Source organism: Astatotilapia calliptera, chromosome 8, assembly GCF_900246225.1.
Source record: "Astatotilapia calliptera chromosome 8, fAstCal1.2, whole genome shotgun sequence".
Taxonomy (NCBI): domain Eukaryota; kingdom Metazoa; phylum Chordata; class Actinopteri; order Cichliformes; family Cichlidae; genus Astatotilapia; species Astatotilapia calliptera.
Window position 1 is genome coordinate 2,614,723 of NC_039309.1, and position 60,948 is coordinate 2,675,670.

The 60,948-nt window shown below is 44.2% G+C and overlaps 2 protein-coding genes across 7 annotated transcripts in view; both read left to right on the forward strand.

Annotated features, from left to right (window-relative positions):
* The window catches only part of plekha1b (pleckstrin homology domain containing, family A (phosphoinositide binding specific) member 1b), a 24,518-nt gene extending 5,945 nt beyond the window's left edge, over window positions 1-18,573 (forward strand). The window contains exons 2-13 of one of the 6 annotated variants that reach the window (XR_003273174.1): window positions 1,015-1,200; window positions 2,602-2,658; window positions 4,092-4,137; window positions 4,840-4,937; window positions 6,508-6,633; window positions 7,602-7,739; window positions 8,187-8,255; window positions 9,720-9,784; window positions 9,865-9,928; window positions 10,297-10,386; window positions 14,304-14,487; window positions 15,511-15,574. Coding sequence is in view for 5 of the 6 variants with exons in the window: in XM_026177832.1 (XP_026033617.1) it covers window positions 1,060-1,200; window positions 2,602-2,658; window positions 4,092-4,137; window positions 4,840-4,937; window positions 6,508-6,633; window positions 7,602-7,739; window positions 8,187-8,255; window positions 9,720-9,784; window positions 9,865-9,928; window positions 10,297-10,386; window positions 15,511-15,840 (1,224 nt within the window). In the remaining variant the exon portion in view is untranslated. Of the gene's footprint in view, window positions 1-1,014; window positions 1,201-2,601; window positions 2,659-4,091; window positions 4,138-4,839; window positions 4,938-6,507; window positions 6,634-7,601; window positions 7,740-8,186; window positions 8,256-9,719; window positions 9,785-9,864; window positions 9,929-10,296; window positions 10,387-12,730; window positions 12,805-14,303; window positions 14,488-15,510 lie in introns of all 6 variants that reach the window. The other 5 variants (XM_026177835.1, XM_026177836.1, XM_026177832.1 and 2 more) reach the window with 5 other exon arrangements.
* A 10,573-nt stretch (window positions 18,574-29,146) lies between these two features.
* On the forward strand, window positions 29,147-59,112 carry htra1b (HtrA serine peptidase 1b). Its single transcript, XM_026177837.1, has 10 exons — window positions 29,147-29,754; window positions 38,597-38,696; window positions 39,823-39,937; window positions 40,767-40,856; window positions 51,704-51,898; window positions 52,776-52,808; window positions 53,185-53,299; window positions 55,015-55,072; window positions 57,380-57,475; window positions 58,480-59,112. Exons 1-10 carry the CDS (start codon window positions 29,295-29,297, stop codon window positions 58,646-58,648), a joined length of 1,431 nt encoding a protein of 476 aa, XP_026033622.1. The 5' UTR covers window positions 29,147-29,294; the 3' UTR covers window positions 58,649-59,112.
* The last annotated feature ends 1,836 nt before the right edge of the window (window positions 59,113-60,948 follow it).

The following is a 60,948-nucleotide window of genomic DNA, read 5'->3' on the forward strand; positions in this document are numbered from 1 at the left end:
TCTGAAAGTGAAGGTTGGATTAGTATTATCTTCCTTATCTGGAAAACTTCATGCTGGGCTTCATTAGCTATGAAAAGGCTGCAGGCGTTTCAGCGACTTACCTGCCAGTAGAAACTCGGAGGGGACTGAGGCTTTTGAAAGACATGAATCTTAGCAGCCGGCAGTAAATTGCTGTAATTGTTTTTTATTTAAAATTAAACTTTGAGGTTACAGTTAAAAGCAGGTGAAACATGCAGTCCAGTAAAGTCCACTCCCACTGGAAGAGTGACCCTTCAGAAACATTAAAAAAACTTTGGGGACAGAGAGTGCACAGAGAGAGCAGTTTATGTGGAAAGGTAAAGACGATGCAGTAATACAAAGAAGAAGAAAAAATGAGAACGCCCCAAATGTGCAAGCACTTGGCAAAAGTAGAAAGAAAAAACTCCCCTTTAGAAGGAAGAGACCTCCTCCAGAACCAGGCCAAACCAACTTAATTGGCTCCTTTTATTGTGGAGGAGTTGCAGCTCTCCATGAGTTCCTGCTGAAGGACTGAGCTCTGCAGCACCCACTCACAAACAGGAACCCAAGATACTTGAACTCCTCCACCTAAAGCAGCAACTCCTTCCCACTACAGAGTGACGTCAGACTTGCTAATTCTCATTCCTGTCAGTTTTTACCTACTCAGCTGCAAACTGGAAGCTGGACGTCACGAAAAACCAGATCTGGCAGGCAAACCAGTCTTCCCATCCTTACTGGAAAAATGGAACACAAACTTTCACTTGTTTCACTTTCTCTACATGTTTTTGGGATACAAGTTTAGCAATAAGATAAAACAGAAAAGCAACAGACTTTGTAAAAACAGAAAAACACCCAAGCTGCCAACCACTGTTAATTAGACCCGTATGTCTGTACTGAGTCAGCAGTGTAAAGAAATGTGCATTGTTCACTAGTCATAGATCAGCCATAGATCAGTCATAAATTCCAAACCTAGCACCTTTAACCTGCCTTGACACTTGTGTCTAAATGTGTGTGCAGAGTTCCTGTGATGCCCCAGAGCGGGCTGAGCTGGTCGGGGTTGCGATGCCTTACGTGGACCGACAGAATCGCTTCTGCGGCTTCCTGGACATCGAGGAGAATGAGAACAGCGGCAGGTTCTTGCGCCGTTACTTCATCCTGGACACTGAGCAGGGCAGCCTGCTGTGGTACATGGATAACCCCCAGGTAAGGCTGTTTATGAGCTGAAAACATCTTTATCATCTGAAAAGAAACTGTTTTTATAGGTGTTTTCATCTGAGGTCTGGGTCATGATGTCTTGGGGTGTGTAGTAAGAACATAAATGTAGGCCTTTTATTTTGAAGTTCAGAAGCCATTACAGGTATTGACTTTGGTTTTCTTACCTCCAAGTGGCAATAAACAGCTCGTGAAAATCATCATGCAGGGACTTGAATCGCTTCAGGGATGTAATCCATCACATTGTTGCACAGCTCATATTTTAGATGCACCTTAAGAATCAGCTGCATGAAGCATCAAAGTCTTTATGCTACAGCAGCATTTTTCTGTTGTCGTGCGCTGACACCGTGAAGCTCGGCTCTCGTATTGTTCTGCATTTTTCTACTACCTGAAAAGGTGCTGCAGACGTCTCTGCCCGTGACTCTGAAGCCCACTGCTTTTTTGCAACAGGAGGAAGTAGACTCTGTTGCACCGGGGAATACATTTTAATTCACTTTCACACTCTGCTGTGCAGCAGGATGGTGTGTGTGGGAGTGAGTCAAAATGAACTCCTCTGTGTGCGAGCTCATTGTGATGAAGGGACATGTCAGACACGTGAATCACACCACTGATGTGTTTTTCAGAGGCGCTGGAGCCGTACAGCCCCCTGAGACCCTCCCCCCTCATATGAGGACGTTACACTTTGGCTTTTCTGCACCTTATACTTCATTAAAGGGTTTTGTTAAGCAACGGTTACTTTAGAAAGAATGCAGGATTAGGGCACTTCCTCCTTGGCTTCACTGTTCAAATCTGAAATCTGATTGAGTAGTCTCACCTCTGCATGAAACCAAGCAGACAAACGGGAACCAGAACAGAAACAGGTTAGCGATAGCACTGAGATTTCCTACTGTTGGGGAATTTCTAAAACTCGTCGCATCCTCATGCAGAAAGCTGGTCGGACTGCCAGCGCACAGAGCTTTGGTATTTTCCAGATGATCTTCCCACATAGATGTTTATAACAAGTATTGTGAGATCAGAGAAGACTGAAACCAGTTCTGACCATTTTTTTTATTCATATCTGACTCTTTGGATGAAGTTAAGCTCTCTTATGACTCCACATCATCGTCTTTTACATTATTTTGTCATTTTTACTGAACATTACTGAAAGGGGAAAAAAGCAAACTCTTCTTAAGATCATAAATTTAAGAAAAAGAATAATTAATGTTTTTAAATATCATGTTGTGAAATCTGTAAATAAACGCAGGAAATACTGTTGTTGATTTCCATCATAGCAGGCAGCAGTGATGCTAGCGCTACGACCTTGTTCACTTCTGTTAGTTCTACGTCTTCTCGATGCAATCACGAATGGCTGATGCTTATACATTTGTGTACATTTGTGCTTTTTCTCTTCAGAATCTGCCCAAAGGTGCAGGAAATGTGGGCTCTCTCAATCTTTCCTACATCTCCAAGGTTAGTCCTCACTCTTCCACACACACCGTTTCACCTGCACTCTCTGTGCGTACAAACGTGCTTAAATCTGTAAAATCCGTTGTTATTTTGCCGTGTGATTTCTCTTGGTACCAGCTGTAGACTGAACAGAACATCTGCTGGATTATCGCCTCTTCCTTTTCATGACTCTATCCTAAAGCCTGTCGAATTCCTGTGGCGTCAGCCGGATTTTAAACTCAAAAAAATGAAATGTTATATCATAACAACCGAATAAATTCAGAAATTCATTTGAAAGTCACACAGTAAATAGATGCTTCAGAACAGGAAGAAACCTCCAGAGGAACAGGGCTCAGGGAGAGGCGGCCATCTGCCACGACCAGTTGGGGGTGAGGTGAGGGAGACAGGACAGACGATACACTGTGGAAGAGAGCCAGCGATTAATAATAAATTGGACTTTTCTAATTTTAGAGATGTTGCACAAATACAAGAAAGCAAGCCTACAGTTTTTTCAATATGTGCATTGAAGGACAACGCCGAGATTCCTCAAAGTGTTACTGGAGGCCGAGGTAATGCCATCCAGAGTTAGCATCTGTTTAGATACCACATTTTTATATGAATTTTGAAGCAGGAAGTTAAACCTTATTCTAAGATGGGCATAGAAGTGAAAATGTTTTCTGTGCTTTGTAATAATACTGCTGAAGGGAAGCATGTATAATGTAAACAGAACTGGTCCCAGCACTGAACCCTGTGGAACTCCATAATTAACCTCAGCGTGTGAACTCTCCATTTACATGAACAAACTGGAGTCTGACAGCTAAGATTCAGACCACTGCTGTGAGTGTAGCATCTTTATAGTATGATATGTCGTTTGCAGCACGGTGGCACGGTGGTTAGCACTGTTGCCTCACAGCAAGAAGGTCCTGAGTTCAATTCCACCATCAGGCCGGGGTCTTTCTGTGTGGAGTTTGCATGTTCTCCCCGTGTTTGCGTGGGTTCTCTCTGGCTTCCTCCCACCGTCCAAAGACATGCAGTTTGTGGGGATAGGTTAATTGGATAATCCAAATTGCCACTAGCTGTGAATGTGAGTGTGAATGGTTGTCTGTCCCTGTGTGTTGGCCCTGCGACAGACTGGCGACCTGTCCAGGGTGCACCCCGCCTTTCGCCCTATGACAGCTGGGATAGGCTCCAGCGCCCCCCGCGACCCTGAAAAGGATAGGCGGAAGCGAATGGATGGATGGATGTCGTTTTCCTGAGTTTTTCCCAAATGTGTGGTTTTCTGTAGGCCACATTCGTCTTGTCCCAGCCACAAGTCCACCTTACATCGGCTAAATGACAGCGGTGCCAGGATTTATCCGTCCCGTACTCTGCCATTAGCAGCATAGAATTATCACAGATGAGTGGGTTCATGTTTTTGGTGCTGACACATTCACCCTTTACTCTTCTCTCTCGCTAAGGTCAATGATGCCACCAAACAAAGACCAAAGGCAGAGTTCTGCTTTGGTAAGTTCATCTTTATTCCCTCTCACCCTGCACTGCGTCTCTCTGCCTCCTTCCTCTTTACCTGCGTAGTGACTCTGGCCACATACATTTCTCTTTGCTTTGCTTTTGACCTGTTTGTGTGTGGCTTTGTTTCCAGTGAGAGGAACTATCGGTGCTCCAACACGCTGACGTTTTAAACAATAGCATGCTTGTAACTTTGTGGCAGCAGATTGTCCCTTTCCTGTTTCAACATCACAATGTACCTGTGTGCAAACAGCTGTGTACGAGAACACAACCGGCCTGCACAGAGCCCTCAGACCCCACTCCTTCCTCACTTCCTTCCCAGTCTCCTTTGTCCTCAATCCTTCCTTGTTTCCTTCCTTCCTCGTCGTTCTGCCCTACCTCTTTTCTTTCTCACTCCCTTCCTCCCTCTTTTCCTCATCTGTGCGGTTTATTTCCTCTCTTTTGTCCCTTGCTACTTGTTGTTCCTCTGCTGTCAAACAGTAGGCCTTTGTCACTCAATAGGAGGAAACTGTACAATGACAAAGACCTGACCTCTGTGTGTGTATTTGCATCTGGATGGGATAATGGCACACACACATCCTCTGGCTCTGAAACAGAAATAAGACGATATTTTTAGATACCCATGGAGCTCGTTTCTCTTCTTCCTCTTGTGCTTTCGAGCCTTACACATTCCTCTCTCTCCCTCTCATTCGTTCACAGTTATAAATGCAGGAATGAGGAAGTTTTACCTACAGGCCAACGACCAGCAGGATTTGGTAGAATGGATCAGTGTTCTCAACAATGCCATCAAGATTACTGTGAGCAACACACACACACACACACACACACACACACACACTCTGTCTTCAGGCCACTGTGATAAAGATCAGTGCAGGCGTAGCAGCGTGTAAAGACACAGCAGCATTAAAGCCACCTGCAGCTGCTGTGGTCTGCAGTCAGCTGACAAGTTTTCTGTGCACACTTTCACCTTTTCAAACTCCCTGCCTCTCTATAATCAAGGAATCTCCGAACTCGTGCGCCGATATCGACGCACGTGCTGCGCTGGCCGCTGCTGAGTTGAGCAGGCGGGCAAAAATCTGTTGGGTTGCAAATGGAGGGTCCTGTAGAGATGCACGGCCAGCTGAAATGACACCGAGACATCGCTTGTGTCAGCAGATGCCATTTTCCTTTTTGTGTGCACCATCCTTTGCAAGGGCGACAACAGCAAGTGCATTAGCCTCACTAAAGGACTCGCAGCATTGGTCGGGTTATGTGCAAACAGTGACATCGCCACAGCTCTGTACCATTTATACCAGCGCTAAGGTCCTTGGGCTATTCTCCGGAGTACATCCACGTCAGCACAGGAGATGTTAAAAACCACTGAAATCACTTTGCTCCTGATTTTGACTTTCGAGTTTTGGTGGTAAAAACTGACAGTCGTACACGCTAAAACCCAGCAGGCCACCTGCATTAGATTACTGCATTAGCCGGCTGCTAAGCAGAAAGGCGCACTTGCTGCCAAAACTACACCACAGTGTGGTTTTCACCAGCAGATGTCATGCCACTATGTGCAGTCTCAGTAGCAGCTAGAATAGGCTGACCGACGCCATGCTGTGGATGGATAACCTCAGACGCTCTGGCTGAAGTCTGAAGTCTGTTTTCAGTGTTTACCTCTGCTTCTACTGAGAGCGATCCTCGTCATGTCTTCCCTGTGCTGATGTGCTTATACTAGGCTAACAACAGCTCTATAACTAGTCACCAGGTCAGTCCTCATACAGTTTAGACCACCTGTACGTGTAATGTCATGTTTCCTGTGAGGCTTTAGTGCCTTAACACGCAGGGTGTTACAGTATTGGCTGCTAAACTACAAAGTCGAGGTTATTAAATCACAGGGGTGGAGGGAGCATAGTGGGAAAAGTAATACCCATCACAGCAGTAACACTGCTTACTGAAAAATGATTAGCTGGGAGTGGCAGATTCACACCACCCATCCTTTTATCGTTTATTCCTTTTCCATCTATCAGAGTCCAGGAAGGAGTCTAAAACAGCAATGATTTTAAAGTTAATTTCTGGTGTCTGCTTGTTATTTTAAGCTGTGCGCACCTCTCCTTTAAAGGAATGGTACATATGTAACATGCTGGTTGCAGAATGAGCTTCCTGTCAGACTCAGACCTCTGCTCCAGTTCAAGGTGTGAAAATAACCATCGTCACTCTTTAAGACCAAAGCCAATAACTGATCCTAATAGCTTTTATCTCTATTTAATTAGCATTGCTAATGTAATGTCAATTCCTATGATAAATAACATTCAGAGAGTTAAGAAAAAAGGTGAAATAAAGCCCACGCTCTTAAAAATAGTGAGATGTGGAGCCTTTTTGCTCTGTTTTCAGGTGCCAAAGCCTGGCGAGGGCCACAACACCCACGCAGAGACTCCCCAGGAGCTGCTTGGAACCGTGAAACAGGTCTCCTACAAAACTGAGATCATCGGAGGAGTCCCCATCATCACGGCCACTCAGGTAACGCTCACAGCTGCGAGCGGCAGGAGCAGCTCGGCAGGTCCGGTCCTGCCTGTGCTGGTATGCAGCTGCAAATATGAGTCAGCTCGCAGGAACACAGGCGAGTTAAGGCTGGTTTAATTATGAGTCGGAGGTTTTAAAAATATCGAGGGGAACGCGCATCGACATTTAGCTGCTGATAGCTGAGGTTTGTTTTTATTTGTTAAAGGGGACCTCTGACAGTTTTGCACATCTGTGATTGTTACGCCGGTTTTAGGAAGTAAAACTGCAAAATCTTTGTAATCCATCGTTTGTTTATGATTGAGACTAGCAACCCCAGTCAGAGGAGTTGCATTATGGGTAATATATCATTGAAAACAATGACAAGAACAGGAAGAATGCATGGATTAAAAATATCATCGCTGACTGTCGTCTTATTTTTATTCTTGGACTCTCTTAGAGTAGCTTTGGATGATTCAGAGTTCATAATAATCCTTATTTGTTTTACACCGGGCTTTCATGCTGCCCCTCAGTTCATCCTCTGTGTGAAAACAACACGTTTAGCTCCTCCCTCTTAAAGTCTTTCAGCTTTCTTCTGATTGGCTGCCCCTCAAAACGCAAGATTGGATCAATGGGCTGGCAGGTGGCCGGTGTGTCGTGGTAGGGGTATCCCCTCTCGATGACATCACCGGGTGTCAGAAGTAAAAAAAAACAAACTGTGTGAAACCGAGTGTTCAGAGCAGTTTGAATTGGAGAAATGAAGTGTGGACGTGCTGACTGGACACGGCTCAGTGTGGAAGTAAAAAGTCCACAAACTCTTCAGCAGAGGACGACTTTAGAAATCAGTTGAAACTTTAAGACTTCAGTGTTTTATATATGTGAGAAAATCCCGTAAAATGAATCCAGATGAAGTCTAATGTTCGTGTGTGTGTGTGTGTGTGTGTGTGTGTGTGTGTGTGTGTGTGTGTGTGTGTGTGTGTGTGTTTAAGGAGCAGGGAGAGGGGCACAATGGAGCTGATCGTGGAGGCGTAAAGCGGGCTCAGAATCAAATGCCCTACTTCCTGTCCAGAGGAGCGCAGGATCAGGCCATCATCAAAGCGGGATACTGTGTGAAACAAGGAGCTGTGGTGAGACACACACACACACACTCAGGGTTATTCAGTGTCGTCATAATGAACCATCACGTTTGGTTGGATAAAATCTCACACAGTAATCAGATAAAAATACTTTTGTGTTATTAATGAGCAACAGTCGATGTTCAGAAGAGAAAAATCTTTGAAAATAACTCTGTCACTGGTTTCAATCTTAGAAAAACAAAGTAAACCTTTCGCTGCAGTTACCTGCCATATTAAAAATGTTTTTTAACAGAAAATATTTCTTTCCAAAAATGAACAATAACCACAGTAAGAATACAGTCTGGTGCCTTATAAATACACCGTATGTACAGGTGCGGCACAAAAATGTTAGAAAACAGAAGGAAGTGGCAGGCGTAGAACTAACCTAACTGTATTTCAAAATAAAACAGAAAGCAGCTAAACAGAAACTTTGAAACGTGCTTTGCTTCTTCCTCTCAGATGAAGAACTGGAAGAGGCGGTACTTCGTCCTGGATGAAAATTCTCTCAACTACTACAAAACTGACATGGTGAGGAAACGGTGAAGAGCTCAAACACGGTGACATCAGTGCTCAAAGACGCATCACGTTGCTCCCAAACAGACACTGAAGAAGAAGAGAGTGAAAAAAATCTGTGCTTGTTGCAAAACTTGCTGCGTGTCTCCACATGCAGAGGCATGCGTCCTGAATACCTCCTCATGTCATCTACGTGTGGACAGATTAGCCCTAACTACGGCCTGTCTGTGCACATATATGGGCACACCCCGTGTGTGTGTGTGCGTACATATATGTGTGTCTGGCTGAGTGTTCACACCTTTTTATGTGTAATCATGTCCTGAGTGAGTGCAGCTGCTGCAGAGGACATTTGTTTGCATGCTATCGCCGCTGACTGCGAGTTATACAGACCGACACGATCAAGCATTTAGATCATGCATATCATCAGCACACGCGTGTCTTCATGGATGCTGATCCGAATGACACACGGGCGAACTATCTGACAGTCAAATAACCCCAGCCTTCAGCAATAGCACACACTGAGCACCGTTTATAGGTGATTTACTTAGTTAGCGTCGCCAAGTGCTGATTATAGGCAGCTCGTTAAGCCAGGTGATGCTGCACATCAGGGATGTCAGACTAATCTTCCATCGTGGTCACGTGCGCCCCAGTTTGATCTTAACTGGGCCAAACCAGGGAAGGTGGTGTTTCTGACAGCGTAAAGACATTTCATCAAACATTTAATCCCTGAAATGTCTTAATACATGAAATATAAGTGCAGGTTCAACAATACATCTCAGTTTTCTACCTGATAAATGTGTAAAATTACAGTCAATGTTCTGGCAGCTCATTGCTCACATGGCCTTTTTTTAACCCTGGAGCCACTGTAAAAAAATCAAAAACGTCTGTAGCAGAGTGGATAGTAGAAAAAGAGGAACTTTTCTGTCATTTAATTGTTTAACGATTATTTTACTACTTGGTGCACCATGAGTGTCCATGGCGAGGTCTTTATTGATTCAAAAATACAGTTAAAAGTCTAAAATTGATGCACTCGTTCACATTTTATTGCAGTGGGCCGGATTAGAGTCTTCGCTGGGCCGGTTCTGGCCCTTGGGCCTTACGTTTGACACCCTTGCTGCGTATGTTATGTATGTATGTTGGTGTAAGCCGAGGTGATGATCTCTGATCAGTGTAAAAGCATGCCGCTCACTGCCTTCTGTGGTTTGACAGAGTGTGAATATGAAAGTTCGTCAGCTCAGCCGTGGCGTGAGTCGTCCTTTGATTGCAGTGAAGCCGCCACGCTGCAGAGCTGTGTCGGCTATCTAAACGTCTGACTTAGAGTCGCGTTTCCAATCGCTGTGAGACGACTGACGTTTTGTTCACTCGACTGACCACAGCAAAGATTTAAGCAGAGGTTTTTTTCTCACAAAATTTAAATGAAATCAAACGCAGACACTAAATATGCTTTTGATATGTACTTCCTCTCCTCCGTCGTCTCAGGAGAGGGAGCCGCTGAGAGCCATCCCGCTGAAGGAGATCCACAAAGTGCAGGAGTGCAAGCAGAGGTCAGTCAGCCTCCCTGTCAGCTCTGTGTTTGGGTTGATTCAGGGGAAGTTCACTAAAACGTCTCCTCTGTGTCCTCCAGCGAGCACATGATGAGGGACAACCTGTTCGAGATGGTCACCAGCTCAAGAACCTTCTACATACAGGTAACACGCATGAGGAGGACGTGGTCATCAGTCAGGAGAAGCTCTTTCTGCACCGTTGTCTCATCTGTTCTGCTTTGAGCCAAATGAGTGTAAATTAGATTCAACATTTGGATGATTGCTCCACGCCTCCATCTTCTGAAGGATTTACTCTCTCCGCTGTCTCCACATGAGATACTGATGAGGATGTACTGATGGGACATTTGGTCGTCTTTGTTCTTTCCAACTCTTCTAACTCAACTACTGAGAAGGAGTGATTTACTGACAGGAAGACTTCGTTTAATCGAGTTAAAGTCACCGTATTATGTCATATGTACGTGTTTAGAATCATAGCGTGCATTCATTTACATTCCTGTGTTTCTCTCTGTCAGGCTGACAGTCCAGAGGACATGCACAGCTGGATTAAGGCCATCTCAGGCGCCATCGTGGCCCAGCGCGGTCCCGGGCGCTCCGCTAACACTGTACGTATCATCTCAGGTGAAGCTACTTGGTAAAAGAGGTTTAGGTGACATGGAAAAGGATGAGTTTGATTTAGCAGGACACATGTAGCAGTTTTAGAACATGAATAATTCAGTTTAACTAAGATGGTACAAAGATGCTGCCATAATTGAAGATGCATTCCTTCTTCTCATTGGTCTTTAAAATGATATGAAGTGTTTCTTCCTGCTCACTTCACGCTGCAGCAACATGTGGCTGCATGAGCGAGTGCAGCAGTGCCACCATGTGGCAGAAACACAGCACTGCAGCAGCTTAATGAGGTCTATAACTCTGTAAACCTTTATTAGATTTCTTTAATTAATTCAAAGATTTTTATTAACAAAACAATCTTCAGATGATTTGGGTGCTTAACCCAGTGTGGGAATATTTTAATTGTAAATCTGTCATTCGGGATGAGACTGAGTGTGAAGTCATTTGTGTGTGTGTGATTTTAATACCCTGCTCGTGATTTTGTGACACTTTCACAGATGATGATGACCGTGACTGATGCATGTGTTTTTGTGCATTTCTGTTAAATCTTTCTCGCTCTCACACACACACACACACACACACACACACACACACACACACACACACACACCTAAAGAGTTTCCTTCCCAAACTACAAAAAACTATAAACATTCAAACCGAAGCTCGTCTGCATTACTGAAACCAACCTGGATCACGGTCTGAAGCTAAAGTCTTTTAACTTAACGCAGCGGTAAACTCCTGGAAGGATTTAAAGGACACCTCCTTGTTTTGTAGCAAATGAGGCTTTTTTGACTCAGAGCCAGTTTTGATTTTAACTTGCAATATTAACCAGATACAGTTTGTTCAAAACCTGAAATATTGTTTCACATGAGACCCAGATGCCAGACTGACATGAAGAGGAGTGGTGATTCTGCCAGTGATGACAGCTGGAGTGGAAATCAAACTGGTTTGTAAGAGAAAAACAAACCAGTTTATGGAAAAGCTCTAAAAGACGTCGATTTCAGACATTTTAAAGGTTTCTGATGCAAAACAACATTGTTATCTTTACCCTTGTAACTGGTGGAAGAAGCAGACCACAGACAGCTTAGACAACAAGCACCTCTGGACAGCTGTTATCTTAGATCTCTCTGTGAAAGTCCCGTCATGTCCTCTTGTACTTGTGCATCTGTGATTGCTGCTCCAGTGTATCAGACCTTATAAAAACCCGCCATTCTCCCGGTAACGCTCCTCGCCTGAAGCTATAACTAAGTTTGGAAACTATTAACTCCAAGTGAAAACTGCTCAGCTGTAGTCAGAGGTCCCCCCATCAGAGGAAATTCAGGCCGACCAAAGCAGAAGTCCATGACTGATGGTGAAATCACCGATTGCACAGTGCAAAGTGTTCAGAACGGGACGTCCGAGCACAGATTTCACAAACAGCAGCAGAGCTGGAAGCTGTGTGAACCTGCCCGGAAGAGGATTACAGCCGCTGAAAAAAATGGGGGAATTTGGGGATTTCTTTCTCAGAATTCTGGGAAAAAATTCCAAAAGACTCCTCACTCTTTTCACTGGCCCTAAACTTCCAGTAACCATGACCCTGAAGGGGGATTAGCAACTTTTAATTGAGCTGTCCTCAGAATGTCTGGATCACACCTCACACAGATGTTTGTCACAAGAAATAAAAGCAGGTTGGCTGGGTGGATGGATGGATAGATGGGTGGGTGGATGGATGGATGGATGGATGTGTGGGTGGATGGATGGATGTGTGGGTGGGTGGGTGGGTGGATGGATGGATGGATGGATGGATGGGTGGGTGGATGGATGGATGGGTGGGTGGGTGGGTGGGTGGGTGGATGGATGGATGGATGGATGGATGGATGGATGGATGGATGGATGGGTGGGTGGATGGATGGATGGATGGATGGATGGGTGGGTGGATGGATGGATGGATGGATGGATGGATGTGTGGGTGGATGGATGGATGGATGGATGTGTGGATGGATGGATGGATGGATGGATGGATGGGTGGGTGGATGGATGGATGGATGGATAGATGGATGTGTGGGTGGATGGCTGGATGGATATGTGGGTGGATGGCTGGATAAATATGTGGGTGGATGGATGGATGGATAGATGGGTGGGTGGATGGATGGATGGATGGATGTGTGGGTGGATGGCTGGATGGATGTGTGGGTGGATGGCTGGATGGATGTGTGGGTGGATGGCTGGACGGATATGTGGGTGGATGGATGGACGGATAGATGGGTGGATGGATGGATGGGTGGATGTGTGGCTTCGCTTGAATAGGAGCTCTCTTCCGCGCTGTAACTGAGTTGTGCTGTAAACTGTTGTTTTCAGATCCGTCAGGCCAGAAGGCTGTCCAGTCCTTGTATACAGAGGTATACGCCATTCTGCAGCGGTGAATGCAGCACGTATGTGACCCCCGTGCCCTTTACCCCCAACCCCTGCACTCCGACCCATTCACCACAGCTTCCCCCTCACCGAGCCTTCACCCTGCGCACCACAACAGACGCGTTGTGGTCCTTCCTCACTCTGAGCTCTCTGTGCGTCGACGCTGTAGTGTTCATCCATCCTAAAGCTACAGCCAGGCTGAACAGTCACTCCAGCTGTTGCTCAAGCAGCAGGTCTTTGTAGCCACATCTGGAGCCTGCAGCACGTGCAGCTGGATAGTTTTTGCGTTTGGATGAGTCTCAGAAACATTCAGAGTTTGAGAGTTTACAGTTCATGCCTGGATCTCACCCAAACCTTTAGTCAGAACTCTGATTATCACAGAAGCATAAAAATCAAGTATTTCCTTCCTGTTTATGTGATTTATTCAGATCTTCTGTTGATTTAAGTTCTTTTCAGCTAATGAAAAGATATAAGACTAGTTCAGTATCAAAAACAGGTTAGAAAAAGTAAGAATAGTAATAAAAAAGGGATTTTAAATCCATAGCCTTGTTTCATTTGTTCAAATCTAAATGTTTAAGATTTATTCTACAGGATTATGGTATCTGAATCTAATTAAATACTTAATTGAATTTATTGGAAATGACCCATGTAGACCCTTGTGCAGTACCCTTAAAGCCCACCAGGGGGTGACAGCCTGCACTTTGTGACTCATGGCTCTAAATAGTGAAAGTTCAGATTTTCTTTCTGCCTTCATCGAAATGCATTTTGTTCATGAAGAAGACACTTTATGGAATAATTCAGGGTTTTTGGGTTTGACGCTTCATTTCAGACCTTCTGAATGATTCACATCCAGATTAGACTGAACTTAAACTCATGATAAAAAAATGAACAACCTAGATGATCAGATTATTTCCAGTCTTCCTTACATATTTATATCCTGTGGATGGGTTTGTGCCACAGTGTTGTCCAGTCACAGTCGTGCTGCCCTCAGCTTGATGCAGCTGGAAAAAACTCTGAAATTGAGTTGATCAGCTGACCTTTGACCTTTAACTGTAGCTCACAGGCTGAGATGCTTCCTCCACATCGACACTGACGATTTCTTCGTACACTGTTGTTTTGGCAGCGTCCTCCTCGTAACACGTTGACTTTTCTCTCTGGTCCTCCATCGACTGCCTTGGATTAACACGTCCATCCTCTCACATCACAGCTCGTCTCTCTGTCTTTCTTTTATTGATCCAACACGCTCTCGTGTAGGCAGAAACTTCAGCTCCACCCGCTCATGAACATCATCCTGCACCACCTGCACCATCATCTCTGAGGGTTTCACGTTGTTTCATTCTTCACTCCTGATTCAGATTTACAGCGTTCCCGACTCCCAGCAGGACTCCACAAGAGCCTAACTCATCCCGAGTCTCTCTTTTTTATCCCGCTAACACTTTGTCTTTCTGTTTTTCCTCCGTGTGTGTGTGTGTGTGTGTGTGTGTGTGTGTGTGTGTGTGTGTGCGCGTTTGCCTTACAGAGAGTAAGGTGTGACAGTGACGTACTAACCTTCCCCAAATGAGCCCCACCGCCGCCTTCTTCCTGTCCCTCCTCCTCCGCCTGCTGCTGCTCATCGTCCAATCACCAAGCCCCGATGCCTCAGCTTCTTTGCACCTGCTGCTTGATCCCGCCCTGCTCCCTGGCGGCTGCGGCGCCACCCATTCGTACGTGTTGCTTGTATCTGCATGAAGCCTTGTTTAAACTCACAGCATTTCACTCGTGTGTAACTGTTTGTCCATTGAGAGCAGGTTAGCCAGCTGGAGGATTGTGGGTACTGTAGTGTTTAGAACCCCCTCTCTCCATTAAAGTGGCAAAAGAAGGTCACGGTGCTTTAATGTGGCTGCCCGTGCTGTTAAATCATCAAAGAGAACGTCCTTGGCTTCACCTCTGTAAGCTATCATTGCTAGAGTAACTAATCATCATCTTTTACAGTGTTCATTGCACCCTCCCTGAAAGCTTACTGTCCAAGCACTGCCTAATAACAACTAATATTATTATTATAACACTGAGGAAGCTTCTTTGCTTTTGCTGCCACTTGTCTGTCTGCTACTTTTGCCTAGCAATAGGGATTATTGTGTATTTAATGGGAACCCTAAATATGCAGGCTGATCAATCAGGTCTGATTCTAATCTAAAATAAGGATTAGAAGATGGTGATGACTGATGAGCATCTTTAATATCAAGCGAGCAGCTTTCGTTTCACAGAGCCTGATCCGGATGTTTCCGATTAAATTGGCTGTAAGCTCCACGTTTTCACTGATTCTGTGACTCGAGCTTTACATTTTCCTGAGCCAACACAAGGAGTCTAATGTCAATACTTTCCAGAGCAGTTTCAGGAGTTTAGTCTACTTTAATCCAGGGAGCTGACGAGGACATGTGGTCACACAAAGACACGGAGTTTTAGTTTTAATGCTGTTTTGAAGAAAATGTAGGAAACGTCAAGTTTTTAGCAGCAAAGTTTTAGTTTAGACTTTCAGTTTTCTGTAGAGGAAGAAAAATAATGTGGCTGAGCTGCAGCTTGATGGGAAGCTCGGGCCTGAATGACTCTGACAGCGTTTCCTCTTTTCCATCTCCATCACACACTCATCCATCCACCCATCGAGCCCTCCATCCATCCATCTCTCCATCTGTCATTCATAGTCACCGCTTCTGCCTCACCTCCTCCTTCTCTTCCCTCCGTCTCCTCAGGAGCACAGTGACCACTCCCCTTCCACCTCCACCTTCTACCTCCCAGTCGATGAGGAACCCCAAGACTCGCAGTCCCCAGAGAGTGCTCAGCCTCGCTCTGGACACGCGCCATCGGGACAACTTCCTGGGCCTCCTCCCCTGGAGGCTGAGCGGGGTCCAGTCCGTGATGGTGCCCCTTCCCCCGGCGCGCTCCCGCCTGTCCCTGCAGGAGACGCTGCAGCCTTCAAAGTGAAAGAGGAGGACAAGCCGGCGTGGGGAAGCCCCAGCGGCGTCTCCGGGTCCCAGCTCCTCCTGGCTGAGGATCAAGATGTGCACATAACCCTGTTCTGACAAACTCTAATGGACACACACACACACACACTTGTGCACACTGTCAGACTCTGCGTGTCCTGCTGAACCTCCTGGGACCAGTTCTTTGTTTTGTTTTTTTGGGATGGGACCTTCCTCCGCTGTTTTCCCTTCTCCTTGTCTTCCCTTGTATCCTACAGTCTGTCACTCCAGGCAAACGACAAACACGGCTTGCTGTTACACGTTTCAGTGGCGCCGCGACTCTCACTTCCTGTGATGCACCAAAGTTTGTGTGTTTGCTTCCAGCAGCATGGAAGACTGACTGAGAGACTGACTAATCCCACATCTCGGTGTTTTTCATTTTAAACTCGCGCAGAGAAGCTCGAGGTCCAGATTCACTGAGCAGAGGTCGCTGAGCGGCCAGCTTTCATGAGCAGGTTTCCAGAGGTCACGCTTACTGAATATTTCCCGTCGTCAGTGATGGAAAAATGTGTCATTTTCTTAGATTAGAAAAGATGCTGGTCTGTCTCTTTCATAAGACAGCACTGAACACAAGTCACGCAGCAGGGTCATGCAGGCATCTGTGTCCGCCACGGGTGATCCTGCTGCAGGGAAAGTCCCGCATTGAGAAACTTTGGGTGGCTTCTGATCCCTGAAATGCAGAAGGACGGCCTAGCCTTGAGAATAAAATAATAGCTGTTTGTCTGAAGGAAAATAGAGGAAATACGCCTCTGCAGAAGCCTCCCCCGATAGATTTGATTAAGCTTCCAGCTTTAGTTCATTTACTTCATATTTGGTCACCGCGACTACAGTGCTTTAGAGCCTCTGCGATGAAAGACAATCATCTGCTTCATGTTTGCTATGGAAGATTTAAAGCTCTTTAATGAAGCAGGCATTCCCAAAGTGAAGTGTGCTGCAGCCCGTTTAAAGACGGGAAACTCACATGGAGCACGCCCAATCTTAAATCTTCACCAAAAATCAAAATACAAGTGATGTATTTGCTTAAAAATTATATTTAAAAAAAAAATACAAAAATCAAATTGGCTCCAATGTGTGAAACTTCAGCACCGAGCAGTAAATTCAGGTCAGAGTAATGAGTGATATCACTAACTGGCCATGTCATATTAGCAATTTTAAATCACTTGTTATATAAAGAAATACATTTATATTAATATGTGACTGTACATACTGTAGCACCTCTGGAGTCCACCAGGGGGCGCACACTTTCGGAATGACTGTAATAAGAATTCAAATAACCGGTAAATTTAGGCTATGATGGAACTTCCGTTTGTCAAGTGTGTCGTGACCTCTGTTTGCAGCGTTTCCACCTCCTTTTTTAAGCGCTTATTTAACCAAAGAAGTTTATTTGAAAGCTGCAGTCAGTGAAGGTTTATTTCAGTTTCTCATCACCGTCCTTCGAGAACGCTGCTAACGTCTGTGAGGTTACTTCTTCTTTCCAGCATGCTAACTGGTATCTCCAAACCAGCAAGCTTTTTTATTTGTCTCTCAGCACCAGCACGTTACCAGTTAGCTTGCTAAGTAGCCGCCAAGGTGCTCCAAACATCAGCAAGACTCCAGTGCAGCTTTGAAAGAAAGAAAAGCGCCTCTGGTGGTAAAACGCGTCGCTCTGGCCTGTTTTAAGCGAGTGAAGCCTGATCAAGGAGGTGAAAAATCTAAGATGGGCTTTAACAGAAAGCTTCTGCTGTCCTTTGTTTTTATCCAAGGTCAAGTCCTTCTCCTGGCTCTGTTGGAGGCCTCCAGCTGTTCAAAAACGAGTTTCTCTCCGTTTATTTGCTTGTAGGGGATTGTTTGATCGTCTGGGTTTTATCTTAAAGCGCCTTGAGATGGCTTGATGTGAATCGGTGCCTCTTACTTTGATTCCTGTTCATGTTATCTGATCCTCAGACTTGCACATAAGCCTAAAATTCAACCATGATTACTAAATAACCCTGAAGCACCCGAGGCTTTGTCGACTTTTGTGCGTCCACAGAGTTTAAGTCTTCAGACGTTTACGCCTCTGAATCCTGCGGTTGGGAATCTTTGCTCTGGCGTCAGGACTGAAAACGTGCTCGGCTGTTGAAACTGCAGCGGCTGTAATTAGTGAGATCGCACAGCGCTCTTTATCTCAGTTCTGTCCAGTTTCAGCAGTGAATTTAATTTCTTATTAATAAAGCCGAAACCTTCCATCTGCGGTCCAGTTGCTGCTTTGCCACATTTCCAGATTTATCATATTTTTTTAAAATCCAAAAGAGAAAATGAGTCTGGCTGAAGCTGTGTTCAGACTCCAAGTGTGACTGTTGCTTCTGTCCTCTCCCTCACTGCACATCCGCGCCGCTGTACTGCTTTCTAACTGATGCCGTATTTGTTTCAGTCTTTGGCTGTAAGATGTGGGGACGTGAAACCAAACTGGACGTGTAAATGAGACTCTAACGCTCGGCGGCAGGTTTTCGTTCCTCTCGGCGTCCGGCTGCGAGCTCTGGTTGTGGGTGTTTCTTTTTCTTCGGTTTCGATGTGCTTTTAGTTTCTATGATGATATTATTTACCGTGATGAAACATATATGTTGTTTACTGAGTTTTTTTAAACACGTGTGCGCGAGTGCACGCACACGGCCCTCCTTCCTGTTGTTCCCCGTTCACCATAAGCTGGTTAAAGTGCCTGCCTTGTTCTTACTAAGAAAAATGATATAACGATGAGCTCTTTTGACCCTTTTTAGTGTGAACATGATTCTAAAAACATGTACTCTATTTATTAAAAGAAATTTGGAATAATTTGAACTGGTTCATGTGTCTGCTTTACTTTAATTTTATGGGGCGATCGTGGCTCAAGAGTTGGGAGTTCGCCTTTTAATCGGAAGGTTGCCGGTTCGAGCCCCGGCTTGGACAGTCTCGGTCGTTGTGTCCTTGGGCAAGACACTTCACCCGTTGCCTACTGGTGGTGGTCAGAGGGCCGGTGGCGCCAGTGTCCGGAAGCCTCGCCTCTGTCAGTACGCCCCACGGTGGCTGTGGCTACAATGTAGCTTGCCATCACCAGTGTGTGAATGTGTGTGTGAATGGATATGTAAAGCGCTTTGGGGTCCTTAGGGACTAGTAAAGCGCTATATAAATACAGGCCATTTACTTTTATGGACTGCACACTAATTATTACACAGACGACATTTCTGGCACTTTTGCCAAAGTTGAGAAGGAAATTGAACAAAACAAACAGGAAGCGGGAGGCTGAAGAGACCATCCAATGAAGACAGAAGGAACAAAATAAAACACATGAACATGATCAAGCTTCAGAGGGCTGAATTCAAAGAAACCCTGAAAAAGTGATGCAGGAGGTCAGTTTTTCTGAAATGTCATTGCAGCAACAGAAAATGGTCCTGAGTAGTTTGGACAGCCCCGATGTGCTGGAAGCATGCATTTGTGAGAACATCGGGGCGTACTCCTACTGTGTGGGGATCAGTCAGTGGCAGTGATTGCTTCATCCTCTAGAATCTACCTGCATACTCTCAGCACGTGACTTGGCCAGAGAGGAGGAACCCAGCACTCACTGCACCAGCGTGGGGTCTGGATTTCATCCTGACACCTGATGGTAGTCAGGGTGCCGTTGCCTGTAGAGGTCTGTACGTTCGCTGAACGATGTTACAGCCAGCGTAATGTTCTCCACGGCTTCTCCAGACCCTTTCATGTCTGTCACGTGTGCTCGGGGTGAACCTGCTCTCATCTGTGAAAAGCTCAGGGCAACAGCTGATGTTCTACCGGCCTCACGGTGCCGGGCAGTGAGCACGGAGACCACTAGAGGGTGTCGAGCCCTCAGGCCACGAATTTTCTTTCTGATGGTTTGGTCAGAGACATATACACAACAGTGGCCTGCTGGAGGTCATTTTGTAGCTCTGGCACAAAGGAGCAGATACCAGTCCTGATGATGGGTTAATGGCCTTCTATGGTCGCCGTGCAGCTCTCCTGAAGTCACTGACTTTAAGACTGTGCTGAGAGACACAGCGAACCTTCTGGCTGTTGGACTACCTGTGCAACCGACCATCAATATCCCAGGAGTTTCACTGATGTGATTCTATAATCCAATTTGTTGCTTTCATTTTTTGCGCAGTATATAATGCGAAAACTAAACTTCAAAGTAAAACAGGAAGTTACTGTAGGACAAATAACAGGGCAAAGTTTAGTCCTGCTGGAGCCACTGAGGTTTACACCGATGTGCAGGCTGATTTCACAAGACCTTAAAAAGTAAAAGCTGCTTTTGATTTTAGACTTTAGCTTCTGAATTTTATCATGAATTCAATATTTTATGACATCTCTGCACCTATTGGAGACATACGAGAACCAGTCATTTAAAGAAGTATTCAAACAGGAAGTATCATTTTCTACAGGACTACAAAAAAATAAAACACCTGCCTAATGTTTGTGCGGGACCTGCTTGTGCCTGTGCATGGAGGTGAAACCACAGGGATGTGCGGTGCTGGCTGAGACTGGGAAATGACGGCAGATCCTGAGGGTTCAAAGTTTGCACTTCTGCTCCTCGAGTGACTGATCGGTGTATGTGTGATGCTGCTGTGAGAACTGGACTCACTGAAATGGACCTCTTTGTGCTGTTAGTGCATTTTTAACATTTCTGATAAATCATGTGACTTCCTGTGTCCTGCAGACCAACTCTGACCTCTGGCTCCAGTGTAAGGCTTCTGTCTTTTATATACAGTCTCATGCTGAGGTAAGCTCAGAGACACTTTGTAATCATTCCGAGTGGTGAAGCGCAGATAACAGTGAATACAACACATGCCAGAGTAGACAGAGAAATAGCAGTGCATGTGCAAGTGTGTCCACTAGGTGTCACTGAGCTGTATGCTGTAAGCCTCCTCACACACATAGGTGCCTCCCTTTAGGCACTTTGTCCTGACTTACAGTTGGAAGAAGCCTCCATTCTTCATGCAGTGGTTTCATCGGGTGGAGGCTCTCCAAACGAACTCTTGTGAGGTGCTCGCTGGTCATTAGGTCATGAGTTCCTGAGCATCAGTCCCTTAGCACCGTGAAGAGTTACATAAGATGTGTGATTAATCTGAGTGGACGCTCGATGCAGAGAGCACGTCCCCCATTGGCTCACTCAGACTGCAGTAATGAATCTAAGTTGGACTGCTCTCTGGGGGGGGGGGCTGACTGCATAACTGTGGGGAAGGATAAAGCAGCTCCATACAAATCTGTATCACATAAAAACTCATTGCCTAATAGTGTGTTGACCTTGTTTCACCAGCTCAGCTATGAGCCATCAGGGAGTGTCTGTGTTCCCGTGCATGCTGAGGATGTTCAAGTTCTAGCAGACTTTAATCTGTTTGTAGGGCTGGCGAGTTTCTCGGTTTCTTTTTATGCCACGTTTCATGGCCATAAACCTGCCGCTGCCACGTGGGACAGTCACCAGTGTAATAGACAGTGACCATTCAGAGTGTATGCTGCTCCACACTCAGCTTTAAACGCACACCACCATCCAAGTAGTTGTAGTGTGGCCCCCTGGGCTCAGAAATGAAGGGTAAATGCCAAAAGTGCAGTTCCTCTATTGGCCACTGGGGGCTCCAAAAATGCCTCAGTCTCCATCGGTCCCCATAGACTCTCATGTTAAAATGTACAAGTTTAGAGCAGAAATAAACATGTTTAGCTCCTGCTATAAGTAATGGTTTTGATTTCTACGGATAATTTCCTTTCATGATAACTGTGGAGAGGCATGACTTTATTCATAATGCATTCCTTTGGATGCTAGTAAGATCTAAAGTTCCATCCAAAAAGCTTCTGCCTCAGATTGGGTGTTGCTGTCTCAGAGGAGCGGCGTGTAACGCAGCCCAAAGACAGAGCTTAATACATACAACCAAGTATAAAATGAATGCAGGTACCTTTGGAAAAAATAAACTTCAAGACTGAAAATAATAAAATCGGTTTAACATTATTTTAAAATAAAGACCAATAAGGGAAACGTCTTCACATAGATGTGGGAGTGAAAATAATAATAATATTAATAATCTCAGCAGCCCCTCTGCATACATCAGAAGCTGCACAGAAATGGAAACATACAGCAGTTTAAACGTACATTCATGAGGATAAAGGGAAGCTCGTTTAGTCTGATACGTAAAGGCGCCAGGAGTTAATGGAGCTGCTGGTGTCTAAACACTGTCCTCACCTCATTATGGAGCAGCTGCTCTTCTCCAGCTGTTACAGGCAGCTCAGCTAGAGGAACTCTGGCTTCACATCGAGTTTATCTAAGCTTCCCTAAACCTCCGTTATTCATTTCTGGGGATAAATCAGACACCCGGCGAGTCTCTGAGGTCTTTTAAAGCATCTAATCTGTGTTATTATTAGCTAGCAAGACACAAAACAATAAAAATAGATTCACTGCTTTTGAAAAACTCGAGCTCCGTGTTTCACTCTGTAAATACAGATGGAAGTAAATCAGATGAAGTGCAGGGTTTGATTGGAGGTCTGTCAACAAATCCCCAAAAGGGACTTTTTATTTCCCCATTTATCTGCCAACTACTCCCAACATGAGCTCTACAACTGAATACAGTGTCGTCTTCTGTATTATTTTTGTGCTTCTTTCTCCAGTGACTCATTGATCCATTTAAACCCAAAGCTGTTCAAAGGTTGATGTGGCTGAAGTTCACTTCAGGTCAGCCCCTCAGCTCAGCCAAAGACCAGCTCAGCAAGTGCGGGTAATGGACCTTTTGGAGCGAGCAGCCTCCGTTACAGATGCTTCGCTCGTGTGGACTGTTTGTTTCTCCTGATCAAAAAAAGACCTGAAATCTCCTCCAGATGAAGTTGTTAGTTTGTCAATGAAAATAAGAGGATGTGATGCTACACGATGTGGAGATCCGGCCTGACCTTTGATTCAAGTGTGTGTGTGGTAGATCTCTCAGCTCAGCATGACCCTACCTCCCCAAGGTACAACAGAATTCAGCGTCCTACTGCCGCCATCTTTGATGCTCACCAGTTAATGCTTATTTCTTGCTTGTGGTTCAGCAGACTTTTTCTTAGTTGGGCGGTGTTACTGCCTGGAGTGCTTTCCCAGTAAAACCACAGCAGTTCTTGGTGCATAAATGCTCCACCTCTGGTTTTAGTACAGGGACCCGATTGGAGTCTTTGCCAGCCCAATTCTGGCCCCCGGACCTTATGTTTGACACTCCCAGCTTAAAGAGAAAGTAAAGAGATAAATTATTTTTCTTTTAAGGCAACAAAGGACGTTTGTCTGTCCGCCTGTCGGTCCTCCCATGTTCTTCTAATCTCACCTTAAGCTCAGTCTTCTGGTCAGGCTGACCTGATCAGAGCTCGTCTCACAGTCTTAATCTGACACACGAGGAAGCTTTTTTCTCCTTGTTGCACAACCTGCCGTCCTCCCCACGCTGGATTAGATTCAGTCTATGCTGATGTTTTGTTAGAGCTGGACTGCAGCCACCTCTCATCTGTTTAATGAAGACAAACTTAACAAAACAAATGGGAGTGAAGGATGGGCTGGCCCTGGATTTATATTTCAGTGGTCCCCTGCTAATAGAATTTAGGGGAAAGGACCTCGTGTTCCTTTACTGAAAGAGAGAGCGAGACAGAAACCAACCGGTGCTGCCAGCTGATGATTTAAGAAAAAACTGTGACACCACCAAGAAGAGGAAAGTCCCACTTCACTTTAAGACCCGTGAATCCATGTATCTCCACCTCAGAGATGATTTAGTGTGTAAACAGAGGCGGTGATGAGGGAGTGAGCAGCTGGCGTGCAGGTGGGTGTGGAGGTAAGGTGATGCAGATGGCGAGAACAGCGCAGTAACTACAGCCTCTGAAATGACCGCACAGTCATAAGCTCTCCAAATAATGACCACACTGTTGTTTTGTTCCGACTCCATGGAATGACCAGGCGGCTCCAGAATTCCAAATCCAGTGGTTGTGATGGTGGCTGCCGTCAGCACATATATACAAAATGACCAGAGGACATTTAATAACCGATCCATGCCGATTTATTCAAACTGAAATCCCGACGAGCATCATTTCTGGCTGTTTTGTCAAACTCTTGTCCTGATTTGACCAGCACGGTGAGGAAACTGCAGCTTCTTCTCTGGTTTTCTTGATTTCAGAGTTGTGATGTCTTTTTGTGGCCAATCACCTGCAGTCAGTGTGAGTAAGTGAGTAAACCTCAAAGACGATGCAGCCGGGAAGCAAAATGCTGCAGAGCGGCTCCAATGTGAAGACTTCAATCGGACTGTTTGGGCAGATGGGAGGAAGAGGAGGAGGTCTGCATCATCTTACGGACAAACACACATATACAAACACAGCCACACATATACACAGCACACTCTGTGCAGGCGCGACAGCTGCACGTTAACCTGCGCCAGCTCGGACTTTGTTGTTCTCTCTCTTGTCTTTTTCACACTCTCTCGCTCTCTCTCTGAAACTCGAACATGCACATGCATAAATCAAATCGTTATTGCTGACTGACTCAACTTGAGTGGAATTAGACTGCTTTTCACACGCTCACGTGCACGCTCTGTGTTTCTGGGAAAAGCAAAAATGTTTGAATTCCCTCCAACGGTCTTCACATCATAAACACGAATGATGAGCTGTCCAAGTGAAGCTGGAGCCGGGAAGAGGCAGGAAGGCCGAGGACAATTCCACCGGGACTGGAGCTTCTTGTACTTTTGTTATATTTTATCTGTTTAATATTAATTCTGACTCATTGTACACATGAGTCACGCTTCAAAATCGTGCCTCTAAAGTCAGTCATGAACGTCCAATCCTAACCACAGACATTGGTCGGGAAAGCTGGAATATGGTGAACGTTTGAAAACATCGTGTTCTGTTTCATATTCACTTAAAAGCTGCAGAGAAATTAAATACTGCAAAAAAGCTATTTAAAAGCATGGGATATTTGCCATGTTTGATCCTGAACAGAGAGGAAGAGGAGTTTATTGCTCCAAAGTGGACATAATTTCATTAAACAGTGGAAAGGTTCTGATGAATTCAGCCAAACTTCTAAATGTTCTTTACAGCTACAGCACAGGATCGTGTGACAGCAAATTACAGATCCAGCAGTTGGTGTGCGAGCAGAAGAATCACATTATGTTCGCTTACTCTGTGCATCCAAGATTTAAAAACACGTAAACTCTTGGCAGGACAGACAGGTGGTAAATTATTCCTCATGCTGCTGAGGATCCATGAACTCTTTGAAAAGTCCATCAAGATGACAAGTTTTTCACTCACAATAATTCCACATCCACAACTGAAGACGTAACTCTACTGGTCAGTAACGCCTCCTCGTAGTTGTCTGGTAACTCTTGAGTGACCACTGAGTGAATTGTGTTTTGGGGATCAAAGCCAACCAAATCCCTTATAGGATCACAACCCCCCCCATCTATATGAGCTGGTCAACGCTTCTTAAACCTCTCCAGTCACCAGTAGCAGCCCTTAACTGTCCCATGGGAGCCCTTCAGTGATCACAGAAACCCATTAAATGATCCTCCTCCTTCAGTTAGGAGTGGACCTGCGTTAAAGTCCAGTGAGTGCTCTAAGGACCATCTGAATCACTTAGATGATGGCTTTCAATCACTCAGTGAGCACTGGGTAAGACCAGGCACATTGAGGCCTGACAAAATGTGTCAGAAGTTCTTTGATTGATAGAAATAGCAGGTTTATATTCACACCTGAGCAAATGGGAGCGTTCAAAGTCTATCACTGAGCCTGGAAACTGTAGCAGAAAATCATGCAGGCCCTTCAGGCACCAAGCCCTCCAAGAATCCATGAAACTCATTCAAGAACACGTGAAACTTAAGTTTCACCTTCAAAACCCACATGAACCCTAAGCTCCTTAAGCAATGACCAGCCCCCCACCACAGCATCACTGTAACAACTTTAACGTCTCCATCTCCTTCAGTGACCACTGCAGTCTCCCAGTGGTCCAGATTCCCCCTCAAACACCCTTAAACTCCCTTTAAAGAACATTAAAGCCTCTCGAGGTCTTGAAATACTTAAAAACACGTACACCCACATCTTCGTCTTGTTAAGTTGCTGAGCCCTGACTTCATCCATGCAGACCCTCTCAAGTGCGTCTCTATGGCGATGAGGGTGGCAACAGGAACACACAAACACAGAGACAGAAAGATGGATGAAAATCCCCTCTGCATCATGTTTTTCTGGAGGTGAGGGGCTGCAGCAGGAGCAGCTGAACTGCCCTGAGGGCTGACGTCTTGAATCATTTGACAGGGTGTTTACGAAGTCACGCCGAAAGCCTAAAAGCCTCTCTACTGGCCTCCAGAGGCGGAACCGCTCATTACAACATCACCACACAGACCTTGCATTCAAACCCTTTGAGTTTTTAAGAACTCATCCATTGTGACGTCCTTAGAGTCACGATTACAGGTTCATTTGATGTGAATTTGTGAAAAGGGAGCCAGATTATATTGATCTGTGCTCGTCTATATAAAACAAATCGTCCTTCTCATATTAAAAAAAACTTTGATCATGTTTAATTTAAAAAAAAAGGTGACAAAAAATATGGAAAAGCATAACAAAAAAAAGATGTAGGTAGTGTTTGCTAGTTTTTCTCTACTTTAGCACAGGAAAGATGGAGGATGAACTTTGTTGATGGACTCTGGTGGGTGGAGACAAACGCCAGCACACGGCAGGAAGAAGACACTGGAAACCCAAACTTCAGCCAAGCGAACATCACTTTACACGGGTGGATTTCCCATCATGCTGAGAGGAGAGAAAGCTGCTTTTTATCCTGTTTACCCAGATAAAATCAAACCAATCATGAGCTTTGATTATAAACCCAGCTGAACACCTGACGATGCTCTCCACCATCATCAAACTTCATCTCTCCAGAGAACTGTATAGCTTATATGTGGAGAACAACACCGTCCCGAGATGCTTCATGCCAGCTTGTCCTTTCAAACTGTGTTTCTCACACATTTTGAATATTTCATGGGGACAGTTTATAGTCTGGAAACAGAAAATTTGTTAAAAACTGAAATATGAGTCTCGATCGTGCCGTGTGTGTCTGAACTGTTTGGTCACTAAAATGCAGAAACTATTTAACACATTAAAACCTGGACCTCAGCAAGTTTCAGCTGCATGTTTAGTTAAGACACACACACACACACACACACACACACACACACACACACACACACACACACACACACACACACATATTCACTCTTGTGGTCAAATAAGTACATAACTCACTGCAGAGTACACACACATACACACACTGTGTGAAGCCTGGTGTAGAAAACTTAAAGATCAAAAATCACAGCTCTCACTTTCACCCTCTCTCTCAGATTTATGTGTCACCACCTTCATTCCAACACACACACTCAGTGCACACACACATACACACACACCCATCGCTGATCGGACTCTGAGTGGGTTTCCTTGGCTTCCTCCTGCATCGATAAGTCTGCAGCTGCTGGAGAGGTCTGACTCAGCAGGTAGTCGAGTCTGATGAAACTGGGGTTTCATTATCATAAATGTGTTTCATAAACATGAACTGAAACACAGCCTGCGTTTCAGCACCTCCAGCGCTGTCGCCTGCAGAGAACCCAAAGATCTGTTTGTCTCGCAGAGTATCAAACACTGGCATGCATTAATCGGATTATGTCACGTATGATGTCAGAGAAATGCTTTTCATTGAGCGTTCAGAGGTTTGGGACAATTGATTGTTTCCGTAACGAAGCTTCAACCCAGCTGTGACGTAGCAGCTGTCCTCTGCACAGATGTTACTGCTGCAGTTTCTGAGAAGGAAGCAAAGTTCCTGACAAATCAGAGACCGGGCTCGTAGAGAGCTGAGAAATGTGTTTTTTGATGGAGCTTATGTGATACGAGAACTCAGAGAGCAAACATCTGTAACTGTATCTGTTCGTTTCTGCTGGTTGCACAGTGTAATTTATAAGATTTATAGCTGGTTGAAGAGAGATTACAGGAAATGTTTAAAAGAACCAAACAACATACAAACAGCCTCTGCGTTTAACCAAAGTCCTTCCACACCAAAGTCTTGCCACTTAGCAGATACCTTGAAATCCTGCCAGGAGCTTAACTGGGCAGCTAATTTTACATTCACTTAAATTTCAGCGGTCACAGGACACAAAGAGGTGTTTATAGACTCAGCAGCAAAATCTGAAACCCTGCTTACAAAAAAGTGCTGAATTTGCTCTGAGTTTTAAGAAAGCTTATTTGTTCCCTTGCAAGGATCACTTCTGCCACAATCTCTGCAAATCCACAGATTTCAGTTCATGGTTTTCTTGATTCTCTCTCTCATAATGGATCTGTTCTTAAAAAGAGCAGCAAAACAACAGTTTTCTTGCACATGTCTGCAAAACAAATGCTGCTGGTACATTTGGACAATTCGAGCAGGCAAACATTTCAATCACAGTGCTGATCTCTCTCTGTTTTGCTGGAAAAATCAATCACTGTTGCATTAACTGACTGCAGGTCAATGATAAAGGGCTCCCAGCAGCAGCGCCTAATGCAGTATAAAATTACAAAACAAAAACGCACACAGAGGAATGAGAAGAGGAATTATAAAGCATCCGTACACTTTGTTTTAGCGCTGGAGTTTATAACAACTATCTGTATTCTTTTGCCCATAAAAACAGTTGTCATCCACACTTATATTAGTACTACTTCATACATGTATTTTTCTTTTAAAAACAAACAAACAAATAAATAAATAAATGAAATTATTTTCTGGAGATTTTTGAATAAACTTTTAGATTCGTTAAGTACTTCTAAGTTGAACTAAAAAAAATCGAACCGTTCACCTCACTTTATTTATAAACTCCAGTTCACAACAGTTGTGTAATATTGTGTAAAACACTTGATTATCAGACAGAAGAGCCCAACATTTGCATGATTCCCTTCCAACAGCTCTTGGCGATGGTGGAGAGGAAGAACTCCCTTCTAAAGGGAAAAGACTTCCAGCAGGACCCAGGCTCAGGCAGGGGCAGCCTTCGAGCCAATGATTTGAATGTAAAGAGAGAAGAAGATTTGACAGCAAAATCTATTTAAAGCACCAAAAGTCGGCAGTGTGCAGGCCGAGTATGTGATGCAATCTGTTTTTATATTGTTTAAAATACTTCATAAACCTTTTATGAACCCTTAAATCAGTGGCAGCATGTTTCATAGGCTGGTCACATCATAGCTGCACAGCTCTGAAATCAGATCCGTGGAGTTAAATGTGCAGCATTTGAAACACAATTCAATGTCATTTTTCTAAATATGTGTGTGCACAGCTTCAGTCACATACACCTCCACCTCCTCCTCCCTAACAGACGTCACTCAGGCCCACCAATAGCCTCCTGTGTTTATCCTGCAGCTTTTATAAACCGGCGCGGGGAGCGAAGCGCCACACTGCGTAAGCCAGTCCTCCGGTGAAGGTTCCCTGAGCTCCACGCTGCCCCAGAGCACACTTTAAGACTCTTACAGCAGAACTCCGTGTAAAAGTTAACTGCAGGTCTGAGTTTCTGTCGGACTGTCCCATCATGAGTCTCCGGTTTGTCCTGTGCGTAATGGCCCTGTTCGCCTCCTCTAGCCTGGTGGCCGAGGCGCTGAGAGCCAAACGCCTCGCCATCGGCTGCCCGGAGAAGTGCGACAAGTCTCAGTGCGCTCCCATCCCCGCGGACTGCCTGGCCGGCGACGTGCTGGACCGCTGCGACTGCTGCCCGGTGTGCGCGTCCGGCGAGGGCGAGCAGTGCGGCGGCACCGGAGACCGCGATTGCGCCGAGGGGATGGAGTGCGTGGTGAGTGACGGCGTGGAGGTGTCGGCCACTGTCCGGCGGAGAGGAAGCGCCGGCGTGTGCGTGTGCAAAAGCTCCGAACCCGTGTGCGGCAGCGACGGCGTCTCGTACCGGAACATCTGCGAGCTGAAGCGCGTCAGCAACCGGGCCATGAAGCTGCAGCAGCCGCCGGTGATCTTCATCCAGAGGGGAACCTGCGGGAAAGGTACGTGTGAGTGCGTGCGCGCGTGCACGAGAGAGATTATAGCTTAAGAAGAAAGAAAAGGTGAAGCAGGACTGTGGAAGTTTAAGTGCGCACACACAAAGCCTGAAATACGGCAGCAATGTGTGTGTGCGTGCATTCATTTCTTTGTGGGGACCAAAAATTGGAAGTTTACTGTACTTGTGAGGACCAAAATCCTGGTCCCCACAAGTTTCAAGGCGGTTTTGAGACTCAAAATGTGGTTTTAGTGTCAGGGTTACAATTGGGTCATGGTGAGGGTTAAGCAGTCATTATTAATGGTTAGGGTAAGGTGCTAGGGAAAGCAATATGTCAATGAAATGTCCCCACAAGAAACGAATACCCGACGTGTGTGTGTGTGTGTGTGTGTGTGTGTGTGTGTGTGTGTGTGTGTGTGTGTGTGTGTGTGTGTGTTGGCTCTGAACTTGTATGACCTCAGCAGGAGTCTGAGACTGAACTCTCGCCCAGCAGAAAATCATCAGACGAGCATCCAGAATGAACCCAAATCGCGTGAAGAATGCATCCTTAGATCTCAGACAGACTGGAGTTAACCCTGACTCTGCGTCTCCTCCCAGCATATAGCAGCACACAACCATAACCTCCAACATATAGTGTCTGATTAATCTGGTGGCCTGTGGTCTAGTAAACATCAGGTTTGGTCTCCAGCTACCTCGTTGTAGTTTTTCACATAGAAAGTAGAAGTAAAGCAGCAGAAGACTGTCACGTTTAAAAGCTGCAGTCACACAAACTGTACCATTAATGATCTCCCGATAAATAATTTGACGTCACCTTTCAGCATATTTCCAGCGTGACCCCCCCCCCCCCCACAAACACGCACACACACACACACATACACATGCTTCACTACATTTCGCTGTTTATACAGCTTAGAGATAACAAGGTAATTAGTGATTTCTCCCAGAAGACAATCGTGTTAACTAAACCTAAATGTCTGCGGTGGTACAACAGGAAGTGTTTTGGAGGTTTATGGGAAAAAAAGCACTTTTGTTAGACGTCTATAGATAAAATCACAGTCAGTATATAAAAGATGGAAAGATGGATGTGGCCACTACAATGTCACCCACATTGTTCTGGCTGCTTGAGATTCTTTTTGAACATTTGAGTAAGAGATAAAATGCTTTCATTTAACTCTCAGTATCCTTAGTCCTTAAGCTTAGCCCCTACGCCTGAGAAGCAGAAGTCACAAGGCAAACTTGTTTGTAGTGAAGAGAAAGGCGCGCTGCCATATCGTAGCCTCTTCCTATCTGCTAGGCCTGACCTATCCTGATTGGAGTCACTGAGCTGGACCGCTCCACCGTGTTTGAGTCTTGCTGTGTGCTACAGCCCATCCGAGTTTGTGTCACCCTGTTGCACCTGTACAGTTTATGAAAACAAGCTAATCTAACTGGTAGCTGATAACTTCTGCCCTCTTGTTCATATTCAGCCAATTCTTTCTTGCAGGAAGCCAAAACATTTAAAAGTGAGCCTTCAAAGTCAGGTCCAAAACCAATGGGTGATGTGAAGCTGGCCATCTTTTACTTACAGGCTGTGGTGCTTTGACACCAATGAAAACCTCTTAGTGACGAATGAGGCTCTGAGTTTTTGTAGCTGCATGTAACAACAACAGACAGTTTAACTGCATTATAGTAAGTTAAAGCATTTATCTGACATCTGTCATAGCAAACTGCTCTCTCATTACATCTGCACCCTTCTCTCTTTCTCTTTACATCTGCTGATTGGCCCAAAACGCTGACATGGAACATGTTTCCACTAGGGGTGCAACGATATTCATATCGATATTGAACCGTTCGATACAGTGCTTTCGGTTCAGTTGTATCGAACAATACAACATTTGTAATTTATTTTATCAACTTTCCTTCTGACGATGCTGTCTGTGTTGAGCGCTCAGTGAATCTGCGTTCGACTACTCCGCCTAGGCTGCACTGTCGAGCGCAGATCCACTGAGCGCTCAACACAGACAGCATAGTCAGAAGGAAGAGAGCAGGGCAAGCTAGCAAGACAGAAGTTAAGCTCTCCTTGCAAGATGGACCTCCCCCACTCTCAGATCTGGCGTTTGGAATTATTTTGGTTTTCATGTGACGTATGACCCTGAAGGTAAGAGAGTCATGGACTAAAGTAAAACAGTATGTTGGATGTGCCGTGCAATGCTCAGTTACATGGGTGGGAGCTAGTGTGTTAGCGCAGTTAGCTCGTTAACACACTTGTTGGCTGTCTAGCCCCATGCACGGGGCTAGACAGCAATCGTGGGGCGATCGTGGCTCAAGAGTTGGGAGTTCGCCTTGTAATCAGAAGGTTGCCGGTTCGAGCCCCGGCTCGGACAGTCTCAGTCGTTGGGTCCTTGGGCAAGACACTTCACCCGGTGCGCATTCGCTGTCAAAATAAAAAACACGCACAAGGGTTAGGGTTAAATTTAAAAACTGTACTTTTGAGTTAAAATATATATATTTATAATTTTAATAAATGACAAATTAAAAAGGCATGAACATTTTTTTGTATCGAAAAAATATCGAACCGTGACACCAAAGTATCGAACCGAACCGAACCGTGAATTTTGTGTATCGTTGCACCCCTAGTTTCCACCCATAAACCTGCCTCCCTCCTTCTCTCGCAGGCTAATGTTATCTTAACGAGGCCATAATTTCTTGAAATTAGGCCAGGAAGTCCTGAGTGACTGCCCTGTGCTATGAAAACAAATAGGTTGTCCTGTGAGACTCAAAGAGTCATGAAAGGATTTTAAGAAGTGAAGCCACACAACCTTCAAAGCTACAGCTGTAAATACAGCAGTTTGCTGATGCAGTTTGATTCAGATTGTGTGGGGTGGACTTTCTCAAGCAAGGTCAGTGTCAGCCTCCTCCTCCTCCTGCGTCTTCTTTTCCTTTTTTCCTTTTATCCATCTAATGTCTTTCTCCCGTTCCCTTCCTTCACCTCTTCCCTTCCCAATCACTTCTCTGACCTATTTCACTGAGAGGGATGTCCAAACCTCTAAAACGCCTCTTTGCATTTGATTTGATTTGAACTTGAGTTTAGGGAAAAAATCTGGACGATGCCACAATGAGTCTGTGGTGATTCATCTCTTGGAGCTGATTGGCCAATTGTATAACTTCCTAAACAGACACAGATCTAGGTCACACAGATATTTAACCCAGATTTGAGGGGATCAAAATGTATTTCTCCCTTTTTTGTCTTTGACTGCTTCCATGTGCAGACTTGCGGGCTGTTTGCAAGATTGACAGGCTTGGATACAGAGTCAACAAAACACAGTCGCTTGGTGATTCAGCTCCTTCTTTCAGGAGCTGGAGGGCTCACTGCCTGAAAACCAGGCTACTGTTTGATGTTTGAGAACAGCACATGTAACTCCGTAAAAAATAAACCCACAAAAATACTAAAAGCGTGTTACTGGAACAGGTTAAAAATAGTTTGGTACAGCTATTAAAAGCATCCATATGTTTCATTTTCATAGTGTCAGAGACAAATCTTGCTCTTATATAAAATCAATAGCCAATAAATAAGCATTAATTACAGTTTTTAATTAAGTTACATGGACATCATGCTTTACAAACTATGTGAGAATAGCAAACAGTCTCTCTTTAAATATGTCCTGACTTTGTCACACTCAGAATTAGAGGTGCAGAAGAAGAACATTTCTATCTCTACAAGTACAGTATGCAAAAATGAACCTCTAAAGCTCATTACTGTACCTCAAGGTAATCATCTGTACCTTTCTGAGGGGAAAAACATCACATATCTGCACTTTTAAGGAGCAGTGTCAGTAGATATCTTTGCTCAGCCAAATAATTTTTAAGTTCTGGCAAGTTTCATTCTGCACTTGTCTTCAATATCAGCAGCGCAGTGGGTCAGCGGCAAACACTGTCTCCTCATAGACCATCTTTGTTCTCTCTGCACCTGCTGGGATCTTTCCAGCTGCTCTGGTTTTTTCGCAGCTCGACTCAAATTTACTTACAAAACACATTTAAAGACAACTCACTTTGACCAAAAGATAGAATGAGTCAAGAAAAAACACAATAGATAAGAAATGACTAAAATAATTGTTAGTAGCTGCTAAACATAGATGGTTGTGGGCATCACATGTTTAAGGCTGGTTCCTAAGAACAGGTCCATGCATATCTGCTTTAAAGACACTCAAGGTCATCTTCATGTGCACTTCTGGATTGTTTTCAGTGGCACTTCTATGGATCGCCCACTACATTTCCCCTGAGTGTTCTCCAAAGGACAGCTCAGGACTATACAGCAGAAGTCCACTCTGATCATCTGACCCCGGGGAATAAATTCATGGTGCACACTGCTGGTCGTGGCTGGAGACCCAGCTGTCGGCACACTGCCGCGAGCAGTGGTATCACTGCAGAGGCTGGGTTGGCTTAAATGAACAACAACAGCCATATCCATTTAAACTCTGTCATCATTTGTGAGCAGAAACTGAAGTGAAAGCTCTCCTTGTCGGACCAATCGGGGTCGCTGACATGTGAGCATTGGTTGTTTACAGTGTGCCGGCTTCAGCGATGCTCACTGCGCCAGTGTGGACATGGCCTCTGTTGACCTCACGGCGTGCAGTGCTGTTACCGACACCTGCAGTGCGTTTCTTTGCACATCTGACTGACTCCATTCAGTTCACTTCAAAGCTGCAGCAGCTGGCAAACCGCTAATCTGCAGCCGACCAGCCAAACCCACATCAGCACATACTGACGGTCAGCTGCAGCAGAGGCTCAGGAAAAGTCATCACAGACTCAGACTGACTCAAGCCTGGACTGGACTGATGTGAGAATGTGACAGCCTCAGACCTGAGTTGTGTCCAAGTGCGTGTATCCATAAACAGCTTCACAATAGTCTTTCTTCTTCTTTAACACTTTTTATGGCACATCTGCAGCAATCTGGACCTAGCATCGCACCTTCATTGTTTTAAGCACACATTGTACCTTTATCACGTTTTAAGACCACATTCCATCAAACAGTCTTGTTGCCTCTGGTTGAGATTAAGTGTTTTTTTGATCAGCCAAGCTCCTTTTAAAAGGGATCTTTGTTTTTTAAGTGCCCACCATGTTAGCATTAGCCAACCTCTGATAGATGATGCAGTCGGGCTGAGGGCTGTTGACATCCTCAATCCAGCTAAAGCCTAAAGCTTAGGGGTGGCTTTCACCATAGTTTGTGCTGACAGCATTTCTTCTTTTCTTAAAAAAATTGGGATTTGTGTGGATTTTTTGGGGACTGGTTCACACAAGAAAGTGATCTGTTTCCACTCTGTTTTCTTTGCCATGAGTCAACATCTTTAATGTGTCCATTCATTGCTTTTTGCACAGCTGCAGTAAAAATTGTTTGCCTGAAAAAAGTTACATCTTCATGTGGCTGTCAGTGTTTCCTTCCCTCCTTTGTTCTCTTTCCTTCCCTCGTTAGTGTCTGATTGAGTTCACCTGTCCCTAATTGCCCTTCTCCTCTTGGTGTTTGCATTTCATCAAAATGGCTCCACAAGTTTTAGTACCTCCCAACAAAAACTCGAGAGGAGAAACATGAGGACAGAGCAGTGGAGGCAGCAGCAGACTAACAATATAAAAGCCACACTTAGAGTCTCATTTTAAAGTAATGCCATTTAAATGCACAATAAACTGTTTCATTATGGCCGACTACCAGTGTAGAGGCTCATTTACAAATACAGTCTATTTTCTATCTATTTTGAGGTCAAAGGACAAGTTGCTTCTTGTCTTTTTTCCAAGTGAAAGCAGCGTTATCAGCAGAGCTGGTATGAACTGCAGCGAGGTGATCGCTATGAAGAATGAGGTCGGGATTCTTCATGATTCATGGAGATAAAATCTGCAGACATCTGAAATATGTGGAGGGAGTCAGCTGAGATATGATACAGTATGATCCTGAGATCAGTGACCCTGAGGACAAACAGAGATATGCCTTCACTGTCGCTCTGCTCTGTCTCGTGTAGTTCTTTCCAACGGTTTGCTCAAAAGGAACTCGGGTCTGTTCACACAGCTGCTAGATGGTGGGAATGTGACGCTTCAAAGGCCCCGATTAACATCAAGGAGGTTAATGGTGGAGAAATTGATCACTTATTGGAGAAAGCCACAACTAAACACCAATAAAGATGAATCACCACCTAAAAAAAGAAAAAAGTATTGTGAAAGTCTCTTTTAACTTGATCACACAGCCCGCAGCCCACCACATGGTGGGGGGAAGTGGCCTATTACAAAGATGGTGCCACAAGTTAAAGGAAGCACTTGAAATCAAACATCTCTTCTGAGAGAAACCTGGAGCACTTAAAAAGAGCCGGAGACAACAAGAAGATCCTTTTTTTAACTTCAGTGGTCAAAAACTACACGTATGGATTTACCAAAGTGGATCAAAACAGCTTTACAAAAACCACCCATCCATCCATCCATCCATCCATCCATCCATCCATCCATCCACCCATCCATCCATCCATCCATCCACCCATCCATCCACCCACCCATTAAACCCTCCATCCATCCACCCACCCATCCATCCATCCATCCACTCATTAATCCATCCATCCATCCACCCGTCCGTCTGTTCATCCATCCATCCATCCATCCATCCATCCATCCATCCATCCATCCATCCATCCATCCATCCATCCATCCATCCACTCATTAATCCATCCACCCATTAAGACCTCCATCCACCCATCCATCTGTCGATCCATCCATCCATCCATCCATCCATCCACTCATTAATCCATCCACCCATTAAGACCTCCATCCATCCATCCATCCATCCATCCATCCATCCATCCATCCATCCATCCATCCATCCATCCATCCACCCACCCATTAAACCATCCACCCACCCATCCATCCATCCATCCACTCATTAATCCATCCATCCATCCATCCACCCGTCCGTCTGTTCATCCATCCATCCATCCATCCATCCATCCATCCATCCATCCACTCATTAATCCATCCACCCATTAAGACCTCCATCCACCCATCCATCTGTCGATCCATCCATCCATCCATCCACTCATTAATCCATCCATCCACCCATTAAGCCCTCCATCCACCCATCCATCTGTCGATCAATCCATCCATCCATCCATCCACCCATTAAGCCCTCCATCCATCCATCCATCCATCCATCCATCCATCCATCCATCCATCCACCCATTAAGCCATCCACTCATTAATCCATCCACCCATTAAGACCTCCATCCACCCATCCATCTGTCGATCCATCCATCCATCCATCCACTCATTAATCCATCCATCCACCCATTAAGCCCTCCATCCACCCATCCATCTGTCGATCAATCAATCCATCCATCCATCCATCCATCCATCCATCCACCCATTAAGCCCTCATCCATCCATCCATCCATCCATCCACTCATTAATCCATCCACCCATTAAGACCTCCATCCACCCATCCATCTGTCGATCAATCCATCCATCCATCCACTCATTAATCCATCCATCCACCCATTAAGCCATCCATCCACCCATCCATCTGTCGATCCATCCATCCATCCATCCATCCACCCATTAAGCCCTCCATCCACCCATCCATCTGTCGATCAATCCATCCATCCATCCATCCATCCATCCATCCATCCATCCATCCATCCATCCATTAAGCCCTCCATCCATCCATCCACCCATTAAGCCCTCCATCCATCCATCCATCCATCCACCCATTAAGCCCTCCATCCATCCATCCATCCATCCACCCATTAAGCCCTCCATCCACCCATCCATCTGTCGATCAATCAATCCATCCATCCATCCATCCATCCATCCACCCATTAAGCCATCCATCCATTAACCCTTCCGCCCGCCGTCCTACCTTCCATCCATCCATCCAAAAAAATCTTTTTTTCTCATAAGTTGTAATTCTTTAGTGCATGACCACGATTTCACTTCACAGCTTCTTTAACAGCGGTACGATAACGAGACTGCATGCCACAGAGCTGAACCTGTCAGTGCAACCATGTCACTGGCTAATATTTTTGGTCACCATCTTTGGCATTACTGAGTTCACCTGTATATGTCTATGCAGTAGCTCCATGTCTCCTCACTTAAACAAAGAAAGCTCTCTCTAGTTTGTTTAATGGTCACACAAGTGAAGTTTGAATGGTGACTGGACTGTAAGCACTGTTGTTTAACAACTGCTTTTATGTCACACCGCTCTGAGGAATCATGTTTACGACACACACAGATGGCAGAGGCTGTCTGCTAACTGGCCCCGGCAGATCTGAGTTTCCAGATGTTGCAGCACCTCTGGGTTGAACCAGGAGGGGGTTATGTAAGGCGACAGTGACAGTTATGCAGGAATAGCCCCGCCTCCCCCCCCCCTGATACCTCCGCATCTTCTGAGGCGCTGAGTCATTTCCTTTGTTTTCTAAGCATCAGTGGGAGCAGCAGACAGGCTGCAGCTGCTCGCATACGTGCGCTTCATATACACTGCACTCCACATCTGGATGTGGTTTAACACAGCGGCTATGGTTTGGGTCTCCTGAACCTCATGCAGTCACCACACTGAAGCTGAAAGTCTGACTAATACTAGATGATGATTGTTTGCAACATTTCAATTTTCTTATCCAGCCTCTTATCTCCTCTGTGACTGCGGTCGGCCAAAATCCACCAGATCTTTCCTCCCCTACAGCTGCTGATTGCAGTCCCTTTCAGAATGCTCACAGTGGATTACTGTGTGTGTGTGTGTGTGTGTGTGTGTGTGTGTGTGTGTGTGTGTGTGTGTGTGTGTGTGTGTGTGTGTGTGTGTGTGTGTGTGTGTGTTACGATACAGTGACATGGTGTTTTACTCCCTTCAGGTCAGCAGAACCCCGACAGTCTTCGCTACAAGTACAACTTCATCGCTGATGTGGTGGAGAAGATCGCGCCTGCTGTCGTTCATATTGAACTGTATCGCAAGTAAGAGTGATCCAGACATCTGTAAACCTTTAAAATATGGATGGGAGCCTTTATAAAGTTCTTAATTGTCGGTTTAAGCAACGCATTGCCTCAGTGGTTGCTTGCCTGGATTTTTTCCAGGAGTTAGTTTCTTTGGCCAACGAAAAAACGCTGGGTTAACCCGGCCTGTTGTTACCGGGACAATCTCAGAGAGCAGAATTTTCTTTTTCTGGTTAAATCAATCAAAACAATCATAATGTGTTGAGTTCTTCAGGTTTTTAACTACCAGTTCTTTTCTAGAATGATCAGCATTTGTTTGGTTTTGGTAGATTCGCCACTTTTAGTCACAGTGAAATGTGATGTGAGGTTCGTGGATGCTGTCTTAATGATTTTAATGATCCTTGGACCTTTCTCAGATCATCCAATAAGCACAGTTGAATGGATTGGAGTACATTGTTCGCTGATGTTTATGTTCCAGAAACAATAAATTGAGACAATGTTGGGTCCTCTCACTGAGTCAAAGATCATTTTATTTTACAGCCAAATATCTTAAAACTAATGACACGTGTTTGTTTCTTTCCATGCTGAAGAGTAAATGTTAAAGCTACAAGCAGAACTTTAGACTTGGTTTTTCTTAAATACAGTTTAAAATACCTCTTTACACCCTTACATCAAAGCCTGCTCTTTCAAATTCAAATTCAAATTCAAATTTTATTTGTCACGTACACAGTCATACACAGTACGATATGTAGTGAAATGCTTGGACAACTGCTCGTGACCTAAAGAGAACAAAAAAGGAAAAGGCTATGAATAAGATAGGAAATAAATATGAAAAATTAAAAAGGGTAAATTTAACTAGGAAGGAATAAGATAAAGATAAATATATAAATTAAAGTTAAATAAAATAACTGTACAACAAAATACACAATATAGAACTATATAAGAATGTATGAAGAAATCTAAATCTAAATAAATATATACACAATAACAGCAGCTGTACAAGTATTAACCGGAAATGAAGAATATAGTGACCAGTGTTGTGCAAAACCACTTTAGTGATCGATCCATCAATTGACCATGTCCACTTGATGTTGTTTGAGATCAGAAGTCAGAGCCAAGCCTTTCGTCTCTCCCTCTCTCTTCTCAGGATGATGTTTTCCAAGCGGGAGGTTCCCGTAGCCAGCGGCTCCGGGTTCGTTGTATCAGAGGACGGACTCATCGTTACCAATGCCCATGTGGTGGCCAACAAGCACAGAGTGAAGGTACGCAAACTGTTGGAAACGTCTTCACAACATCCTATTTCACTAGCCATTATGTTAAAAATGTATAGCAATGTGTTCACATCAAAATAGCTTTTGATGAAAACTAACTGGACTCACTTAAGCTACAATCCTTATCTTGTAAGATGCAGTGGCTGCACAACCTGCCATATAGTCAGGACCAATAGAGAGTAGCATCAGTGACAACATATGAGACTAAAAAAGTCAAAAACAGCATGGAAAGAACAAGCTGGGGTTGGGTGGGTTGCAAATAAGCTTGCAGACCTGCAGGCAGAATTGTGTAGCTTCATTTCGGTTGGATATGTAGGTTTGTGGATAATGGCCTGAAATCCGTCTGTGCTGGTTTAAACATCATCATCATGAGACAAGGTGGATGCTGTGGATGCATGGACTGTAAATAAAAGATGGAAGTAGCTTTTGATTCTACTATACTAAGTGAAGCCAGTGTGAAACTGTCGTAAAGCTGTATTCTTCTTATGGGCAATTTCTTTGGCTGTAAACGATTTATAGTCTCTGGCCATTATTTTCTCGTCCTATTGAACACAACCTAATACATTTCTGTAAGTTAATCCTGTTTAATGTGGTGCCACATGGGCATGCAGGATCCCCCGGTGTCAGAGTCAGCTCCTCGGTCATCATCTGGTTACAACAAGCAACGACGCTGATGGCCGAAAATGCTCACCGCTTTAAAAACAGGACTTTGTTAACAAACTGGCAACATCCTGGTGGCCTCGTCCATCTTTTATTTACAGTTTATGACCATTTTGGATCAGGACATTGAGTTCTGATCAGATCTTTTAATTTCCTCCAGGTGGAGCTGAAGAGCGGAGCCACATATGATGCCAAGATCAAAGACATCGACGAGAAGGCAGACATCGCTCTGATCAAGATCGATACACCGGTAAGCAGGCAGACGCTTGGAGAGCGAGGACGCCCCTATTTCATTTTCTTTTTGTTCTTTTTTCATCTTCACGTCAGCTCCATCTCAAAAGTTCGCAGTTGTTGGAGCAGAGAAAGCGATCCGAGCGAGTTAGCTGGAAAATTTACTTTTGCGTCTTCATTTTTCCACCTTTTTTTTCTTTTGTGTATTTCTGTATTTTCTGTTTTAAAATTTAAGATAGAGTTTCTCATAATCCCTCGTTTCTTCTCACCTCTTTGCTTTCTTTCGTCTCACTCACTTTTATTTTGCAAAGCAAGCTGTTGAATATGTGCATTTATACCCTGTTGTGAAGCATGTTTTTTGTGAACATTTATCTGAACTTCTGCCTTTGATTTTGGCTCCGAAAGATCATTCTGGGGCAAAATAAAGTGATGAGTCATGAGAGTGGGTGTGAGTGGGGCAAGTGGAGACAAACGGAGCGATTTGGTTTGGGGCGACTTTGAGTTTTTGCTTCCTCACACTCTTTGTTTTTTTCTCTGGGATGACCGGGCAGCCAGATTCAAGCCAGGAAGAGAGGTTTTTACCGACATTTATGTAATGGGACGACATTTTTAGAATGAAAGGGTGGGTGCGTCCCATTATGTCCAGACAGTCAGAGCTGCTACATCCTGTGCAGAAGTCTGTCCTCACACGTCAAATTCATGTATTAAAACCTTTTATGTGAAGTTTCAGATTTAATACTAAAGTGAAAACAGGACAGATGCATCTGTATGCAGTCTGTGTTTAAAGACAGGTAGTTAAAGTCATTCATCATTAAAGCAAATGATGTCCAGCTGTACTGAGTTGCATAAAGCAAACAGAGTGTTTTATGCAACTGTGATCTGGACTGCTTTCATAAGACTGGAAACCAGAAGAAAAAAAAGCCATAAAATGCAGATACCACAAGACTCTGAGTCCGCGCACACAGGAGTTATAAAAGAATTTCTGTAGCAGTTCTAGGAGCTCCGAAAATGTGAGAAAACAGGAAATGAATTGAAGGAAATGAAGTCCAGCTGTACTTATGAAAGCAAACAGGGCGCGTTATACAAGCTCTGAGCCACACGCCGTTTTCACAATATCAAAAACACAGACTCCACGTGTTTATGCATTTGGAGATTAAATTATTATTGCACTACTAATCACCAATACCAAAGAAGAAAAGTCCACAGTAACATAAGAAGCACACACCAACATAAGGAAGTTCATATTCAGGCTTTAAACCAAAACCCCCAGTTTGTGATAACGGTATCACAACATCACTTATTAAAGTCTCTGCTAAGCCGCTGAGCACACTCACATGACACCTGCTGCCTGCTCTAACCAGAGACCTGATCACAGTGTGTCCAACTCCAGGCCTCGAGAGGCCAGTGTCCTGCAGGTTTTAGATCTCGCCCGGGTCAACACACCTGAATCAAATGATTAGTTCATTCCCAGGCCTCTGAGGAGGTCATTTAACTATATGAATCAGCTGTGTTGGATTAAGGACACATCTAAAACGTGCAGGACACCGTCCCCAAGCCTGGAGTTGCCGACCCCTGCCTTATCAGGTGAGGATGGTAACATGGTGAAATTTTTTTCCAAAGAACAAAAAAAACCACAACGCTTTTGCAAATAAGACGAGGTTCTTAAACATTTTGAGCTGGAGTTAATTAATTTTATCACATGTGTGCTGTGTGGTGCTGTTTATTTCTAACACACTGGGAGCTCAGAAACTTTAAACATTAAAGCTTAATGCCCGACAGCCTGATAAAGGAGATAAACAGCACTAAACAGACACTGTGATTGAGAGTATACAGCAGGGTCCCCAATCCCGGTCCGCGGGAGATCTAAAACCTGCAGGGCCGGTGTCCCTGCAGGTTTTAGATCTCACCCTGGGTCAACACACCTGAATCACATGATTAGTTCTTTAACAGGCCTCTGGAGAACTTCAAGACATGTTGAGAAGGTAATTTATCCATTTAAATCAGCTGTGATGGATCAAGGACACACCTAAAACCTGCAGGGACACTGGCCCTCGTGGACTGGGATTGGGGACCCCTGGTATACAGTATATACACACTGAGGTCTAACTGACAATTAGACACAGGTGAAGACAATCAAGAGGAAGACAAAGACGACAAGATTGTTGCAAAACCCTGGAATGGGACTTTACATCCTCAGGCCGTGGGTTTGAAATCACTTGTAGAGCTGAAACAATGTGAACCATTCCATCGACTTCTTTCTTGTAGTCAAAGCAAATCAATCTGCATGTAAAGTCCAAAACAAACTCTGGCACACGGTCTCTGCTCTGTGGTCTGTTAGACGTTTAGACCTCCAAAGGTCAGGTGCGTGCAGGAAGTTTCAGGAAGCTTTAAACACGAGTACGACTGGGACCCTGAAACTGATGGTGCAGCTGACTTTACGATGAGCGAACAGGAAGTGCAGAAACTGCAAACTCATTTCCAGATTTGAGGGCTGCTGAATGTGACACGATTTAGAGCTTAACCACGAAATCTCGTGAAATTAAGCAGGGTAGTGTAAAGCCTTATGAGTACTCAGAGGTTTCACCAGTTTATTCTGGCGTTTCAGCTTTGCAGCTTTCAGAGTGAGACATGATTGGACTTTATTCCCAGAAAAAAGCCTGAATCCAGTTACGTGTTCCAGTTCTTCACACTTATGTGATAAAGCTCCGCACAGAGACACCATCGCCGTAGGATGTGACGTCACGTTTTGCCCGTCAGAAGGAGACGGTGGTGGTTTCAAGTGGCGTGTTTGGCCGTCGGCGGGGTGTGTGTCTCTGTGTGCGCACTCTGTGTGAAGATGCACAAACTCACGGGGTTTAGGAACATCACATAATTTGCAGCACTGTTTCAGCAAAGGTGACTAGAAGCACGTGTGTGTATTCATGTCTTTGTGGGGACCAAAATCCTGGTCCCAACAAGTTTGAAGGCATTTTTGAGATGTGGTTTTAGTGACAGGGTTACAATTAAGTTATGGTGAGGTTTAGGGTAATGGGCTAGGGAAAGCATTATGTGAATCAGATGTTCCCTGTGTGTGTGTGATTCGGGCAGTGAGTGGTCGTGTCTTTGAGCGAGCGGGGTTCGTGTCCAGTGAAGCAGTGAGCTGGAAATGAACATCAGAGGCTTTATCAGCTTGTTTTTACTGATAAATCTGATCAGAAAAATATCGAGTAGCGTGCAGAAGAATCCAGAAACGTTCAGGTTTCAGCTCAGTGGAGACAGATTTGCATTTGAATCTTAAGTTTATATAGTTTTATAAGAATCTGTGTTGCCTCTCAGGTATGCATCATGGAAGCATGTGCAGACAGGAGCTACTGGGTGTTGTTTTTAATGAAGCCTCGCGGTGATATTCCACCTCAGTCCAACACTGATCATTTTCCCTGACACGTGCCCACAAGCAGCTTACGGGAAATGATCAGCTTTAACAGTCCAGGACGTCTGAAGGCCGAAGGCAGATTTGATCTGTTCTGTTAATAACACGGCACCAACAGCGCCACTGTAAACACTCCAAGCTTAGCATATAAGATACATCAGATGAAGTGGTGATAATAAGGAGTTAATGTGAGAGAGGGAGAGAGATCATTTTAGGGTTACAGAGATCTGCCGGAATTCTGCTGACACCATTGCTTCATGTCATTAATTACGAGGTTTGAATTCTCTGGTGTTATTTTTCCTTCACAGGCTTTATCCCCTCGGTGAATTCCTCAAAAAGTTGGCAAATCTCTGCTCTGTTTGTTTAATTCAACAGTTGAAAGGTCTGTCTGTGCCCTGCATGAAAGACAAGAGAGAGTGAGAGATGAGAGGAGCGAGAGACAAAAGGAGAACACAAGGAAAAGATGATGTTTTATATGTTTTACATGTTCGTGAGATGTCAGGGCGCTGAGACAAACTGGGTCAAACTGCTCCATATTTATACTTCAGCTACACTTTTCATACTGTGACATGTTGTATTAACCTTTATCAGAGTAAGAGGCAGGGTGGTCTCAGTCAGGAGCGGTCTTACAAAGGACTTCTTCCTGCCCACCATCACCATGCGCTGCTGATCGGGGCTCGTCTAATTGTTGGGCTTCTCTAATGTTGGAAGGTCTTTACTTATTTAAATTCTCTGGTCCATTTCTTCATACACAACAACAATAGTTTTCTTAACAGGGACTGATTCTGCTCATGTCCAGCTTACTTTTGCTCATGACTCCACTACAGTAGCTTTGCATGATTCACAGTTTGAAATAATCCTTCTTTATCTAGCAGCCGCTCATTTGTATTCTGCTTATTTTAGATGTCTTTGACTTCAGTCCACTTTCCTCTGATTGGTTTCCCCTCATAAGCAGAAAGTTTGAACAGCTGGTGGGTGGGACTGATGTGCCTGAGATGACCATGTTTGCCAACAGTAGAAAAACTGTGAAGTTTAGTCAAAGGAGCTTGCAAAGAAAAGCGTCTGGACTTCTTTAAGTTGCTTGAAGACGTTTCACCTCTCATCTGAGAAGCTTCTTCAGTTCTAAGGTCAAATGGTGGGGAGTCCCAGATTTAAACCTAGTGGGAGTTTCCCCCCCACAGAGGGACAAAAGGACCCCCTGATGGGGGTCCAGGGGGTCTGAGAACCTTCACAGACATATGTGAAGTTTAGTGTTTTGAGGAGTTTGAACTTCTGGGTTACAGGAATTACTTTTGGAAACTTTGTCCATCCACCACTGTTGCAGAAGATTTCCGTCATTTCTGACAGAAAATGAGGAAAAACAGAGCAGATCCTCCTCAAAGACTGAGCAACACACGAAAAGCAGAGGAAGCAGTGACGGATAATGAAAAGGAGAGGGCTGATGATGACAGCAGAGGATTAAAGGGATGAACCGAACCGCTGCTGTCTTGCTTGTTGTGGTTCGTCTCGCTCTCCGCTGTGTCGCTGTCTCTTAAATTAATACCGACCCCGGCCCGTTGACTTTGTAATCTCAGCCCGGACAGCGCGCCGTCATCCTAAAAACCACAGAGGGGTGAACACGGTCATTTTCCTGGTGGGCGGAGCTCGGTGGGCGGTGCGTTGGATGGTGGCTTCAGATGTTTCGAGCTGTTTGTGGTTTAAAGGTCTGATTAGAACAGCTGAACGAATCCTTTCATAACCTGACTCACATTGTTTATGTCTGTATATGTTTGACAGCTTGTGCGTTAGCGTGTGTGTTTGTTTATGGGGACCTCATTGGAATAATGCCCACAGTTTCCTGTTGGGATTCATTATTTTAGCATTCTGTTGTTTACGTTTTCAGGTATTTGGGTCGCCGGTTTAAATGCACGTTAGTTTCAAGCAACAAAGAAAAGGAAATAAGTGAACAACTACACTGAATTTTTCTGCTGCCACCTTGTGGTGTTCACTGCATTTTGCAGAGAGCTTTTACAAAATGTACCTTTAAAGCATAAATACTGAGAAGTTTAAATATCAGGTTGTGTTGAGAAATCCAGTCGTCACTTTGTTTATTCCTATTTCAGTCACGTCAGCTGTCGAGATGATCCCACACTGACGTCTGCTGTCAATCAGATCCTTTGACCACACTTTTCCAACTTTTCCATTAATTTTTGCAAGATCAGCTCCACTGGCTGAGATGCAAACAATGGCAGAGCTTCCTGTTTTACAGTTGGCTGTAGACACTGTTGTACCTCTCTCGTGGCCTCTGTGATGATTTGAACCAAAAACATCACATTCATAACTGCATCAGACCCGTTCCCCATTTCTCCCTGTTTGCCTTCCTTGTGAATAGCTTCCTGACAGACGCCCCTCCCTGAGGTCACTCTGATCAGACTTCAGTGAACAGCAGATCGATCAGCGGGAGCTCCAGATGTGTCAGGTCTTTGCTGTTTTTTTCTTATTTCTTAACGTCGTGACATTCAGATACTGTTCATCTGCTGTACATTTTTCTTCCAGGCCTGACAATTCTTCTTTTGTCCTCACTCGTCCAGTTTAGTCAACTTTTTTTAAGAGCACGCTGCACCCTGTGCCAAGAAATGCTACATTTTTGGCTAATAGCACTTTGTGAATCACCTTCTTGGCACCCAAATACAACTTCACGGTGTTATGTCTGGCATTTTTCATAGATTCAACTAAAAAGAATGTGAAAAGGGTGTGCTCTTGCATTCATATGAAATGCATTCATACAAAAGCACAATAACAGTTTTACAATACAAATACTGTGAACATTAACAAATAATAGAGTAAAACAACATCTGTAACAGTGAATGATATTTTTACATGTGCTACTAAGAATTTTTTAATGATTTAAATAATTTGATTTGTGCAAAATTTGGTATTTTATAGAATTTATACACTTTTCAAGCTCATTTCAAGCACTGTGTGCCTTCACTGATCTGGGTGAGCAGGGAGACTGACATAAAGAACAGATTTCGATCTCACACTTGGCTTCTGTTTCAGGTTTCACTTTTTTTTTTGTTTCCTCACCTGCCAGCATCCACGGGCCCGGGCAGCAGTCATGTACAAATGTGTCGATCATACCTGTGCTTTCGGGCAAGCTTTCACTGCACGCCCAGTTTCTGCTCGAGCTGAGATGCCTCCACATCTGTCACATCTGCTTCCATCCTTTCTGTTTTTCATCTACCCTTCATTCCTTTCTGCCCTCCTTCTCACCTTGTCCCTCCTTCACTCTCTCCCTTCAGAGTTTTTCTGTGTCACTCTCTCGCTTACAAAACCTTTAGCAAAAGTGGGTCAGAGCCTTCAGGCTTGTTACTTAACGGAGGAAATTGGCAACACATGTGTCTGTCAGCAGCAAAACAAACCACACACACACACTTACAGAGAAACAGACATTTGTCATGCTTGGTGGAGTGTGGTGTTGATAAAAGTTGGGTCCGAACATCATGACTGCTTTATGTCTCAGTTTTTCTGTTCCACGTCATCCATGTGGGGCTGAAGTAGGTTAGTAGGACGGCGTGAAGTGGGCCAGCGGGCAGTTCACGGAGGGTTGGCCTCCAGACTGCTGCGGGCTGGAGCCAAAGGTTCTTAGGATTTTAAATGCATTGAAGAAGGTGGGAATTGAACACCGAGTCAATGAACAACATGAAGCTACACTGTCTTTAATAGCCAATTTTAAAGTTTGGATTTTTTATTCGTTATAAATCTATAAATATTTTTATAGGCAGAAAAATTATGTTTTCAGGTACCTTGTGACCCAGTGATGTCCCTCTTCTCCAGCAGAATATCGGCCTTGCAGTTTGATGGTGAGGTTTGGGTTGTTTTACGGTTAGATTTCGGCTCGGATGTGCTACAGGAGCACCACACAAGCACAAGAGGTCTCTGCTGTGATATTTGCAGAGGACAGCAGTTTGTCAGATAAGGTTAAACCCAGATTCCACTTGGCATCACCACAGTGCTGACATGCCTTCGCCTCAGAAGACAAATTCTCGGTAAAACCCGTGATGAGCTTTAGGTGATATCAGCATATCTGAAAACCAACTGCATGCCTCTAGATAAGAATTATGTGCATGGAAGGAAGAGGAGTTCGCCCAGGAATGAAGCTTGTGGCGTCAGTCTGCAAGGCTGTATGGCTCTCCATATCAGATAAACTGTATATAAGAGGGATGTAGTCTCTAATGATGACCTTCATGTAAAAAATAAACTTTAAGGATGGAGAAGGTGAGAAGTTCAGGGGGGAAAATGCTCTGGGTGGTCAGTGTGAGTCAAGCAGTTGGAACTGGGTTCAAATCAGTCGTTCTTTTGGACATTAAGTCATCGCCTGTCGAGATCAGCCCAGCATCTCCTCTGGGGGAGTGTGAGCAGTGTTTGCAGCAGTGCGACTCTGTGCATGAGATGCCAACATTGTGTTGCAGTTTTTGAACAGCGAGTATACCAAAGATGGAAGGAGACCACCCTTTTTTGCCTTTTATGAATATGAAGAAATTCACAGTGTAAGGAGGCGGTGTCTCAAGTATTAGTCTTGTAACCATCCATCCATCCATTCGCTTCCGCTTATCCTTTTCAGGGTCGCGGGGGGCGCTGGAGCCTATCCCAGCTGTCGTAGGGCGAGAGGCGGGGTACACCCTGGACAGGTCGCCAGTCTGTCGCAGGGCCAACACACAGGGACAGACAACCATTCACACTCACATTCACAGCTAGTGGCAATTTGGATTATCCAATTAACCTATCCCCACAAACTGCATGTCTTTGGACGGTGGGAGGAAGCCGGAGTACCCGGAGGGAACCCACACAAACACGGGGAGAACATGCAAACTCATCTTGTAACATTAAGGTCAAACATCTAAGTGTCATTTTCCTTGTTTCATTGTGTTTTCCTCAATGAAACTTTAAGGTCCTGAACTTTAAGCTTCCCTGAGATGTTGTGATTTGGCACAATGGACATAAAAGTGAATTGAATATTTAGCCTTAGTGTGTGTGTGTGTGTGTGTGTGTGTGTGTGTGTGTGTGTGTGTGTGTGTGTGTGTGTGTGTGTGTGTGTGTGTGTGTGTGTGTGTGTGTGTGTGTGTGCGTGCGCTCAGTCTGAATGTTTCCTGGATTTAATGAAAAGACCAACAGAGGAGGAGGAGAGAGCGACACTGAGTAAGTCGGGGAGTAATAAGAATCTATTAAAGTGCATTTAAACAAATTATTACTCATAAAAGTCCAAACAGTTCACTTTCACTGGCAAAATAAACTTTGCATTTCCAGTAGGAGAAAGGTGCACTCAGCTTTTCTTTTGCTAAACTGCAGTAACGAGAATGGAAAAACTCAAATTTAGGAGCCAGCTAATCAGAAGTGCAACCTGCATCCAACTGGATTCATTTTCAGCCTCGATTTGCATCCCAGCAATTTGTTCGAACTCTAAAAATCACCTCACACTTGTGCTTTAATAACACAGCAGTGTGACTTAACTTTTTTGGCAGCCTGAGCTCGATCATATTATTTTATTATTTTTATTTTTTGCAGTTGTACATGTGGCAATAAAGCATCAGCCAGTAGTACTGCCGTATGTTGGTGGGAATCGATCGATATGATGGAAAATGATGTGGAAACTGTGCCGAGGAATAGAATATGGACACCAGCCTGCCTTTATGGAAGACAGTTTTAGCAGAACTTCATGTCACTCTTTAAAAGAAAGATTAAGATCAGGAACAGTGTGTTTCATGATTTAACACAAACTGAAGTGAAGTGTGTTTCATGATCAGCACCTTATAAAAGTGCTGTGTTTGTAGTGTTTTCAGCACATGCTCTCTGCCTCTGTGAAGCAACTCATTAATGTACAGGCAAATGAGTAGTGGTCCCAAAACTGAACCTTGTGGAACCCCCACGAGTACTGCTCCTATTACGTAACAACTGTCTGGAAATATTTAATATTTTCCTTTAAGACGACACTTTGCCTTTTCTGTTGGCCATCTTAATCAAAGTCCAGGTTTTGGGTTTTTTTTGGAGAGGTGAAGAAGCTTATTTCTTTCAAGAAAAATGGATGATGATGGTCAGTGGTGTTAGTGATGCTGAGGGTGAAGGTGGGGGCGTAGTCACTAAAAGCCAAACTAAGAGGTGTAGCTCCAAAGAGGAAAATCTAACTAAAGTTACTCCAGCAGGGGGCTGCATTTAAGCTGAAAAAATGTGCTGTTTTAAAATATGCTAAAGTTCTGTTTTTACTTCTAATATTTCTTTCATATTCATTTCTTCACAATGTTTTGCCTTTTTCTGGCCGCCATTGTAGTTTAGTCTCCATGGCTTAACTGGTTAAGTCCACAGACTCAGTGCACCGCCTAGTGGTACAAACTGGTATTCGACTAAAGTGCAACCTGGTCCTAGTTCAACTTCAGTTTGCACCTCATTAACGCAATACTGTTGAACATTAGGTCATAACTGTTGTTTTGTCATAGTCTGATGCTCGGTTTGGTTTTGTAAGGTTTACATCAATTTGCAACACAGGAATATACAATAACTGCCTTTAAGGATTATAACTGTTAACTGGCAAACCTCCTTAAAAGATATATTAGAGAATAAGAGAATCATCTAACGTTTTTACACATGTCAGATGTATTAAGGTGAATAAGGTGAACTTTGCAGGCATGATGTACCAGAATGACAGCTACAGAGAACTACTGAATGAACCTCAGTCCTCAACTGTAGGGCTGAATAACTAAATACTTGTTACAGTTTGAGGTTTAACTGGAAGAGAGCGGTGATCCTCAGGGGCAATGAGGCTGCACGACTGAAATGGTGATTTGTATTTAAGAGTTTGGGTTTTGGGGTTAAGAGGAGGCTTCGTCGGAGTGAGAGAGCTGAGTCAGCTGTCCACAGGAAACGCACGTCTGTCTCCACAGGCCTAAAGAGAATAAACTGCTGTTTACGTGTGTGTGTGTGTGTGTGTGTGTGTGTGTGTGTGTGTGTGTGTGTGTGTGTGTGTGTGTGGTAACTGGGCTGCTGTTCCTTCAATCATGGTGCACCATCAAGGTTTTTCCCACATGGAGGCGTTTGTCATGTTCAGCAGCGTTGAAGTGAAACTGTTTACTTCTTGTTAAATGGGGTCAGTCGTAGTCATTTCTGATAATCCAACGACTAGAGAAAGAAAATGGAAAATGCAGGTTTCTGTCAAACAAAGAAAGACACTCAGTGATTTTTACAGTAAGAGGATCAGAGCTGTCACCCTTCTGAGCCAGGAAAACCTCGGATCATTTGTTTCACTTTCTGTTTTCTTTGCCCAATTTAGAAGAAAGACATGTAAAAGAAGACTTTAAACAAATCTAATGTAGCTTTGTGCACCAAGACCAGCACAGAAATAACCTCTTCCTTCTGTTCGATCAGCTGATTCGCATGTGTGGTGTCTCACTCTGTGTCCTGTCCGTCTCTTCTCTTTGTTGCAACAGATGAAGCTGCCGGTGCTGCTGCTCGGTCGCTCGGCAGACCTTCGTCCCGGTGAGTTTGTGGTCGCGATAGGCAGCCCGTTCTCCCTGCAGAACACCGTCACCACCGGCATCGTCAGCACCACCCAAAGGGGAGGCAAAGAACTTGGCCTGCGCAACTCAGACATGGATTACATCCAGACTGATGCCATCATCAATGTAAGGGAAGGGACAAAGTGTGTGGGTCTTATCAAGTCTGAAAAACACCTCTAATAATTCAAATTTAAGTGTTAGAATAATTTCAAAAAGGGAGACATATTTATATACTATACATGTAAGGAAGAAATTAACTGTTACCAGTGCCGAAGTGCCTAAAATCATGCATTCCACCTGAGGGCCACCAGATGGCGATAGTTGCAAAGGATCTCTGGTCCTATAGAAGTCTATGGGAAAATGGCACGTTAGCCTAACCTCTGTATACAGTTACTGCTAACTTTATGAGCTCGGTCATTCATTGGGTCATGCTGTCATACAGTCTTGGTCATACCATGTTTCAGAGTGAGGGATCATCTGTGATATGGTTTCACATTTTGACCCGCCCCTCTCGTCACATGATGGCCACAGTAAAAGAAACACTAGTCCTGAGGCTTCACAGCTCTTCAGAAACGGCGGATAATGTTGCCTCAAGTGGCCACTAGTGGAAGTGCACTTTCCAAAGCTTCTATGTTTTCGTCATTTTTTCAGCCATGGAGGTCGCTCTTAACTCTTTCCCCCATAAAGACGATATATGAAGACCTCCCCTGCGCCCTTAATGATGAATTTTGACACCTCAATATGTGTCAACAAGGATGCATTTTGATAACCATTGCAATAGGAGGGTTGCTGGATAGGAAGAGGCCACCCTCAGCATCCTCCGATGCACACCCGGTCGTTTTGTTCTATGAGCAGGTCTGAAATATGACAGAAACCGCTCAGCTCAGAAAAAGAGCTGCAAAAGTTTCTCCTAGTAAGCTTTCAATGGGTAAAGCATTAAATAATTGTTTTAATAATATTCACTGAATTCACATTAACTGTTTGCTTGTTTGTTTTCTTGCAGTACGGCAACTCTGGAGGACCACTAGTCAATCTGGTAAGTGAAGGAGAAAAAGTGAGATGACCTGTTTGAGCTGTATCCGTATCATTAAGAATGATATCTGTGAAGCAGAAACTGAGCTCTGCCTTTACTTGGACCACATCCACGTGTTGCAAAACGGAGAAATACATAACCTCATATAAATAAAGACCAAGAAGCATAAAGTCCTTATTAGGAAAGGTAAATAAAGAGTTTAGGTAACGCTTGGCGCAGGGTCCCGGTCCACAGCTGACTCTGATTAGAAGCTTGTTTTCAGTCAGCCACAGAAAAAAAAGAGGCGTCAGATTGGCTGTTTCACAAGCTTCATGTGGGACTCTGGCTTTTACTGAGAAACGCTGGCAAATTAAAGTTTGTTCCTGTGTGTGTGCTGCAGGATGGGGAGGTGATCGGCATCAACACTCTGAAGGTCACAGCAGGAATCTCCTTTGCCATCCCCTCGGACAAGATCAGACAGTTCCTGGCAGAGTCACACGACAGACAAGCTAAAGGTTTGTAGCAGTGTTATCACGGAGCTGATGTCAGAGAGACGGAGCAGACGAGGCCAAAGAGAGCAAGACAACGTGGCACAAGTCTCACATGCTCGAACACTCACACAAAGCTGTGCGTTTAAAAAATGGATCCAGACATAATTTACAAAAAGTAGACAAATGTCTCTTTAAGTTATAGAGAAAGACCCGTGCAGTTTAAAAGGCAATAAAAGCTCAACACAGATGAACAGAAATTCCTAACTGCTGTGAGCATGCTGTGAGCATGCAGTAACATTAAGTTATATTAGGAATATTGAGGTCATTCCTTATCAAAATAAACGTTCACACCTCAAATCAGATTTTTTAAAACTACATTTTCAGCTCAGATTTACAAGGAAACACTTCTTCATGAACTAAAGTTTTGTCATGTGATATAAGGGTTAAGGTTTCTCTCAGTTTTTCCGCTGCAGTAATCACTCATTACTTCTAAACTGAATCCAAGTTTATTTAAATGGCATCAAATCACAGCAGTTCTGTCATCATTTGGTGAGAGCGTGTGGGCGTCCATGTGCCTGCGTGTTTTTTGTGGCTGCTCAAGCTTGTCCGTGAAGAATTTTCATTACAATGCACAAGCACGCACAACACGCCCCCACGAGCAAGCATTAGCTGACAGTGGGAAGGACAAACTGCCTTTTAACAGGAAGAAAGTAGAACCAGGCTCAGTATTTAAGAGGCGAGAGGAAAGAGACAATAAACAGGAGAGTATCGGGAACCACAGCTAGAGGATGAGCCTAGGATTAAATGTGGGTAAAAGGAGACCATGTGTTATAACTTATTTTGACGCCCACCTATCCCAGGTGGAGATGAGAGCCCTGAAAGTTTTCTCCAGTAAATGCCCAGAGAGCATCAACACTTATTGTTATCGCTCTAAGAGACAATTTTTTTACAATTTAGCTTTGAAATTACAAACAAAACCCAGATTTTGTCTCTTTAGATTGAAATACCTAAACTGGATCTAAAATTGACTTAAATACAGTTTTTAAATAAAGCTTAAAATCTGTTTTTCCAGTCCAGAAAGTTTCATGTGGAGCTCTGTGGATTTTAGCTGCTTCGCCCGGTTAAATAAATCTCGGTTTATTTTCCTCCTTGATGAAGTTTGTTTGTTTCGGTAATCATGCTCGGGTGCAGACCAAAACAACTGCACTGAGACCCTTTCAGCTAAACGTAACTCCAGAGTGGTTCGCTCATGGCCAGAACATGATGTGACCAAACTGTCAGCAGATTTGAGATTTGAACCCAAACCACAGCACCTTTATTTCTCTCACCCCAGACTGATTTAGCCAATAAGAAGACTGATGGTGGTTTTCAGTGATGCATTTTTTGGTTTTTTGGTTGCTTCCAGTTTTTCTGTTTGAAATGAAACCAAATCAAGAGAAAAAGCCACACATTTACAGACTCATGAACTGACTCTGACCAGAGTAAACAAGCTCCAGGCTTGTGCCACATCCACCTCCAGTACTCGTACCTGTACCTGAAACTCTGAGACGTTTGCATGGCTACGTTACGTTACGGTACTGTAGCTAAAACGCAAAGATAGATTTCAAAGCTGCCTGTTAAACATTTCACACTTCACTTTAGACTTGTTGATTTTAAAACTAGATAAACGTGATAGAAGAGGATGATGATGTTGACCATAACATGGACATAAAGGGTATTTTTGTTGTTATGTTCTGCAGGTAAAACACCACAGAAGAAGAAATACATCGGCGTCAGAATGATGAGTCTCACTTCATCGTAAGTCCCAGCTTCCCTCACCTCTACTTCTGACATCCACAGAAAAATCATCTAAACTGCATTTAAACAGGATTAAATTGTAAGATTATTTAATGTGTTGATTTCTGTGAGAGCAGCCTGGAAAATCTAAATCCCGACTCAGTGTGTTGTTGACGCTCCCTGGATCCCTAAAATGGATGTTTCTCAATCCTGACTTTCATACATAATCAGGGCGGTGATCATATCGACAGGGTGACGTTAGCTTTCGATACCCGCTGCCAAATGATCGCTTTAAGCAGGAATGTAAGCCGGGCCAGGCCGCGTTCACAGCCTTCGGGTCAGAGTACCCGCCTAAGCTGGCCCAGAGTCACAGCAGGAAACTCCCCAAATCACCAAAACAACCCTCACTTTATGACAGCTTGTTAATTTTAAACATGCCTCAGGTACTTTTAAAATGATCTGCCATCACATTTACGCTTTTCAAGTTTCACCCTCCATCCAAGTACCAACTTTTCTACATTTCACAACACTGCGCAAGAAGCCAAGATAATAGGTAACCTCCTCGAGTGATCATCAGTCAGCTTTATTCATGTCAAACCTATCGTGTGGTGATGCACTGTCAAGCCTGCTGCAAGTGAAAACATGCTGCTGCTGCACATTGGGACACGGTTGGCTGATGTATATCAGTCCTTACATGTTGGAGCTTCCTTAAATAAAACAGCCAGAAAAAACACAAAAGCTGAAATTTATCAATATTCATAAAAGGCTGAGTGCAAAACTCCAACGAGCACACTTGAGAGTGTAAAAGAAGGTTTGAGAAAGGGAAGGGATATACACTCACCTGTCACTTTGTTGGGGACACCTGCTTAACTCCTTCTTAATGTGAATATACAGTCAGCCAGTCGTAACAGCAGCTCCGTGCATTTAGGTGTTTGCACATGGTCAGTATGACCTGCTGAAGCTCAAACTGAGCATCACAATGGGGAAGAAAGGTGATTTCAGAGACCTTGATCATGGCGTGGATGCTGGTCTGAATAATTCAGATTGTCACAACCATCTCCATGTTTACAGAGAATGGTCTGAAAACGGACGATGTCCATCCCAGTGTAACCACAGTGGACCATCTTCTGATGGTTGCTTCCAGCAGGAGAAAGCACCTTGTCACAAAGACTCAAATGGCCACCACAGCCACCTAAACTTAATCCTGTAGTAGATCCTCATGATTTGGTGGAAAGGAAGCTTCACATCATGGATGTGCATCTGCAGCAGCTAAATGATGCTGTCGTGTCAATAGGGACCAAAATCTTTCAGCACCTTGATGAAGCTTCGGCACAAAGAGCAGTTCTGAAGGCAAAAAAGAGTGCTAGCAAAGTGCAGCTAATAAACGGGATCCAGGCAAGAGCAGGAGGTCAGTAACATCAGGGGAAAACAATCAATCAGTGACTCACTGGGATATAATCCAATCAGAACAAGGCCCCAAACCTCCACAGAATCACTCAAAAAGAATGAAAAGAAGAATCAAAACTCATAATTACCCATAAACTCAAATACAACCATACTGATTTTAAGTATTAAAAGAACTTGGTGTGAAGTAACGGCTCTGAACACACAACAATTAGAAAACACCTCCCAGGTTTGAGACCATTTCTTGTGAAAGACATTTTCAGAGGGATTAATGCTCTCAACATGGCTCCAGGGTGGAATATGCTGTTTTAGTGATAATGCAGTGTGAAGCACAGATGCCATTCTGACTGCTGTGAATCAGGACTTGCAACACAAATGTTATTATGACTGAGAAGATAAAACGCTACACAACACTTCTGCTGGTTTGGAGCACCATTTAACCGGCTGGAGACGCCAAATGTCCATTCGCTGATCAGCATAATGAGAAAAATGCTGCATGTGTCATATTTTGCAGCATCTTCATCATATTTGGGGCAGTTAATCTCTTTTATTTTTGCTTACAAACCACAGAATACTTGACGGAGCCTTGGGCACTTCAGAATAAAATACTCTTTCTGACAGGCCTTAATTATGCTGACAGTCAGCGTGGTTCAGGCACCACACACATTTAAATCTGGGCCTGTCATTTCAGACATTTTGCTCCAGAAAGGTGGTGAACACAGTGACTGCATGATGCAGGTCATAGTTCATCACGTCGGCTTTGTTGAAGATGCAGCTTCTCAGAGTTTGCCCTGTCCTCAGGATGTCACTTCTAATCTGAGTGAAGTTTTAGAGCCCAGAATAAATCAAATGCATCAGAATGACGTGCTGAAAACATTCGGTGCAGAAGCTCATGTTCTCACTGGTTTTCTCCTCTTTTCTCAGGCTGGCCAAGGAGCTGAAGGAGCGGCAGTCAGACTTCCCAGATGTCACTTCTGGGGCGTACGTCATTGAAGTCATCAGCAGAACTCCAGCTGAGGCGTGAGTGTTTCATTTCACCCAGTTCACTGTCTACTAAGTTCACATCGGGGCATAAAAGTTCAGGATATGGACAGGATAGCTCTCTGTCCAGAGAGTTTTGTTTCCAAGGCACAAGTGGCACATTTGGCATCGGAGGGGTTCTGGTATGTTAAAGCAGGTACAAGAGTGCACGCTGGGTGGTTACAAACATGCTTCTGCAGACGGTTTTTGCTACTCAAGCATGCTGAAAGCAAACCGCAGCGGCCCACCTGAGGAAACAGCAGGCAGAGTTTGTTTTCTTGTTGTCTGCTTGGTTCATGCAGAACATAGACGGCACTCAGGAGGAGCCTCTGATCGTGCTGACTGCGGGGTATGGAGAGTTCACCTCTGATTTTAAAGCTGCTGTTTTCCTTTTTGGAAACATCCTGGAAGCCAGCAGCAAAACAGAAAAACGAGTGTTTCCCACCCAGAGCGTCCAGCTTGCTCTGGCAGGGAGGACAAACTGCTTCAGTCATAGCTGCGCAGATCTGGGTTTCTCTTTGGCATCGCTTCAGCTCTGAAAGTAGAGCCTCTGTGTTTAACTGTCACTTTGCAGGCATCCGAACCACCTCAACTAGCCTCCTTTTGGTGTGGAGGACTAGGTGCTCTGCTTTCAGCTCCTCGCAAATAAGTGAGCTCCCCACCTTTTCTCTAGGCTGACTTCAGACCCCTTTAGAGGATGTAGAGGAAGCTCATTTCCACTACTGTCAGTCTCATATTTTCAGTCACTACCACAGCTAATAATCTCTATGAGAGCAGAAACACGGTTTCAGTGTCATTTCCATCTGTACATTTTTATTCTTGGACTCTACTACAGCAGCTTTGTATGATTTGCAGTACAAAATAATCCTTCTTTGTATTACACTGGATCTTGTGCAGCCCTTCAGTTCATCCTTTCCCTGGAATATGGAGGTGTGTGTCAGGAATGCCTTTTTATTCTTGGTAGTCCAGAATAACTCGTCTTTTCTTTTCATTCTTTGTAACAGAGCCGGCCTGAAGGAGAGTGATGTCATCATCAGCATCAACGGCGAACGAATCACCTCTGCCAGCGACGTCAGCGCTGCCATAAAGCGGGACGACACGCTTCGAATGGTGGTGAGGCGAGGCAACGAGGATGCCATCCTCACCATCATCCCCGAGGAGGTCGACCCTTGACCTCTCAGCTGACTGAGCTACCATTCAACACAACACCTTAACCGCTCACGCGATCTCGAGCTGGCTCTCAGTGTTTTTCAGCCAATCATGAACACTTAAAAAAAGAACAAATATGTTAGGGTGTGTCTGGGGCCACACCTAGAATTTGTAATTATTAGTACTGCTACTCGTCTTTCATTTTTATAATGCTGACACACCTTCGTAGGTTCATCACTCTGGGATCTGATGCTTCACCCCTGTCATTGTACGGCTCATATTAGCTCTCATCTTTCCTCTTTTCCATCCTCACAGACCTTTTATATCCTACTAACACCATCTGTCGCTACAAAGAGGTTACTGCAGGTTTCCGTAGTATCACTGTGTACTGTATGTTCTCCGTGGGATATTTTTAATAGTGTTTTTTTCAGTATGTGTTTGATGACAATGTTTTCAAAAAAGGGAATAAAATTATTTTTAAAAAAGTCTCTTTATTAATAATCATGATTTTCTATATTTATATTTTCCTATATTTACCCAACATTTGTACAAATATTCACTACAAATGGTGCATCGAGGGAAACCGCTGACATTAGTCACAGCCAATCTCAATAAGAACACCAGGCTTTGAAATTTGTGTAACATTTTTGCTTTTTCTCACATTTTAACTGTTCCTGAACTCCAAGGAGTCCCCGAGTATTCCTCTTCCTCTTAGGCTACGTTCACACTGCAGGCGAAAGCGCATCAAATCCGATTTTTTGGACCCTATGCGACCCATATCCGATCATGGTATGACAGTGTGAACGGCACAAATCCGATATTTTCAAATCCGATCTGGGTCACTTTCGTATGTGGTCCTGAATCCGATACATATCTGATGTTTTAGAAAGCGACTGCTGTTTGAACGGTCATGTCGCATTAAATCCGTCTTTTACGTCACTGACACAAGACAGACACCAATTATCAGCTCCGGAGAAGACATCGCAAACGCTTCCTGGCCATCCAGTGTAGAGGTCACTGAAACTGTTGGGAAGACAACGTTGGGGAAACGTGAACATTTTATTTTCACGTATATTTTATGTACTGTATAATCTGCAACTATCCTTTGAAGCAGCGCTCCTCTAAAACAGCAATAAGGATAATTATTAGGTTATCTACATTATTATGTAAATAACTGAAGGAAACGGTTTCCAGGGCCTAATCCGTGGATCGGCTTCCTCCGAGGCGTGGACGTCTATCAGCAGAGAATGTCCCTTAGTCTGTAACACAGTCAAATATATTCTCAAGTAATATTCAAGCATGCCATTCAGCGTGTTAGTACGAGCTCGGGAGCAGCTTGGGAGAACAAGAAAACAGAGACTGCTTCAGATTGTCTTCCCAAATCGACTCAACTTTATTCACAAGTACAACAGTTTATATAAAATTCATGAGACAGCAGATTTATCAGTTTAAACCAGTACAGACCAAGATAAGGCAGCGTCTTCCTGCCCTTGGGTGAAGAAGCATCCTTTGTGTAGTTTATTAGTTCAGCTACAATTGTGATTATCTCAGCGACATATTTTCAAGGCACAAAACGAAGAGTTCTTACATTAGTGAAATCTGAAACAAACCATTTGGCCTCAACAGGCGTCTAAAAGATTAAGAAACTAATGTAGCTGAGGGAGTGATCTCTGTGGTATTTCAACCTTGTACCAGCCTGTGATTCTCACACATCAATTCTTGGGTCAAAGAGAAAAATAACTAAAACAAAGGGGCCTTATTGAATGACAGAGTTTTCCTGTATAATGTCACTATAAAACAATATCCAGTAAATGCTCCCATGGTACTAAAATACCTAACAATAACAAAATAACTTAAAGCAAAAATTGGGAAACGTAAAGTCCGAAGTCTTTATATTAAGGCCCATCAGTCACACAATACTGTTGCTCTGGGTCTAAACAGAGCGCGCTGTGTGTGACGTCTTCTTTAGCACATGCGGGCCGCTTTGAGCGTTCACACTAGAGCGCGTTTGCTGTCGCATTTTATTTGTAGTGTGAACGAGCAGACAAAAAAATCGGATTTGATCAAAAAATCGGAATTGAGCATCAAGACCTGCAGAGTGAACGTAGCCTTAGTTTCTCTTACGTAGGCTACGTCATCATGATGAATTTTCATCACTTCCTTGTCATAACAGGAAACTTTTCAAGCTTTACTTTGTTATCTTTACAAACCAATAGGAGCTTATTTAAACAGACTTTTCCTAACATGACAAATTATAACAAGAGTTTCTTTGCCTGAGGAGACTTTCAAAAACATACAGATTTAGTTAGAACAAGAAGCAGAAA

What these genes read in the sequence shown, in the direction of transcription:
- htra1b (XM_026177837.1), top strand. Translation starts at nt 29,295, where the DNA reads ATGAGTCTCCGGTTTGTCCTGTGCGTAATGGCCCTGTTCGCCTCCTCT. An exon ending in CCAACAAGCACAGAGTGAAG is followed by an intron (nt 39,938 to 40,766) that starts GTACGCAAACTG and finishes AATTTCCTCCAG; the next exon opens with GTGGAGCTGAAGAGCGGAGC. An exon ending in ATGATGAGTCTCACTTCATC is followed by an intron (nt 55,073 to 57,379) that starts GTAAGTCCCAGC and finishes CTCTTTTCTCAG; the next exon opens with GCTGGCCAAGGAGCTGAAGG.